General features: G+C 39.2%; 1 protein-coding gene across 1 annotated transcript; it reads left to right on the plus strand.

Moving 5' to 3' along the window:
* Nucleotides 1–30091: 30091 nt before the first annotated feature.
* Nucleotides 30092–57182, plus strand: si:dkey-178k16.1 (band 4.1-like protein 1). Its single transcript, XM_053317941.1, has 22 exons — nucleotides 30092–30163; nucleotides 30495–30644; nucleotides 37880–37984; nucleotides 40726–40768; nucleotides 40897–40972; nucleotides 43391–43609; nucleotides 43728–43815; nucleotides 43911–44063; nucleotides 45159–45256; nucleotides 46168–46343; nucleotides 46556–46809; nucleotides 47436–47474; nucleotides 48582–48611; nucleotides 49357–49512; nucleotides 49801–50853; nucleotides 51963–52013; nucleotides 52288–52719; nucleotides 54898–55119; nucleotides 55476–55535; nucleotides 55779–55868; nucleotides 56005–56085; nucleotides 57048–57182. The coding sequence occupies exons 1-22, from the start codon at nucleotides 30092–30094 to the stop codon at nucleotides 57180–57182; spliced, it is 3783 nt and encodes a 1260-aa protein (XP_053173916.1).
* Nucleotides 57183–57409: the final 227 nt, after the last annotated feature.

Raw genomic sequence — 57409 nt, forward strand, 5'->3', positions numbered from 1 at the left:
TGATCTCGTTTAGATCTTGACATGGGATTTATTAATAATAAAAAATACTGAATAATGCCAGCCTTATCCTTTAAGTGAGTGCTTGTGTGCAAAGTACATACTGATCCTCAGTCAAGATGAAGTCTTTCATTCAGTCAATCTTTGTACTGAAGAAAAAAATGTAAAGCACTAAATTGCCCAAGGCCTTAACAAGCGTTGGTTCAAATGTGTCAAATTCCATGAAGCGTTGACACTAATAGACTTAGAAATGATAAAGTAACATGCAGTGATTCACCATATTAACCCTAACCCTAACCCTTTCTCATGTGCATTTGCTACTCTGTGTCCCTATCCAGCTTTTCAAATAGTTGCTTTGACTGATACTGGGCAAACAGTATTTACTTATGCTATTAAAAATATGAGTGCACCTTGTATCATTTTCCACTGATGACAGAAATTGTTCTCCTGTCACAAGAAATTTAGCGATAGCATGTATTACATGGCATGTATCCCTTTTTCTGTTGGTCTCACCTCACCAAATGATGTGGTCTACTCTAGAAAGTGAAACAGCACAGCTGTAACTGGTATTTGTTAGTGCTTGTTGCATTGTGGTTCATGTGATTTATCTACAGTGAAAGCATTTCCATGAAAAGGGAGTTTAATGTGAGGAGGCATTTCAAGACAACACACTCTAACTTTGGTACTAGGATTACATTTCTTTCTGTATTTATAAAAAAAATTGTAATTTTTTTTGCCAACAACACATTGAAACACATTCATTGTTGCTAAACAGTTTAATAAAAGTACCGCAAAGAGAATTATAGCTGGTTATTGTCGCCTTTTTGTGCTTGGACCACAAAGTGGATACAAAAAATGTACTTCCTTTCTGTCAAATGCCATTATGTGCCTTCATACTAATGTGACTCAGTCATTCTGGTCCAAGCAAATCTAAACTTATCCCTGATAGGTTCCTATGCTGCTCAGTAGCTTTAACATTAAAATAAATCCTGTATATAAAGGCTATTTTTTATATAAGTGAGAAACATTAGAGAACATATGGTGTGTTCATAGTTTTGTTAAAGCATCCAGTGATAAAGCTTTTCAAGAACTCAAATATGGCAATGATGATCATGATCATGATCTGACACATGGAAAACATGAAAAAAACATAGTAACATATTACTTTTCAGCATTGGTTGCCTCCTCACTTTGTATGTTTGTGTGTATAATATGGGTCTGGGTGTGTATGAATTAATGTACATTAAAAAGATAATGCTATCTTAACTTTGCAGGTTCTGTGACGAGAGCCAAATGAATACATTAACAAAAATAACAAAGGGAAAAGACATATAGGGCACAATTCTAAAAGTGTATGCTTTGTTAGAGGTAAAACTCTTCTCAAAATTAGCCATATTGTGTTAACAGTCACTTTCCTGCCAGTTACCAGCTAATAATGATGAATTTTCACAGTTGCTATGCACTATGATATTCTATTTTGAAGAGAAATTATTTTTCTCCTTTTAACTTGCAATTTAATGTGTTTTGTTAGAGCCTTTTTTTGTTACCACTGACTATTTTTTATTTTATGTCATGTACTCATCACTAAGAAGGTTGTGACTTAATTTACCTATTGTGGCACATCAATCACTCATGTGTTTTAATTTTCTTTTTTTCACCACCAACTATAAAGTAAATCCTACTTTTTAATGTTATTTGTCACTCTCTGTATTTATACTATGTTCTTTACATAGATAGCATGAGCATATTTATTCTTTCATGTTGTTTAGATTATATTGGACTGCAATTTACAGCCCTCTGGTGTAAAGTAATTTCAGCCAGAATAAATACAGTGAAAATAAGTACCCAGACCGAGTGAAGAAAAAAGTCTTTGATGGGACTATTTCAGCTTCTCTCTAGTGTGTGTGTGTGTGTGTGTGTTGGGGGGGGGGGGGGGGGGGGGTGGGTCTGCAGTTTTATTGTCTGTCAGGTGTGTACAGGTCAGCTGCAGTGCTTCAACCCTAGTTTTCCCTGCATTGCTTACTCAATGCCATATGATTCTCACAGCTACCTACACCTAGATCATATTTTATAAGTGGGCCAGTCCATTGTATGATATCTAATAAAACTCAAATGTCATCTGGCAAATTGATTGACACAATAAAGCACCTGCATATTCAACTGTAAATAAATAATAATCATTTCCACCTTGTTACAGATGAGGAATTCACACAGCATTTGTCAGACTGATGTATGACATTAGATATCTGACAACAGCCATTCACAGTAACCAAGAACAGCTGTGGTTATGATGATTTTCCAGTTATCACAAGATCACAAGTTAATTATGGTGTAATAATGAGATAACAATTGTTGTTTTTTCCATGATAACAAAATCATTTTCTTGTTATCTGGAGAAAACAAAATATAATCTTTAGTGATAATGGGTTAATTTACTCATTAATTGGAGAAAAGACATTTTGTTTTCCCGAGAGAAGGAGGAAATTATCCTGTTATTACAGGAAAATGACTTTCCTGAGATGTAGAGATTTAAAAAAAAAAAAAAAAAAAAAAAGATTTGCAACCATGGCCAGTTCTGTAACTTTTTTTTATTATTATTTGATTGTTTGTTGTTCTCCATAAATTATACATGAGTTATTTTGTTGTAAATCTGAGAATATATTTCATGTCACTGAGCTACATATACTGCCTTACAGACACCTTTTCTTTCATGAGACAAAACATGAGACCAACTGGACCCTTTGAAACCCTAATACCACCTATCATCCTGGAATGTTGCGCTAAGTCTACCCTAAATAAGCCTACCCTGGAGCCTCAGTATAAACCTTCTGCAGTGAGCACCAATAATATCGTTCAGTGAGTAAGGCCTTATTCCCACAGTAAACCCTGGGAAATATTTCTCTGCAGACACCCTGACCATGCGACGGCAGGTTCAGGGCGCCTACCATGTCTTACAGTTTGTTGTTTGTATTCTGGTTCATCAAATGAATAGATGAACTTTTCACAATTGAATGATAATGACAGCTTCTGCCACACATTTCCAGCATATCACGTTGATATTTTGCATATTGTGTCTTCTGTTTTTGATTTGGAGCATAAAGCATAAAGCATTTACAGTAAAGCAGCCTAAAGGCATTTTATTATGCTTGGCTTTAAGTGCATTACATTCTGGATTTGGTGTATGGTTGTGTGTAATATGAAAATGCATAAAACTCTAGTTGGTTTGTTCTTTACAGTTTTTAGGTTATTGGTTGGTTCAGCTTCCATAATGTAGACAATTTGTAGTAGGGCTGTGACTAATGACTTTTTTGATAGTCGACTAGTCATTTTATCAAAGCTAATAATCGACTAATCTGATAATGAATCACACAATTACTACAGCACTAGCACTACTACAGTGTTATATCAGGGTCTTCCCTGAATATTTTTTGAGACAATGGTGGCAAAGGCTGTACAATGTGCAGCGTACAGTTTGTGTGCACAGTCATGCTCCTTTAGAGTGTCATGTGCTTAAGTTAAAAAAAAAATCATGATGTGACAGATAAAAGTGTCCATAGGGATTTAATTTCTGTACCAAAATGCAACAAAAACATCATAAATAAAGGTTGTGACAAATGACTGTTTGTTTTATAGGCCTGGTACAATATATACGTATCGCCACATTCACTACAATCACGATGTGAGAATGACAAACTGAGGGGGAGGCAGAACACTCTGAAAACCTGTTATTTAATTTGTTACTGCAAAAAAAACATGTCTCTTTGTAATGTGTTATTCCCAACACTGGTTATTGTCTCCAGGAGGCTGAGCAGGTACACTTCAGAGTTGGTTTAAATTGTTTGATGTTGCAGTGTGTGTTTTATGTTGTCTCGTTTATTGCTGCTGGAGTTAACTGCGCCGCTAACATTAGTGTCTGAGCGACGGCGTGGAAGTTTAGAATGTTCATCTCGCAAAGGTGATTATTCATTAATAACTATTCATCAATAATTAAGTCATTAGATTAAAAACTGCTTGACACTGCTACCATTCTTGAAGACGAACTACATTTTATCTAGCATGTGTGCACCTGTAGACTGTCTGAGTGCTGCCTTTTTGTTCTGTCAGCATCACCTGTCGGAATGTTCAACAAAGGCAGCCAACCTTTGAGTTAGATGGCCAGGTTAAACACTGTATATTAGTGTTAAAAGCCAAGACAACTCTGTCTCTGCATAGACCTAGCTAACTATCTTACTGAGCTGAGGTTTACTGGTGGCTTCCTGGTTGCTATTGTGCATGTACTCTCTCAGCTTAGATACTCAGTTCAGAAAAAGAATGTTTGTTCAACTGCACAGCTACAACTAATTCTGTGATCAATTTTGTCAACCATGTTGAGTAATCGTTTCACCCTTATTTTGCAGTAGTGTTTTTGTTAGCAGAGATACATGGATGTGAAGATTGTTGAAGATAGCCCCTTTACAGTGTGACATACAGGCAAGATCAAGGGTCATTCTCAGGTGGTCAGTTGATGACGTTAACTGCAAGGGGCCAAACAGGAGGAGGTATAGAAAAATATAAAGTAATCAGTGGGCATGAATGATCAAATGACGGTTCTCAGATGTCACTTGATTAAAGGTGAGATTATCAGGGGCAAGAGTGATCAAGGTTCTACCTAAATGTGTATTTTCTTCTTCAAGATGCATTACAGTCTTTTATCTTTTAGTTACAACATTACCACAATCTGAGTAGTTTAATGTTTTTTATTGGACTTCTGTGTCTTTGCTTTTCCAGAAATAGCATAGAACTGCATCATGTACTGTAATACAAGTTCACATTGATGTGGTGATCATATTTATTTTAAATATTATACATATTTTCCTTTTTCTGGTTTTATGATAAATTATCAGTTGTCCACTTGAACCTCTGGCCTGATGTTAGTAAACAGTAAAAGTCTGGACCACAAGCTAACCTCAAGTCTGCACGTCTGCAGCAAAACTGAAGCCCTACAGCAATGAAGCCTGTCAACCCTGTGATTTATGACAAATCCTTCTACTGAAACGTGGATGATATAGATGATTAAAAAGGCCTGCCGGGATGTTTTTGAGTCAGACATTTTAGAATGTGTTTTGAATTATGCACATTTGTCTACAGGGAGTAGACCAAATAACTGAGTTAAGTTCATAAATCATTATTGACAACTATGTCAAAGTTGAAGTCTATTGCATTGAACACCATCTAGCAGCACTTTGCTACAAAAAGGGTCTGGAAATTAGTACTTTGATATGTGAGGTCCAAATAAGACAAATGAGCAAATCATCTACTTGTATAACACAGGTGGGTTAAATGAAAAAGGTTGAAATCAGAGGTGATTTATGAACTTCAGAGTTTAGATTCTTCTTGATCAGTGTCAACATTATTTTGTCTAGTTTCTATCTATATGGTCAAAATGTGTCTCTAGTTCTTCTCAACCCCAATCTTTCAATTCAGAGAAGATCAAAAGTGATATATGATCTCTATGTCCTGATGCCAGTGAATGTGATTTTATCTTTTAAGGAATTACTCTTCCACGTGTCCAACCTTTTTGATAACATGTGCAGGGAAGAACAAACACAGATGGGGCTTTTCATTACCATTTGTCAGTAAGCTTTCATCTTTTCACTCTATGCTGTTGGAAAGAATCATGTTGATTTAAACAGTTTCGTAAATACATTAGGATGCATATAATGACACAAATAACTGTCATTCAGAGATGCTTTCAACATAGTATAAAATACATATAAAACAATAAAATTAAAATCAAAACAATGTAGAATGAGGTTATATATAATTAAAGAGTGAAATAATTGCAGAGAAATCCCCAAATACTACTTTAAAGGTGTAGTAAACGATAATAATCCAATACATACAGTGAGAAACGTCTGGTACAAACCATAGACTGTAAACATAGTGGAGACGGAGAGGCGACCAAGAAACATCCAGAGGACAAAGTTAGAAGAACATTTAATATAAAAGTAGGACTTGACCAGACAAGGACTCGCGGACACATCGGTGTGGTTTTATCCCGGCGGAGGAGTGGAGAGTAAAGGCGGACGCTGATCTGACGGACAGGTGAGTAACATCAGCGCTGCGTCACATAAACTGTTACGTTACCTGCTGACATTCAGTTCACTGTCTAGTTAGTCAGGATGTTGTTGTTTTGATGTTAGCTGTAAAGTAGCAGAGTTGTTACTACAGCTGTTTTGACGCTCTGCACGTTAGCTGATTAACAGCGTGCTAACGTAACCTACAACGTAGCAGCTGTGTAGTTGCTCGTTGTGTTTCTGGTGTTTGTTCACTGCTTTCAGTGTGTTTACAGTCATGAAGACATATAAACACAGGTTTGCTATAACAGTAATCTCACATGAGATTGGTGGTGTTAGCCAGGCTAGCCACCTGTGCTATCAGAGAAATAAATGCTGCTATCAAACTAAAGGTAATTTACCGTCCCCCAGCAGATGCTTCAGACTCCACCATGTTAGTCAGCTTGTGCAGTGGTTACGTCCATTACCATGACCATGCATCCATGAACTTCGGGGGTGGAGCCCCACAAGGAGCACAAAGGGAGGGGGGGGTTGGTTTTCACTCAGATATCAACAACTTTTCTCCTCGTTTTCCCCCACATCACTTACTATACCTTTAAGTCTTGTGTGTGAAGAAATGTTATGTGAACTATAGACAATTGGAGTCTTTTGTTTCTCTGTCCGTGTGTTTTCTGCATTCATACATTTAAGAGTAGATTAAACTACTTGCAAATGAAAAATACACCTTCTGTATCATGCTGTCTGTGACTGAACAAGCACCATGTTGTGTACTCCCCACTCAACTAATGGTGACCACTGAACAAAAAAAAGGTTCTTCATCTTTGCTCTAAAAAGGCTGAAAAGGTAGCATTGAAAGATCATGACGTCATAATTTAGATAGGTTAGAGGTGTGACGAGGACCTCTATAAACGGTAGGTGAAAATAGATGACATACTGCACTGGGAATTTGCAATACAGTATCTACTTATATAAAACCTATTGTACCCACAGGGTACATGCTCATGCATAAACAACTTCCTAGAAGGAAGATTGTTTCAGAAAGTTTGTTCCTCTGAGGCATGGATCGGTAGAATTCTTCACCACAAAGGTAAATCATACAGTGAAAAGTCTTTGATATTCATTAGACTTCTTAAGCAGCCGAAAGTTGAATCTTACCTCAAGGAACAGCGCAACATGCAAACACTGGTTTATTCAAGTGTGGAATGTGAGGAGTGTTCCCACTTGATCTGTTTTTCACACTTAGTGGAGGGGTGGTGGCTCAGTGGTTAGCAATGTTGCACAGTAAGGAAGTCCTGGTCTCGAACCACATCCCAGATCCCTTCTGTATGGAGCTTACATGTTCTACCGTGTTTGTGTGGCTTTCCTCCAGTTGCTCTGGTTGCCTAACAGCATCAAAGACATGCATGATGTGTGCTAGGGTAAATACTTGTGTCAATTTCCCTAACCACCTGCAAAAAGAGCTGGAGCTGGTCCCCCAGGTGCTGCACCGCCACTCACCACTCTCCATGCATAAGTTAAAATACTCTATGAGCTAATCACAAACTTTGTGATTGCCAACTGGAGCGCCACCTGCTAAAATGCTAAATAAGCTCTAGTAGCAACTAAATGTTTTCTGATTTTCTGGATAGCAAACAGCTTTTGGATTAATGCTGTTTTCATGTATTATGTTAATAAGAGTATGTGAGAAAAATAGAAACACCTGTCATTTGGGGGACTGTTTATGTAAATAGCAACTGTACTTTGAGATAGAGAAAAAACTGTAAAAGAAACATGAGTCCAAACAGCAGCAGCATCAGTTGTGATCAATCTCTTTCCAGGTTGTTTGTTTAACCCTATCCATCAAAGCAAATACTTCATTTCCAAAGTGACACAGAGTGATAAAACATTTATTTTACACAGGGCTTTGGACAAACTGTGCAAATCTATAAAACATGTTTTGCATGAAGTCTAAATACAGTAGCTCAACAGTAGCAGATAGTTGCACAAGAGAGAAACACTCTTCAGGAGTCAACAGTAATGACTTCTCACTAACTTCTGTCTACTGTATGTTTCCTTACTTATTAATGATGCAAGTTTAGTTTAGTTTACTTTAGTTTGATTTATTAGGATCCCCATTAGCCATTGCACAGGGCAGCAGCTACTCTTCCTAGGGGGTTCACAATTAACACAGAAGGGAAAAAAAACAATATACTTATATAAACCCACAATATTATACAAAAATACAATACAACAAAAAACACACTACAAAGAGGAAAAATAAATACCACACAAATTTAGAAAAGAAAAGTGAAGAAAAGAATGTCATCTCCCCATTAGTTCAGTGGACATACATGATAAAGCACTAAATAAGAGCTCAAAACACAGCCTTGTGTCAAGAACAAAGTTTATTAGCTGCAGTATAAAGGTTTAATGTTTGTACTTGTATAAATCAGGCTGGTTTGGATGATGATTACATTCTCATTTATCTGAATTGGCTTGTCTGTCAGAGACCAGTTCTGTAACATACCCAGAGGGAACTAAGGAGTGTGGTGTATCTCTGCATGTTGTAGCATCACACCTGCTGCAGGTACGTGTAATTATCTGTGAGGATTCCAAAAAGAATTTAATAGAATGAATTAACAACTTCTTGGCTCGTGGTCTTGATTAATGGTTGCCTCCAACAGCTCTATTTCAGCAACACAATATTTCATGCTGTAGGCTTAACACCTATGCAAAAGATTCATTCAAAGAAAAAAAAGTGTCTTAAATTCCATTTTACTTCAGTGGGGCCAATTACAAACATACATGTTCCCCATTTTCATTCCACTGTGGTCAAGTTTTTTTTGTGGAAGGATGTTGACAGTTATTATGGGCGAGAAAAACTTTTTTTTTGTTTTTTCCGGGAATAGAAGCCAAAAGTGGTGAGAAAGTTGCAGGCCAGGGTTTTTTAAATGAGTGACAGTGATGGGACACAACTCATTATGTGGTTATATGCAATACCTTTGGAACAGTATAGACTACAGAATTTGGATTTTTCTTATACCTACTGCTGTTATTTCTACTTTCAGCACGTTTGGGGTTTTAGAATGTGTTTCTTCCATCTATGTGTGTCTATCTATTTATCTCAGTGCTGGAGCCTGAGTCTTACATGAATTCAGGAGTCGTTTCTACGAAACACAGAAAAACAATGGAGGTGAAAACAGATCAATCTATTTATTGGTGTGGAGAAGTATTCAAGGATGATGATGACGTTGCATTCTATGTCAGAATTTATATTGGCACCTCTGGATGAGCCTCAAAGACATATTTGATTGATGAAGTGATTAGCTATAATAGCACATTGCATAGTAAATCAATTCACAGTTCTTGACGTCGGGTTTATTGACAGATTGGAACATGTATCTTCCGAACTAGTTGTCTAAAGTATAAAACTATAAATCACTTCAGCTTTCACACTCTTAACACAACAGGTTTCTGTAACTGAAAAACAGAAAAAAGCTTGTTGGTGTTCTTTGTTTTCAAAGGTCTTTTTGGTCACTGTATTTGTCTTGAATTTTGCATTAAGATTATAGCCTTACGTGGGTGGAATTTTTTTTTCCTGTCTGTGCTCTGCAGTGTTGACATTAGCAACAAGACTTCAGGTTCACAGGGAACAGAAAGAGATGGAAAAAATAGCAAAAGAAGAAGACACTCAAGAAATGTCTGGAAACCTGTTTGGAGAACAAACATGTTACCAAGCATATTTGTTTTTATTCAACCTGCTACCTGGAGAGTTGTCTGGCTTGACATCAATCAAGAAACACATCTGGAGGCCAAGCTGGTGTGCGAGGATGTGCCTCTCAGAGAACGGTTAAAGGTGCAGTGACTCAGATGCTCACAGAACAGCAGATGATTAAATCCAGTCAAGAAGCTGGACTGTTTGTCTTATATTTTTTGGACCCATTTTCCCATTAGTTTGTGTCTAAGTGACTAATGGGGCCTGCAGTTTATTAGGCATAATGAAAACTTACCATTACTAATTCATTATTCACTTCTTTTGTTTTTTTAGCTTGGTAGTTAGCTTGGTGTCACTTACGCATCATTTTTGGTTATGATGTTAATTAATACCCCAAACAATATCCAATCTGCATGCATGTGAATGAATAATAGTATGTGGGTTACCAGGTTCCAAAGTAAAGCAAAGCTCTTTGGAAAGTATCTATTGGAAAGACTATAATAATAACAATACTAATAATGATAATAATAATATCTCATTGGCTTCTTCTGTGCTATTTTTGAATTTAAAATCTGGAAGATCCCTCCTTACTTTCATTTTGATGACATGGTCTCATCTTGATGTTGTTTATATTTTCTCTGGAAGGCTCCTCACCCTTTATTCCATGTCTCTTCGTAGGAGCAAATGAAGAAGGCCCCTCAGTTTCTGGGTCACAGACAGAAGGAAAAAGTACATAAACTTGAGCAGAACCCTTGTTTGGAGGAGCAGTTGAAACAGGGGTGGCCAGGAGATCAATTGCAGTAGGAGAAGAAGCTGTGAAACTTTATGCTAAGCTCAGCACTGCTGGTTCAACCATATGCTCTGACTCACCGACCAACTCAGAGATCACAAGTAATTCATATTTCATTGTTTTCAACAAATGCCAAGACTGTACCTCTATTACACACTCTCTTTTAGTGCTTCAGTGAACACTGCCAAAATATGTTAATCCCAATCATTGCTTCTGAGTTTGAGGACTACCCCAGGATTACATGAAGCAGTTGGAATTCATTGTTTTCCATTTTTCTGTATAGTTATTTATCAAACTCTCATATGGGTTAGACGTGAAGTGACAGTGCAGCTCTCTCTATGTCAAGGTTGTATTCAGTAAAATAATGGAGGACCAGCAGGTGTTGTTAGCACTGTTTGATCACACTGAGGCGAAACTCATACTCTATTACCAGATTCTTATGATTCAAGTTTCTTCACTGAGTCATGGAGAAAAGAAAATCCTTCATGTCTGGCATATGCCCTTAGAAGATCTTTATTAACTAAAGCCACCAGACTTACATAAAATGAAAATGAGGCATTCTGGAACAGTATAAAAATGTTTCCTGTTTTCTTCCTTTAAGCTTTGTTTATGGTGAAATGTCAGAAATTTTGGAGAACTGAGATCTTTCAGATTTACATGCCAATTTCATGCACAGTAAAAAGTGATTTCTAGAAGCACTTTAGTGCTCACATTTCTATAAGGAGCTCACTGTATTACTGAGATCCAGGTGTTAAATGCATTCTAACATATGGCCATTTAAAGTAGCTGTGATGCTTGAACTAAATTGAGCAAGGCTTCAGTGGGGAGGGAATGGCAGCAAGCAGCATGTCCGAAAGGGGGAAAACAAGTATACATTGTGTCTGCATGATTATTTACGCAGATGTAAGGTCAGGACAAATGGGTCTTAACACACTCAGTGAACATAGGGTACCACACACACACACACACACACACACACACACACACACACACACACACACACAAAACCTTTCACTCATGACATCCCATTATTATTCTCGACACCATTATAAATGAGGACGCCTCCTCAATGGTCTTTCCAGGTAAAGTAAAGGTTAATAAATTACAACCTCAAAGTTAATAACAATGCACTGATGCGTCTGTTTAACCGGTCAGCCCACACTACTTTATCAGTAACTGTCACATTTGTACAGGATCTCTTACCCTTCCGGTAATAAGTCTGGTTGAGTTTCTGAGCACTCACATATGGACACGTGTGGTTGAGATCCTGTGTACAGTAGCCTAGTTTGTTATTCAGAAAACACTGATAAGTTGAAGGGTTAAATAATTTTCTTTGGACTTGTGATATGTGCATGTTCTTGTGATGGATGAGGTGAGAGACACTTCAAACATAGACAGGAATACACATGACCTTTTGCACCATTAAACCATTAAACCCTCCATTTGCACTGTTCTGAGGCACAGAGTGATGCTCTAATACATTACTTGCAATGGATTTATTAAAAAGTAAACCATTGTAATTGGCATGTTTAACACTGATAGATAAAGAGGCTTTTTGACAAAGTTGACCCTCGACATGGACTTACCAGTTTCTAAAGCCTTGACACTTGACTTGATCCAAAACAACTGTGCCAAAAACAGGTACAAACTGTCAGTTCTGTCAGCGAAGAAAAAAGCTCAGTCAAAACCACTACAAAAATGTTATGATTTTTCTGCACCTAGGATTGGTGTCCTCCTCATGTCTTAAGAGGAAAACATAATAATACTAATCTATAACTGTATACACATAAAAAAGAAATAACTCTTTGCCTGTTGGCAAAAAGCAGAGATGTCGAAATCTAAACATAAATCATGTAACAGGACAATTCCTCAGAGAAATATTTAATTTTCTGTGTCTGGAAATATGAGCATATGACAATGTGAATAATGTAAAGTAAGCCATCTCAGTACTTAGGAGATTTATGGTGCAGCTCAGCAGAGGTAATAACAGCAAAAAATTATAATGCTTTTTTATGTGAGACAGTGCTTGGAGCAACATTATTCATGTATGGAAGCCTGGTGATGGATTCTTGTTATGCAGTAAAACTACTACTAGATATGCGTGTAATTACATATTGATGTGACTGTGCAAAGCAAATTAGATGCTTTCAGGGGCCTGACTGAAAACTGATATGTTCTTAATCAAGGGTGAAGTATGTATAGGCCATACACTACTTTGTTCACTGGCCTGCTGAAGAGTGTAATGATGGTATGTGACCGCCACCATGTGGAGGAATTGTTTCATAACTCTTTAAGGTGACTTCAGCTTTGGCTTTATTTGAGTAAAAAATTAATATCATATATATGTCATATATACATGATTCTTCTTCAGTCAACACAGGAATCATGAATTAAAACATGTTCTATAGCATCAGTTTATTCTCCAGAAATCCTTCCCATATGGCAATGAAGTCATTCCACAGCTCATTTTTGCATTTTTTGTAAGCAACTGAAGGAAACCCACTGAAGCATGACTGGAATTGATTTTTCTGTATGCATATTTGCATTTGAACAGAACACTTGTGCATGAAAGCCAAAGAGGGCGTTCAGCACACAGGGTTCCTATGAGTCATCAATGCATACATCACCCACTTTGCCCTCATCCATTCAACACACTGATTGCTATGCACAGAACAGTATGACTTTTCCCCCTAAATGACGGTTAATCTTAGTTAAAGATGATTCTTCATGGGGTTGAAAAGTATGCCAAGAGTAGATTGTTGGATGTGTGATTAAATGTAAGTCGGCTCTTAATCACATAAATGAACAAATAACATGAGTGACTTCATCAAGTGTGCATCACTTATGCAGCTGCTCACAACTATGATCAAAGAATGGAAAACAATAACTTGTCAAGCTCCCTGCATTTGCCTTTTAGACCAAAATCTATTCATATGTCAACAACTGTCAATAACAGTTAACATTAGTCTTGAAACCAAGAGCATTGATTTGCAATTAATGATGCACAATGCACATCATAGCCTATTTGAATATGCTTAAGTGACATTTGAGGGCGCTCTGACACAGACTGGCTGCAGTATTGTTCTGAAGCAGCAGCTTAGCAGGTGTTCTCTCTTCTTTGTAAGGAGGTGTGGTAGCCTATTTGAATTTGGTATGATGAGACAATTAAAAACATGTTGTATGTAGGCCTACTTTATTATTGTATCTTTGATGTAGGCTACCACTGTACTGTTCCATATTGTGTCTAGGTTGAATGCAGCTGTGTGCACTATTTCCCACATAAATGTCCCCTCAGGAACACTATATAATAGGGTATTCAAATTGTAATAGGAGTAATTACAAGTGGGTTTAAGTTTATGTCTGACATTGAAATTCATCTCTGGGCAACTGAGCATCTTTTTTCATTCTTCATGTCAGAATCATGCAGCTTTACGGCGGGAAAAGATGACCTGAAATCAGTTGAGCAAGTGGTAAGAGACGCTGCGTGTCACAAGCGGAGCGCTCCTGTCCTCACATATCACGCACGACGTTTGGAGTTCCCTTGCACACACCGTGAAAACGCCCCTCCACTCTCCTCCTTGCCTTTTCCGACCGTAAAAACCATCCCTGCCGGCTTGTGCCTGCCTGCTGTCCCAGCCTGCAGGGCTTTATCTCCAGTGACAGAGGAAAGGCGCTCCGGGGCGGTGGCGGCGTCCTTCTTCCAGTTTCCTGCAATCTCAATGATCGGAATCTGGACTGAAGCTTGACACCCGGACCTGACAGGACAGGTACAGTTTGAGCATTTATTCGTTTGTGTGATAGCACGCTGATGACAGCGGAACAGGTGCATGCTGCGTGTGCCGGTTGTTATGAAATGACATTGTAGGCATTAAGCGTCTTCATACCGGTGACAAGCTTTGCACAAAACCGTGCTCCGCATGCTCTGCTAAGACAGCGCTTTGTGCCTCAAGTGTTAATGGACGGATGGAGAGGGTGTTGCCACATTGCTTTAATCGGACCAATATGGTCGGCAGGCTGGTTTAATAAGCTGCATAGAATCAGGGCATCCTTTATTTCATGCATATCAAGGCCCAGTAGGCAGAGGCAGTCAGCAGGTGCACCTTTCTTATCGCCTCCTGAATCACATAGTGCCTGACCAGCACCGACACTACACGTCCAACCCTCTGCAATTGTTCAGATCTATTCTTAGCCATGCCAGTTTGTGTAAGGATTGTGATTTCTCTGTTTGGAGCTATAGGCTAACAGCTGATGCTCAAGATATGAGCTAATTGAACACGGTGTGTATTGTCGCGGGTGTGGCAGATGGGGGCAGGCATGAAGGTCTCCTAAATGTGTGAACTGCACAGTGTGAAAGTGGACTATTAAACAGGGGAAATAACTTGAAAGTAAAGTAAACCGTTAATTCTAAAGAAAAATCCCAACACATGTAGGAGATAAAATAAATAAAAGGGGCAAAAAAAATAAATAAATCCAACCAGACAGGTTGGTTTCATGAGGATACAATTCCTAATGTTTGAAGAAAAGAGATGGGGAACGTTATTTTGGTCATATCTGGAATCAGATTAAAATATCTTTAATATTGAGTGCTATAAATCAAAACTGTTGTCCAACTCCTAAAATATAAGACAATTTGCAATCAGTTGTTTGTATAAACTGTAAACTAAAATCATATCCATGTTAGTTTTTATATTTTAAAACAGCCACAGCAATCTGTAAGAAATGTAAAAGTATAGGGTGCACTATAAAGCAGTAGAGGACACAGAGAGTTTGACTTACTTTAGTTTGCAGTAGACTTTTTCATACATACACTTTTACTGTGGGTAACAGTAAAAGTTTGGCAGAAAATGAGGCGAAGAAGAGAGGGTTTTACAAGAGAGTGTCCCAGTTTAACTTAATCATTTAACTATCTTAATCCTACTGACTGGGGTACCCGCAGACCCCATGAGGTATTTTATCATAACTCACAGGTGTTTTATTTAGTCATCCCAGTTTTTCATGACTTTGTCAATCAATTTATTCCTAATGACCTAATGAAGTGTTTTCTTCTTTGTTTTTGTTTTTTGTTGTTAATGCCAATGTATTGGGGTCCCAGAGGACCCCAATCAAAAGCACCCAATTCCCCCTATGCAGCTTTAATAAATGGAACTATTCATGGAGATCATGTTCACCATGGGTCTTAAATTAGAGTATCATACACAATCAGGTGGGGTAGGGGCACTTTTTCTGTCATTTTGAAGGCTTTGTAGAAAGATGGTACTTTCGTTTTACACAATATGCAAATTAACTGTACATTTCCTAAAATGATAATAATCTGTGTTTTTTTCAGATGAGATTAATTATATGATTAATAATGTTTTGGGAAGAAAAAAAATTAGCAATTTGCTATGATGGTTGTTTCTTACAGTAGTTTATTCTTGGGGTCACTAGAGATCTAGTCGGTAGTCCTTGTATGTCAAATGCATTGGTAGGATGAGATTAAACAGCCTGTTTATTTATGACTTGGGAAATTTACCTAATGGTAAATTCAGCAAGGTTCATATAGACACCTCCAGACAAGTCAGACTCTAAATGTTACCATTGTCAGTAATGCATCCTTCTGCTCATCCTCTGCCTACTCACACAGACTGTCGTGGGCTGTAGCCACGCCACAGGCTACAGTAACTCCCAGACCTGGAATTGGTGGAGGCAGAGTCAGGGAGGGGGAAAATTAGATCTGAAATCCATCCATCTGTCCATCTATGTCCCTGTTCCTTGCATCCTTTGGTCTAATTTTCCTTTCTTTCACCTGTCCCACTTGCAGCCTACCTAGTGTGCATTGCAATTGTACAACTATGAGCAGTGTGATGCTCCTCTGTTACACCCATTTGCTTGTTAACATTAAAGGGCAAATCCTTTTTCTGTGGATGTATGTTGTGTTTAAAACCTTACAGGAAAAATTATGAAATACCTATTTTCTAGGGTGTTGGCAAGGTGAGTCAAGGAGTCTCACTGCAGGTATTACAGTAATGGGATTACATACTACATTTCCCTCAGAGCAATTTCCTCTTATCTATGACAGGTAACATGTAACAGACATTCAAGTAAATTCCTCAGTTTAAATAGGGAGGGACTAGCAAGGTTATATGGCGGATGTACACATGGTGTTCACAGGCGCTGACTCCATTACCTTCCGGTCAATGCGTAACCTCTGTGCAATCTGTCACCAATACACACGTGATGAGGGTAAAGGTTAGGTCAAATGTTGTACAGGATGCACTTCTGTGTGTGTGTTTCTGTGCACGTAAATTCAGCATGAATGCTTGTTTAAGGTAGCGCACTTCGATACACTTCTCCCTTGAGTCCTATTTCAAGTCGTCCTATGATCGATTTGTAATAGCTCATTGAACCAGGGCCAGTGGTCTGTTCACAGCCAAATTGGAATTCTCCACAAGATAAACCCACGTCGCTTAGAAGAGAGAGGAGCTTTCAAAGGCATATTGAAGATAACAATATGTAATAAACTGTCACTTTTTGTATTATCATCACAAATGATGTGTTGCAGGATACAATGGAAAGCTCAACAAGAAATGTAATTTTCTGGCAGTCCCTCCTCTAACACCACATTAAAGTTATGAGTGGTAACACAGTTTGACACATGTTTATTCCACTGGTGTCATTAATAACTAATCTTAGGAAGACGTAGTGTATCCATTGTGATTCAGTAACACCTGAAGTAGTGTATATTCTGAGGAAACTGAGTGTGATATCTAAAAGATGTTGCTCAAAAGTTTTCATGAGATGAAAAGAAAACTGAATCCAGTTTGAAATGTAGTTTTAAAATGTGAAAATGTGGTGACCTGCATTGTTTGAATGTAATCTACTTGAAAAGTTTTGAACTCAGTTTGGACGGAACACATTTTCAGTCCCTTTGAGCAAAGCCCTTAACCCAGTCAAGCTGCTCAGTGGCCGGCAGATCAAACTGTGGTCTGTGTGTACTGGGCAGTTCCCAAGTGTGAATATCTAACCGTGTCAATGTGATCAGGGCAGGCCTTTAAAAAAAGAGGGTATTTATCTCAGTGAAATTCCCCAGGTTGAAAGGTTGAAAAAAACCCTCCTCCCATTAGACTCCCATTGTAAAACATAGTGAAAAAAATCTGAATATTTCAATATGTATAAAGATGTTAAAAAGTTGATTGACAATACCATTTTACTTATAAGCATATGAGAAAATTGTGACTTCAACAGGCTCTACATTTGAAGACTTTTGACATGATTTCCCTGTACATATTCTGAATAGTTCTATTTGTATGTATAATGTGCTAAACATAATGTGCTGATTGTCCTTTATGAATAATCCCATAAAAGACAATCAACTACACCACTATTTTCACTTTGACAACTATATTTTACATCCTTTTTGCAAATTGACCCTTCTAGTCTGACCAGAGTTGTGAACTACATATCATCTTTCCTAAAGTGTACACAACTAAAATGATTAAAAGGTAATCTTAATACGCATGACGCTTTCTTGTTAGTGTAAATCTTACATAATCTTGTCGCTGCTCAGTGACACACATATCGCTTCACTGACCTTTTGTGCTTATAACAAACCATTTTGATGCATAGTAGAAGCTGACGTCACTCTTCAAACTGTTGGTCTTCGTCGTCCACCCACCACCACTGTCTCCACCATAGTGTGCCCACCTTTACATGAGCTGTCACATTCTTCAGCACAATGCCATATGAAGATTCACCTCTTCTTGCATCTCACCAGTGTGTTTGCCAACTAGCAAAAAGATGCCTACAGGCTGTTCTCTGTCTTTTTTTCTTTTCTTTTTCTTTATCTTCTTTGATATGCTTGACAGATGATGCTAGGCTAGGGTTTCCATGGTAACTGCATTTTTAAAAAGGCACGCCTGATGTCTCTGTGTTAACTCTCGTTAGTGGTGATGGTCTCATCTTTGGTCAAATAGAAAACAATTGAACAGTGCTTCAGACACAGCAAGGTACCTGCCATTCTCCTGTCACTGTGGTGAAGATTGAAGCTATATATATATATATATATATATATATATGCAAAGGGCCACCACCATCATGCAGACAGAAAATACAGGAACTACTGTATGTATACAACATTTAACATTAATTATAAAATATTATTATTAATTAAGGTTCCTTTCCATTTAGGTTGAAGAGAGCAAGGTTCCTGCTATTGCTTAAGTGTAAGGGGAGGTCACACTAAATACTTGCCACTTTAGCCAATACAAGCTGTTTTCTTTTCTGTTTTATTTCTATTTCTGTTTTTTAATACTGCATACACATTTCCTTTATTATATTAAAGAATCTGGAAAATAATGATATATGGTCATTATAGCATTGCTAAAACAACAAGTCTAATGGTGGCCTGAGACTTTTGCACAGTAGTACTGTATATCTAGGGACTATGAGCAAAGTGATGAGGAACTGTCAGATTTTTAACAGAATTTGACAGATTTTCCTGCTATTTACAGATAATGGGGGCCAAAGACACACAGTCCTCTCTGACAAGTCTTAGGCCACCATTAGATTTGTTGTTTTAGCAATGCTATAATGATCATATATAGTATTTCTCAGTCTCTTAATTAGGATACATCCAAACAATACAGGAAATACACATACAGTATTAAAAAGCAGAAAATAATCTTCTATATGCTAAAGTGTGTAAGTATTCAGACCTCCCCTTACACTTGAGCAATAGCAGGAACCTGGCTCTCTTAAACCTAAATGGAATGGAGCCTCAATTAATATTAATATATAATGATTAATGTTACATTTTGTGTACATATTTTCTGTAGCACTATTGTGATATAGTTGAATTGATTATATGTTCATGGATAAATTATGCTCAATATATTTATTTTTCTAGGTAATTCATTATTTCAAAAACCAATACCAAAATGCTGAACAAGGTACATCTACTGGAAGTAGATCACTCTGTCCAGCTGCAGTCATGATGGTCACTGAGCTGCTTAAATACACAGGAGGTGGACACTATAACAACAACATCTATATACATTCACCATTTCACAAAGGTTATCATTTTGAAATATCAGATTTAAATGTGTTGGATTGCACCAGTAAATGCTGTTCACACATTATGATTGCTGTATTAAAAAAATGGTATATACAGACTACACTCTGCCTCAGTAATGGTTCCTAAAATAGTGATGTTTTTTGATAGAAACATCCAAATAGATCAGGAGTCTTTAGTATTGCAATCATGTCCATGGAATTTAAATTGCTTTCGATCTTTAATGTAATATTCCTGTTACATATCCTGCCATGACCTCCCTCGCTAAATGGATGTAATATTACTTTGCGGTGTGGAATGGAATAGGTTTGCTCTTCCATTCACGTAAACTGATTAATATGTAAGATATTCATCTCATAAATCAAACAATGCATTATGACAGCTCATTTTGAGAGATTTGTTTTAATCAGTTAGGATTAACTTTACAATGAACCCCCTCTGCTCTAATAATTCTGCTATGCACATTTGGCACCTTCTTTTACTCAAAGTGATAATGAAGCAGACACAGATAAGTTTGCAATCACATTATCTGTCTTTTCATATCAGCTCAAAAAAGGGGAACTTCCCCTTAGCATAGGCCCTTCCCACAAAAGAGTGCTTATAGTATTTGATCCAGGTAGCTCGACTCCCTGTGGGCTCGCTTTCTCATACAGAGGATGAACTTGCAGCATCATTGCTTCGGGAGTCGTATCATTTATCTCTGTTGTAGTGTGACATGATTTGCAGTAGACTTAACAGTCGTGCTACGCAATCTGCTTCCAAGACTGCTGAGTGCCAAAGGTTTAGAGTATGTGTGTATGTGGTTTCCCCTGAACAAGGACATCTTGCCACTCCCTTTTCCCCAACCCCCACCATCTGAACCTGGTTTCCCAGAGCTAGCCTCTGCCCAGCAAGGATTGATGGACCGACTGTTTGTGCTATTAGAAGCAAAGCACTGATTGTGAAGCTGAGATGTGGATGGAACTGCATGATAAAGTGGCAAGGCTCACTGAGGACTGTTCAGTGGTTGGCTAATACAGTGGGTGGTGTCTGTGGATGTCAGTGTAGATACAGTCATTTAGCATATGGCATTAAACAGTGCATGTTTTTATATGACCGTAGGGTATATTCTGCCTTTTGGCAACTATCTCCATTGGACACATCTGGATACACATCGGTTACATTGACATTCCTGCTTGTAGAAGTGCTAGCTGGGGCTGCAACTAACGATTATTTTCATTATTGATTACTAGAAGCAAAAAATGTACTCTCAATTGGTTATGTCTGAAAAGGTTTGAAAATAGTGAATAAAGCCTGTTATAATTTTCAGTCAAAGATGAATTTTTTGTCCAACCACTTATAGTCCCAAACATTTTTTATATATTTTTATTTTTTTATACATTATTATTATATTAATTATATTATTTTATCTGTCAATCGATTAATTGGGTAATTGCTGCAGCTCAAATGGAAATCATGATACATGTGTTCATTGTATTATTGCACATGTGGAATGTATAATATAATAGGTAATATTTGTAACAGTAAGAACTGGACTGCAAAAAGTGAGTAAGGGTCTGTAGTTTCTTCCATTAAAGGTATTAACCATTAAAATACAACTTTTGGTGGAGTTCATTTGCATCTGAAATGATGCAACAACTAACTGTTCTTCAGTTCCAATGACAACAGTGATGCAGTGGTGAAATTGGCATTTGGCTTTTCTAAGGAGTCATGAAATATTTTGACCTATTTTCAGGGCTGTAGTTAGATAACTCAGTTGCTTTGTTCCTAGCAAGAGCACGCGATCATATCATCTTACTGTAAATGTAATTTCAAACTTCTATTCTACTGAAAGGTCAAATCAGACCGCCTGACACACTAGGTAGATGAACATGAAATAAGGGTATTCACATACAGTACATTTTGGACAACCATGTGTGAGTTTTCAAATATACATGAAAAACTTTCTGATGTCTGGACTTCTGTTTTCTCATGGCTCTCTCTCTAACAGGGCATCATTTAAATAAGAAGTCCTAAAAACATACAGTATAACATAATACCATCTCCACACAGATATTAAGATTTTTTTTTCCAATACTTGAAATAGTATATATACAATAGTATTATAATTTTCCATGAATCTTTGTGTTATCAGATACTGGCTTGTAGCCACAATAGATCATCAGTCTCTCTGCACTGATGACATTTGACGATAAGCACAGATTGTTGTTCATGGCTGTCAAAGGCACCATAGAGTAGAATAAACCTCCAAAAATCCATTATGGCTGTCCAATTCACTGACTGGAAAATAACAAGTATACTTTTACACTTGGCACAATAATAAGACACCTCAATTTTGTTTTCAGTTTTGCGTGGTGTCCTTATGTATAAGCGTGCAATATTTTTCTCTCAGAAGGGTTGTCTTTGTTTCTGAGTAAAAGTGATATCTCTAATAAACTACAAATTAATGAAGAGCCCAATTAGCATGAGCGCAGTTTGAAGCATGCTGTGTTTATTTTTGTAATTGTCACAAAAGACTTTCTGGCAAAGGAAGAAAACTGCCTGGAGATCACAGTAAGCACATAATCTGTTCTCTGCAGCATAATGACCACTGGTTGATCTTCTGCCACTACCACCACTACCATTCTGTAACAATGAGCATTACAACTATTCTTATTATGCCTAAACCCTGTCCCTGTAAGTGAAGCTATTGTTTAGCTTATGTAACATTATGTCAAAAGTGCCAATAGTCACATTCTTTAGTAAGAACGTAATGATGGTCAAATTGGTGGATGATGATAACTTAGACATAATATCTTTATTAAAAGGTCACTTAACCCAAATTTAAAAAACCAAACCAGCCGATTCAAAAAACTGTTTTCCATTTTCTATCATCACCCCTTTTGGTATCTAGCCATCCAGATGGTTTGAGTTTTATTCTGCCACTGTTTCCAGTGTGGTCTGTACATGATCCTGAGTACACTGTTTCTGGAAAGACACATGGCTGTTGAGGTTTTCTTTTTTTCTTTTTCTTTTTTTTTTGTTGGGGTGGTGCCAGAAATCTAAAATCTGTGCAGCCATACATACTCTACGACTAGCCTCTGAGTGTACTTTTGTAATTAAGCTAATAATCCTTTAAGCATGTTTGGTTAAAGTTTTTGATTCTTCTATTAAAGCACTTTTAACAATGGAGTAAGCTGCTGGAATCACTGGTTTGTATGGAAATATATTGCAGTTGCAATTGGAAACCATAATAAAAGTCAACATGGGGGCTAAAACCCTTGATGTAAGAAATGCTTGTGAGGATTATTCTTTTCTTACAACAGCAGCACAGGATCTGTCGAAAAAGGAAACAGCACAAATATACCTCTTTACTTGCTCAAGCAGACAGGTCTGATCCACAGAGTTAAATGCTGCACTTGCTCTAAAAGTAGTAAAATACAGCAATCAGCGACATAGCGAGGGGGAAATAGCTCTGTTGAGCTGATAAAAGCTCTAAAACCTGAAACAAAATGCTGAGAGTTGTTTTTAAAATCTCACTGTTTTTGGTTTTTTTTAAAGACATAAAGTAGGTGTAGGGAGCAGCTCGAACACATCCTTTTTATGAAGGGAAAATCATGTAGCGCAAGTTTTTGTTCTATTTTCAAAGTGAACTTGCCTTCCAATTTATTAAGCACACAATCTACTGCTGCTTCAAACAGTTGCTGCACCTCTGTGGCCGCCATGCTGGATGTAAGCAGAGTCACTCTACGGTCGTCATCGCCTTGAGCCCGCCTCCCTGTTCTGTGATTGGTTACCTATCGCAGGTGAAAATGTTGTCTTGGTGGCCATGCTAACTTTCTGAGTGAAGCAGAATCTCGCTGGAATGAGAGCATGGGTATAGCCAGGCTAGGTGCACAGAGGAGGGAAAGAAAGTTTAAAGAGGTTAAAACAAGGATTCCCTACAGTATGCTACATTGTTATGTTTACAACCACAGAACAGCTCAGCACATCATTTCCTCAGATGGCAGAATGGTGGATTGATTATTATTAGCAATCAAAAGCTTGTTTTATACCATCTCATTGTGAGATAATTCCAAAGCACGTCTCTTACAAAGCTTTGATACTATTTTCCACTTCAGTGAATGTGTTCTCAAAGTCTTGCAGGTGAAGTGGTGATGACATTGCTTTCATCAACGCTGTGCTCTCATATTGTTAACTAGACTTTTTTTTTTTTTTTTAAACATTCTCCAAAACACTTCACACTGTTAGCCCATGCATAAATTGCTGACAGCATACTGTGTCTGAGGAGGGAGAGGAATCCAAGCTGCCTTCCCTGTGCTTCCCTTGCACCACAGTGACATATTTTTGAGATGCTATTTTTGATAGATTTCTCTGCCCACCTCTCGATGAAGGATGGGGCCTGTAGGCAACTGATGTCTGTCTAAAGACGCATCAATTCCTCTAAATTGACAGACTCTTTGTTTGAAACACGCCATGAAGACAAATGGGCACAGGCAGGCCGTGGTGAGCACTCCATCATGGGCATCATTCTGCCCTAGATGATCAGCCATCATGTCCGTTACTATCTGGCAATTTATCTGAGCCGCACTGCTGCAGATTGTTTGGGGGTGTCATATTGTCTGTGTTTTTCTTCCTTTGTTGGAGAGGAATTGACGTCCTGCAGTTTGAGACTTCTTTCCACTTCACTGATTGTGTTCTCAAAGTCTTGCAGTTGATTCAAGCTTACATGAGGACAGCCGTATATACTGAGCCTGTGATGCTCAATAATGATCACTATGTATCTGGACTGACTCTGAAGTGGATCTGAGAGGAGGTCAACCCCAGAGATAAACTGACATGGCTAGGCTGATATAGTCCTAAATGAGAGGAGCGAAAGGGAAGTCTGTGTGTATGTGAATGTATGTGTACTACTCCAGAGTGTGTGAGATACGATAAGCAACTAGACTGAACTTTGCTTATCTGTCTTGTCTTAAAAGATTTTCAATAACTGTGACTGATCAACTGAACACAGCTTATCATACTGATGCCTGCAGTGTTTTGTCACATGGGCAATAGGCAACACTTCTTGTGAAAACAAAGCATTTAATTTGAAGACAGTTGGAGATAGCGTACATAATAGACCTTAGACTTAAATTTTCACTCGAAAATACAGCAAACAAACTGCAGTGTGATAAAATTGTTTGAAAATGTGGAAGAAAAATATTTGATTGCTGAAAAATACAAGTTTACAGATGTCTCATATCTTAACGCAGTGTTGGACCATCTCCATGTTTTGACAGTCGGCCAAGGAGGTGTAAATGAATCATGGCTTCCTCTCTGAATGAATTGCAGGATTTGCACTGGTACATTTGCTTACTGTTGATTCATGTTGAATACCACAAGCAGCTAAGAGAGATGATTATGTTTATTTTGAGCATTATTTGCCACATACAGCAACTACAGCTGCACCTACAGCTGAGGTCATGTTGTATGTATTCAGACAGTATTCATAGCACGGTTGTTACATTTGACTGCATTATATTTTGCACATGCCCATGTTGTTGTGTCCACACCTCATACAATTTTCCTCATGCAGTTTTTGCTCAGGTCAAGGTGCTCATCAATGCACATGAGGGTCTTAACCCTTTATAGGACACTCATTGAAAGGAAGGAAGGATGGAAGGAAGGAAGGAAGGAAGGAAGGAAGGGAAGGAAGGAGGGAGGAAGGAAGGAAGGAAGGAAGGTAGGGGGGAGGAAAGAAAGAGAGAAGGAGGGAGGGAGGAAGGGAAGAAAGAAGGAAGGAAGGAAGAAGAAAGGGGGATGGAGGAAGGAAAGAAGGAGAGAAGGAGGGAGGGAGGAAGGACAGATGGAAGGAAGGAAAGGAAGGAAGGACGGAGGAAATAAGGAATGAGCGAGAGAGAAAGGAAAAGAGGAAGGGAAGAAAGAAGGCAGGGAGGAAGGAAAGGAAGGAAGGAAGGAAGGAAAGAATGAAGGAAGGAAGGAAGGAAGGATATTTTGGGATATTTACAGAAGTTACGAAATATAATTATTTGCCCAATAAAGGGTTAAAGGATACGTTCCAATTGTTTTTCTGAAACAACTGGCAGTCTTCAGCAGTCCCAGTTAATCAAATAGATGTTTTCCAAAGTTACAGTCTTTTTGTTGCTATCCATACTTTGGATTTCAAGAGGGACACTGTCCATAGAAACACTGAGACACTTTTACTAAAAAAGACTATTATTTTGGAAGCTATCTGCATGATTTGACTAACTCAGACTGCTGAAGCCTCACATTAGCCTGAGAGGCAACCAAAGCAAAAAAACCCACAACTGTCATATATATACATACACACTCTTCATTCCCTCACCTCTTTTCAACAGCACATCACCCACTTCAAACTAGAGAGAAAAGCTCAGATGAAAACACAGAAACATTTCATGTGGAATAACAAAGATTGTCTTAACTCTCTTTGTTTTCAGGGGCTTTAACACAAATTGTTCTTCTTCAGTGAACACTGTTGATTTAACAAAGTGGATACGCACTGAAAATAGACTGAAAAGGTTCCAACGTTTTTTCATTATTATCACATCGACTTCTATCTCTTGATGTAGTTTGGGCTAATTGACCTTCAGTTAGTTGTGGATGTTACTGGTTTTCATCAGGCCAGTCAGGCTGGTCAAAAACACATTGCAGGATCAAACGTCTGACTACAACAGTGACTTTCCTACTTACAGTACCTAAGCTCCAGATACTAGCGCAGAGACACCCGATGTACACACAGTATATTACAATTCAATTTAGGTTATTATAACAACATATTTGGCTCCTATGACTAGACTACAGCCTCACATTAGTGTCTCTGCATAATAATATGCATTAGATAGAATTCAAGCACTTTTCTAAATCTAGTCAGACAGTGATTTGGTCAATAAATCAATAAACATTCTGAAGTGTAAATCAAAAAAAGTTTTTCTGTCTTATTTAGGAATGAAAAGAAAACTTACTTAATACAGATATTTTTGGACCTTCAATCCCACACATTATTTTCAGAGCTTCATCTACACTGATGTTGTCATCCTTCACTTTCCCTGACTCTCATTCTTTGAAGTTCATGAACCAAAGGGCCCCTGATGATTTTGAAAAGAAAGACAGGTAATGGGAATGTGTTTGAAGACAATGACTGTTCTAGGAATTATGAGAAACCGCAGCTCCTCACACATCTTTGTCTCCATCATCTCCTTCACACAGATGATTAGGTGTGCGGAGACCAGAACTGATGCAGAGCCAGAGTGATAGAATCACAAAGTGACCCAAATGAAAGAATTGATTGGCCTCGCAATCATGATGTGTGTGAAATGACTGCCCTGAATCTTTGACACTGATCTATTAGGATTCTCCTCAAGTTTACGTGTGATTCACTGACACGTTGTTCTGACAAAGCTGCTTCATGAGGTTGACATGAGTGGGGGTATTACAATTGACAGATCACATGAGAGAGAGTTCAGAAAAAAATTATATTTACTAGCAGAATGAGATCAGATTTGAGATGTCAAGAATTTACTTGGAATTTAAAACATGTGCCCCTCAAGATAAAACAGTTACTATATGAAATGTGCTTTTATATGAAGTGTATAGGGCTAGAAGGGGTTATGGTGGCATAGGGAACTAAAACTTCAACCATACAACAATGACTTCCCTTTGATCTAAATGCAAACATCATTACACTAACATCCTCACAAAGCCAAATTATATGTGTTGCTGTTTAGCAGCTTTAATATTTACCATGTTCACCATCTTAGTTTAGCATGATAGCATGCTAACTTATGCTGATCAGCAAACACCAAGTGCATTTGTGGCTGATGGAAGTATCATACATTATTTGTATCAGACAAATTCATTTTGACCTCATAATGGTGCAGTTGTTAAAACATTGTATTCAAAATCAGAAACAGCTTTTCTGTGCTGCAATTTCTTGTTGCTTATCGGCTAATTGGCTAATAAATGGCTATTATGTCCCGTTTTATCAGTCAGGCTCTACAGTTGAGTAAAATCTATGGTGTTTCAGTGGTATGCTTTATATCAGACAAGAATCTTCAGAGATGTAAAACCATAATAACGAATTTTGTTAATTTGGCATGGGATAATTCATTTGGACAACAGAATGGCATATTAACCATCATATATATCTCAACCGCAATAAAATGTGCCATATAAATGAAGTTTTATAATCATTAGTATTGAAGTTGTGAATCTGCACTGTGTCTTTGAGATGATCTTGGACTACCGAGTGCATTATTGATGAGATACATGTATTGATATAACAGGTACACTCATCGGTAAACTTCATGCAGTGTTGAGTTTTAGTTTGACAGCAATGCTGCTTCCTCATAAAGCGTATATATGTATATGCATTCATGTAAATTGGCTGCTTCTCTTGTTTGAATTTGACATTGACTCATTGCATAAACATGACTCATATCAGGCAAATTTACACATAGAAATCCATCTCAGTTTCTTCTTACCACAGCATGAAAAACTGATATATGTTCTCAGTGCATGTAACATACAGTCATAGTAAGAATATATTTTTTAAATTCAAATTATTATAATGATCCATTCATTTGACTAATTAAGCAACCTGCAGGGCCTTCATAGTTGTGTAGAAACATTGCACAGTGTGAGTGTGACATCTGTAGCCTTCCCAGAGAAAGTCTGCACCCCTCTTTGATCTGGCTTCAGAGGGAGGTCGACCTATCATAAAATCTGAGACGAGCGGTGTTCCAGCCTCCCAAATTGTAAACACAGAGATGTCCTCACACAGCTGGTTGAGGAAAGAAATGGTTAATTAGGGCCTCTTCTTTGCTGGGAAATATTACCATATTTTACTTACTGGTTTACAAACACTTCATTGGCTCTTATTACACTAAATTAAGCTTGTGTTTTGCTCCTCCTTAATAACGACTTTCCCCGGAAGCTTTGTGTTTTTTATCAGAGCTTCCCATGTCCCCTCCTTGCTAATCCCTTCCTCTCATTAACCTCATACCTTATTTTTTTTTCATAGTCAAGATTCAAGGTTTATTTTACAAATGTTATCACCAACATGTTGTGAGAGGAGGTTATATTCAAATGTTCAAGGTTATATTCATGTTATAAATTGTAATGTACTATTTGATGGCTGTGGCTTTGAAGTGAAAAGCACATTCTATTTTTGGCTTTATGGCCATTCAACACTTCATAGGGAGTCATTAATGAAGTAGTGGGTGCTCTCCAGTTCTTAAACTATACAACACATGCCTTGGGCCGACACATTTCCTTCAGTTTTTTTAGGAAAAAAATGTTCAATTATCCTAGAATATGCATTTCTTGCTCACAACCTTTCTCTTGAGACTGAAACCTGGGGATATTCCAAGAAAAACAATACACTTCAGGAAAGGAAGAACCTAAGAGATTGGCAATTATTACCCTATATTTCTATCAAACCAACAAAAGGATGAACCTACATAACAATCTGCACTATCACAAACCAGTCTTTCTCAAAAATGGCTTAAATTTGAGAAATTATGCACCCTGTAATTTGATGAAAATATCTTGTGTTATCTAGGAAAATTTCAGCTGACATAGAGGGAATGTTAAACTCGTGACCCTGTGCTCACTCTCATAATAAAGCTATAGATTGACTCAAGGCTTTATCTCGGATCATTTGTTTCTCTTTGCCGTACCACCTAATCTGAATATCAGCTATTTTACTGCATGCCGCCCAGAGAGAAAGAGCAATGTGTAAGAGTCCAGATCGAGCATAGTACTGGTCACCTTCAAATGAGAAGCCTCATCTGTCTCACGCCAATATTGTCTCAGCATTGTTGCACTGTATGTCTCACTCTCTAGTCGCTCTCGCTTCCTCTTCCCAGGTGTCTCTCTCCTCATAACCTCTGCCTTTTATTTGGTACTATTCTTTCCTTCCTCCTGTCTCATCCTCAGATTGTCGTCACGTTCCCAGTGCCCTCTCCCTCCTTGTTGTCTCCACCTCTCTCTCTCTCTTTTTCTCTCACCCTCTATCTCGGTGCGTCTGCTGTCTTGTGTGGTGCCGCAGGGCTCTCTGGCTGATGTAATTTATGCTATCTCCTTTGCTAGTGTGAGAGGAGGGCGTCCTGAAGCCAGCACTCCTCATGCAGAGTGCTCCTGTGGGATGCTGTGAGCCAGCGCTAGCTGAGCTACCCTTTCTCTTGTTCACCGTCCAGACACTCAATCTGCATGACCATACAGGCTAATTAAAACACTGCATACTGTAGTAGCTGTCAGCCGCAAAAGAAATCGGATGTGATGTCATCACAAGTTTCTGTTCATTACACAGAAATGTCATCCCGAGTCAGTCTAAATGTATGTTTTGTACAGGTGGGGATCTCATGAGTCAAATCCTTCAGGGGTCCATAGACAGTTTAGACTTTCAGCACCAGTAAATATTCCACACTAGTTTTAAGAACAGGAAAAGATTTGATATTGACTGAATATGTTTATGTGTGGTTGCAGGACTGCAATCCATTTCTATGACAACAGAGAAGGCTTTGGCTGGGGAGATGAAGAGCGCAATGGAGGGTGACGCCAGGAGAACCAATCAGGTGGGATTGCTGTGGAGCTCACAGCAGCTGTAGATCATTTTACTCAGGCTTCTCAATCACTCAGGGGCCTTCCAGCATCCTGTTTGATATGCAAGGCAGCTAGCCCCCCTCTGCCTGTGCCAGCAACTTAACATCTCAACATCTTAGAGTAGCAGCTCACACATTACATCATGCATTTGATGACTGCCTCACATGATCAAAGATTATGGATTAAAATCAGTTAGCAAGTACACAATGCCTCTTGAGACTCAGAATTCAGATGTTTAAACAGAGACAAAGGACAGTGATTTCATGCTCACTTGCTAAGAGGGAAGGATTTTCTCTCTACCAGGTTCCAGAAGATCATGGGGATATGGATGATAGCTCCGAGAAGACCCCTAGCAAGGCCTCCAAATCCCCCCAGAAGACCACCAAACGGCCCAAGACTGTCCCTGTCAAAGTGAATTTACTTGACGGCTCAGACTATGACACATCAGTTGAGGTATGCTATTTACTTTTGATCATCAAGGAAGAAGAATATAACTGTCCAGTCCATATGAAAAAGAGTACTACAAAAGCAACAAACAAATCACAACTTATTTTATATCAGTAATAATAACATTTGACTTACTTTAAGTTATTTGCGGCGATGTGGAACATCACTAGAAGAGTCAGACAATGAAAGACATGAGCAGTAAGATGATCAGAGAGGTTTGAAAATCAAAGGCAAGCAATAGGATCATTATTCAAACAGTCCATTTTAAACATCCATCAAAGTTTATTTAAAGTTTTGGACTTTTTGGTCCAACTTTGACTCACAGTACTTGCCATAGACGCACACAGATTTCCTGAGCGATGCTACATCCATCGACCAATGAGTATTAACAACATTCATGTGGGCCCAATTTCAGTTCCGCATGACTATCCTCTACGTCCAACTTTGTCAAAATAAATCATGTTTATGTTATTTAACAGTTGCTTTTTTTCTCAGTTATAGATTTGCTAAAAAGATTTCCTATGATCTGTGAGTGGGTCCTCCTGGATCAGGACTAGTTCAGGACCTATGTAATCATCTGACTCCTTCAGACTTTGTTTTGGATCATGGTCCCGGACCTCAGTTATTACTTTAGTGGATACATAGTTATTATAACCTATAGCCAAAGCGACAAAAAAACTCAAGTTGTCATAAAATGCAATTATATTTTAAAGCTGCTTTCATCTTCACTACTACAGAGCTACCTTTCCAAAGAGCTTTGGTAATTGTTTTAGCAGAGAGAGCAATTCTGAAAACATGCAGAAACATAATTAGAAAAAAATACATTTCAAAAGGTTGTTTTGCTCCTCTAGTTAAACTCAGATTGGCTGTTTATTCATGCCACAAATCCACATGTGCTTTAAATTCATATCTTGCTGTGCACGGTGATAAGAAATTGTGTTTTTAGAAACTGGTGTACATCTCCCCCATTTGAACAGAGCCCTTGACTCAGCAACCACACCACAGTACCCCTCAGTGGGATTAAGCTTCCCTTGGTAGTACATGCTACTGAGTCAGGAAATACAGTTCTGTTGCTATTCTCACTGCAGGGGGAGTGATGGGTGGAGGGAGGTGAGACAAGCTCTGCATTGTGGGGGATGGAAGACTCAGATGAGCAATCCCAAGCATCTGTGAATCGTGACTCTGTATCCCTTTGTGTTTGGGTGCAGGGTTGTGAGTTCCCACCATTGTCAGTTTATTTGAATTTCACAGTAGCCCCCACGCTCATCATGATTTGAGTACTGCAGAAAATGAATCAGCTCCTGAACTGAACTGAAATGACTTCCGAGGGTGGCTCCACACCAGAGGGAGATCCCGGACAGGACTTAGAGAGCCGCCACGGATCACATTAAAGCCATGCTTAGGATCCTATTGGCTGCTGCTGATGATGGAGAGTGATGTGTGACGGGAATGATCTTGTTGACGACCTGACCTCATTCTTGTCAACTATATTCCTTTTATGGCTTACTGCCTGTCGCGTGACCTCACATATTTTACTTACATGAGCTTGCACGCAGAGAAATTTGTCTGGGGTCCTGACTGAGGTATCACACACACACACACACATTCTCCTTCAACACAATCCCCCTTTTTCCCCTTCTTGTGTCTCGTGAAAGCAGATATGCACGCACACACACACACACACACACACACACACACACACACACACACACACACACACACACACACACACACACATTCATTCATGTCACCTGGGCAGTGACACCAGAGGTATTGGACTTTGACAGGAAATCCATATAGCTGACAGATGAGTGCTCTTATGTTTGACCGGGGAGAAAATAGAATGGGAGAAGGAAAGAGGAGGAGGAAAAAATGAAGAGAGTGGGGGAGGAGGAGTAGAGAAAGATGAAGAAGAGGTTGATATCAGGACTGCTTGTTTGTGTACTGTAGTATGTATGAGATGAGTGTGTGTGGATCAGTGAGTCTGCTATGGAAAAAAAAGACATGCAGGGGCACAGTGATGAATGCAGTAAAATCATTACTATAATTATAGTCATGATGTCGACCGAGAAAGCGGGGCCCCCCGATCATAAAAACACAGAGAAGCAGCCTGAGTCTCCTATTGATGTTTGGCTCACGACATTATGGATATTGATTAAGCACAGTGCATTTACATTGCTCAGTCCTTAACCTGAAGCCACACTATCAAAGCAAGACCCCCACCACCTGCCTATTTAAGTGCCTACAAGCTGGGAACACTATTGCTTTTTTTAAACCCTTCTTGAATGAAACATCTGGCCTTTTAAATAATATCCTGAGGAGACCATTGTAACTGCATTTAAACGACTTAAACTTTGGCTGAACGGAATTTTCTCTGTAGGTCCAACCCGAGAAATGTTAATGTTCATTTTCATGGTTCATTTCATTTTTGCTGGTTAACCACACAACCATGTGAGCTTTTTACTTTATTGCAGAGGCAGGGCTGTTTTGGATCTGCTTTCCTGAATTCTGCGGCACCGATATTTCAGTCCTGCACTGAAACAGTTTAAATGTGGTTCTTTTTCACATGAGTTGTGGAGAGTATTAATGCACAACTTTATTATCTCCCAAACCAAATCATCTCTATAACTTTTTTTCTTCCCTGTTTCATAGACAGATGCAGCAGTAGCAATCAAGCATGCAGTAAAACAAAGTGACAACAGATACATTTCTACAACTACACACATACTGAAAGCCTCCAATGTTCTTACATTTGAAGTTTCTCCTCAGAGAAAAACACCAGCTCCATAAATGTGAAGTTATGCAGTTAACAAGTTTAAAAACAAATGAAAGATTCATGATACTGGGGCAAAGCTCAGCCTCATTTGAAAAAAAGCTGAAAGGGTGATGAAATAAATCTACAGTATATCCTGCATCATTGCTTCACAATTTAACAGCATCAATCTAATACATTTCTACGGTGGCCGAGACCCGCCATAGCTGCAAATAAAAGTAACGCTGCAAACAAAAACAAACGCTGCTGCAAATAAAAACAAAGGCCGCTGCAAATAAAAGAAACACCGCAGCATATAATAAAAAAAACGATGCAAATAAAAAGACACAACGGAGGTGGATTACCGGGGACTGTTTTTGCCGAAACACCGGAAGAAGAAACAACAACAACAGGACTACGAATTGGAAAACGAACTAGAAAGTAAGTGAAAATGGTAGTGTTTGAGGGTGACTTGTCTGTTTCAGCCAACATGGGGATGAGGATCGGAACTGCAGACACTTAAAACACGCTGTTCCGCCTACGGGACGGGTCGTAGGTTGGGAGGTAGCCACAAGTCCTTCTGAATGTTTTAAACACCAACCCTTAAACATATTTATTCATGCCGTACATTGTTAGAAAGCATAGGTTGCCCTGATTCATTCAAGACCACTCACGAATTATATTGGTTGCTCACAGCCGTAATAGTATTCAGCCACTCAGCTAAATTAAAAACAGCTATAATGCCTACATACCTTCAAAGTCTTCCCTTTATCCACAACGATCATCTTATGACTCAGGACTTTCTGTACAGCTCGCCAAGTATCCATTCTTGTGAAATATGAAATCCGTTTCCATAACATCGAAATACTTTCCTCAATATGTCCATGTATTTAGTCCAACACGTAACGTAATAACACAAATAACAAACCATATACGGTCCCTTTTACGTCTTTTCCTGACCTACACGTACAAGCAACAACAACGACAGTAATAAGCTGCCGGAACTGTGTAGCCGTCAGTTGTTTCCACTCTCGTTAGTGGTCTCCCCGTGTTAGCCGAAGCTAACAATACACCGGCATTCTCCAGTTCAACTTCAAACCTGGGGCTACATCGCCTGACCAAATAACACATTAAAAAGTACATGTAGCGACATTAAACACTACTATTTTCACTTACTTTCTAGTTCGTTTTCCAATTCGTAGTCCTGTTGTTGTTATTTCTTCTTCCGGTGTTTCGGCAAAAACAGTCCCCGGTAATCCACTTCCGTTTTTGTTTGCTGCGGTGTGTCTTTTTATTTGCAGCGTTTCTTTTATATGCAGCAGCGTTTCTTTTTATTTGCAGCAGCGTTCGTTTTTGTTTGCAGCATTACTTTTATTTGCAGCTATGGCGGGTCTCGGCCACCGTACTACTCCCTGCAGCCTTGCTCTTCGCTTCCTTCCCTCATGGGAGGTCAGAGTGCAGAGGTGCAGAGTCAGCTTCTGCCCTGAAGGTTCAACTGAGTTCACAAAATTGCTGGAGGGAACTTCAGAGTGTATGCTTGCCAGCACTGGAGCCAGTGATGAGTAGTCGCCCCCTCTCATGCCCCAATTGTTGAAAAATATGTGCTAAAGTGCCCTCTTGGGAGCCAAAACACGTGCTAAAGTGCCCTCTTGGGAGCCAAAATGCATGCTAAGGTGCCCTCCTGGTTGGCAAAACACACTAAACTGTCCTCTTGGGTGGCAAAAACTTCCGCTAAAATGTCCTCTTCAGTGGCGAGAACGCACTGTATTTGCCCTTTTTTTTCTTTTCACCCCTGCCCTTCAAAAAGTCTGTGCATGCCACTGACGGGAGCTCAACCTGTTTGGTTGGAGGGCAGTCTCTGTAACTTCTAAACTGACTTACATCTCTACAGCTTGTCTGTGGTATGCTTTGAGCAACAATTGGCTCTTAAACATTTGATTAAATTTGGAGTTGTACAATGCACCATTGTTTAGAAACTTGAACATATCAAATATGTTTTTGAAGCTTTTTTCCAACTTGTCATGCTCAAACTTGGTTAAACAACCACTACCTGATTACCTCAGTTGTATGAATGTGCAATACATATTTTAATCAACATAAATTATATTACCATAATAACATAGATTAACATAATAACATAAATTATGTTAATAATCTTTCATTTATTATGTTTTATTATTTTTACTTATTTTCTAGTGTTCTTAGTGCTGCTGGTTTCTGAGGGTCGCCACAAAATTATTATATTGCATACAATGACATTCAAGTGTCTCATGCCTTATAACCAGCTTTGAAGCTATTAATTAAATTACTCTGTAAGCAGAAAGGATATTCTGTCCATCCACCCTCAAGTGTTACAATTTAAATGTTAATTGAATTCACATCTACTTCCTCCATATGGTAGCCTCAAATATGATGTTGCTTAATGAATCCAGTGTGAAGTACAAGACTGTAATGTTTGTTTACTTTAAATGAACTGTGTATAAAAAGTGATAGGACTGTTAAATCAGGGTCCAGTGTCAACTTGGTTACAAGTTTTATTAAAGGGACATTGTACTTGGACTATTTTATACATGAAGTTCATTTTCCTCCTCCTCAAGAGTTCTACTCAGTCTGTGAAAGCAGTTGTAAAAGTCATCTGTGGCTCTGGGGGCAGCTTTATAAAATCTGAAAAAATAACCTGGATGATTTTATGGGCATTTATCAGACATAGTGGGTTTAATCAAAGATGCTTCAGGCATCTTAGGATATGCAAGTTCCAGTTTTTAACTAGAAATCAGAATGGACTCTGCTTCAATTTCCACCATTCTTTTAACACAGTACTAAATCACTGGACTATCCCTTTTAGTCATCGTGGTAATACTATACACCAATCTGAACTGGCAAGTAATTCATGCCTTTATCTCTTGCATGTTCCCCAACTTTGTGGAAGTGCAATAATTGATTTATACTTTTGAATAGTTCACAATTTGGACATTCATTTGTGCAGGCAACTGCAATTGTACCATGTACCTTTAATTTGAGTAGGCTATTACATAGTTTGTAGTCCAGGTTAGTATTAACTGTAAAGTTTAAGCACTGTAACAATTACATTGCATAACAGAAATGACTATGTCTCTAGCTAACTTTAACAAATCCCTAGCTATTTGATTACACAGTGTGATCCGTCTACTTTCATTAGTCAAAGTGACAAAGTTCAATAGATTTACTTTCTTCACGGCCAGCCATTAACTCATTCACACATTGTCTGTCTCTCCTCATCTTGTTTGCATGGATGAGGCGATCAGCAAAATGGATTTCTAGGATTACACCAAATGGCTGCTAACACAATCAGCCCACAGAACTAGTTACAGAAATGTGATTGGAGCCAATTGGAGCGACAACGAAATCTCATCAACAGCTCCTGAATTGGTTGCTATGCTTGGGGGACCACCTGAGATGTGTGTTGCAATTTCATTTTGTTTGCAAAATCGAATAAATGTGCCACTCCCCAAAAAATCTCTTGACTGCAGCCTCTGCTTGTTAATCAGCATTGTTCTCTCTACTCTTCCCACGGCAGCCTCAGTGCAGCAAGATGTGGATTATTATTCATTTGATTGAGAGACATTTTACTAAAATGGTTAATGAATTTGTTTTTCTTCATTTTTTAAAAAGGTTAACTGAATGTTTACTAGAGGAGCGGAACAAAGCTGTGTGGCGGCCTTGTAGTAACCAGAGATAGAGAAAGTGAGAGGACACACACGTGCACTCACAGAAGGGACCTATTACTTCTGTTTCCATGGTAACAGCTGCTTGGTTGCCTTGTCGCCATAGGAGCCAGGTTTCCCTTGGAGATGAATATGGCGTGTGTGTTTATCTTCGTGTGTGTTTGTGTCTGCATGTGTGTGTGGAAATAGCATTTGCCAAGGCCGCCTGTGCAACCCACAGAGGCCTTGTTTTCAGCCCCGAAGGGCTGGATAGAAAATAGGTGTGGTCTGTTGAAACACTACTGATGCGAAATGCAATTCCTCCCCTTATATAGACATATAGAGGGATGCTCCTCCTACTCAACACTCAACAGGGGAGAGGACAGATTGAGAGCTGGAAGCATCTCACAGACCGCCATTGGGGTGCATTTTTAGGTTACAGATATTTTTGACTACTTTGTCTTGTTAAATGTTAAATATAAAATATAAAATACAAAACTGAGAAAATAAGAATAATGTATTATTTTACTAGACCAACCAACCACTGAATACAATGCATCCCATTCCACACAGTCTTACAAATAATTTATCTTACACTGGATGCCAGACAAGACAATCTTACACAATTAGAGATTATATTATATTATAACACTCTCTCCTCTTGTTTTTGTCTTTTAGAGTATGAGATATAAGTGCAACTGCAACATGTTACCTGCCCACCTTCTGTGTGTTCTTATAAGTGTGTGTGTGTGTGTGTGTGTGTGTGTGTGTGTGTGTGTGTGTGTGTGTGTGTGTGTGTGTGACAGAAATTTGCCAAGGGACAGACCCTGCTGGACATGGTGTGTGGCCATCTGAACCTGCTGGAGAGGGACTACTTTGGCCTGACTTTCTACGACACGGACAATACCAAGGTCAGACGCACACAAACACATACACACACACAAGGAAAGACACAAGGAAAGATTGTTGGGGATGTCACAGTGACTCACAGCCATTTACTGCAGCTATGGACCTCTAAGATCTGTACCTGCATGGCTGTAGCTTGAATGCAACAACATTCAAACTAAATTGAGAACACTAATTTTGTATCAAAGTAAAAACTCTCCTCTATCAATTTGTGTTTATTTCCTGTAAATTATATTTGAGGAACATTCACCATTAGTTCTTCTTCCCCATAAAATAAGCTTAATTATGTCAATTGGCAACATTTCTGAAAAATCTACACTTGAAAGCTGTATTTAGTTGCTTTTTCATGGTCCCTGTCTCCTCAAAAATATGTGTTTTTCATCTTCTTACTTCACTTGAATGTTTGAGCTTCACTGTTCATAATGATGCAAGAAGAAGTCTGGTTCTGCATTCATCTGCTGAGGGGGCAAAGTTTCTCTGGGTACATCTCAAGACTCTTATTTGATCTTTTCTCACTCCTCAAACCTCACTTGAACCGGAAATTGTTCTGGTCCACTATTTTGAAGCAAGGATCAAGGAGCAAGGAGGAATCTCTGAGGAGGAAGGATGTATCAGAGCAGCCTTCACAGAAGTCTTTCATTGTCCGATATGCCCCCTTGTTGGAAAGCAGTTATTGATTAGACACTGCAGCTAATCAGACTGAACTGATACATGGCAACATCACTGCAGTCGATACTGGAGCGGAGACGGCTCACAGTTTTGTATTTTATTTGTTTTCTGATTCAACATCCAGTTAAACATCTGTTCATCGTCAGTCCAATCAATCAAAGAACCATAAACAACTTTCTTAATTTATTAGAATAATTAGTCTTTTTATGAACTGTGATTTCTCCCATTAATTTTTATTATGGATAAAATTCAGGGAGAGTCTGTCTGTCAGCAAGAATTTTAAACACATTCATATTTTACATAATTTATCGTAATTTACATTCATATGAGACTGAAAATTCCCGAGCGTGTGGACTGATAAGTTACATAATTTTAACTTTCCCTGAAACATTTAGCTTAATATATTTTTAGTGTTCAGAAGACACCCAAAGCATATTCTGGGTTATTAAATAATTCATTCACAATCACAATATCAATATATATAGACACAAATAATTAATAAATAAATAAACAAAGGCATTCTGTTAATAGAAATGATTCCTGTGCCACTGAGCAGCACACAGTACACAGTATGAATACAGAGTGCAGGTTCTGATTAATGTGCAGGTGTTTGTCTAACAGGCAACATGCTGCTGAGAAGGCAGTGATACATGTTAGTATCTGTAGTGTAGTAGTGTTCTGTTAGTATTAGCAAAGTCCATTAAAAGTTGTTCCAGTTTTTAAAGTGGACTGACAGTTGATCCAGCTGTGATCGGCTTCTTCATGTGACACTTCAGAAGAAAGGACGTCTTGTTTCTCTAAAATAATTTCCTCATTTCCCTCACCTCACGTCTTCCTTACGTTTCTCCATGCATCCTCGCTGGGAGGGATTAAGATGCAAGGAAAACAGTTAAGGAAACACAATTAAGAGGCTTGAGATGTACTCTCGGTGTTCCCCTTAAATCTGTGTTCAAGGCCTGTACCTACAAACATGATTTGTGATCACAACTAGTTTTGAGTCAAGGGAGAAAGGTATGATGTCTGTGTAATTGAATTGTTCTTCTGAAGAAAACAAATATCAGGCACAAATGATCATTCAAAGCAGGGTATTATTATTGATCTTAAAACCTGTCTGGAGGGGTGTAACTGTAACATTTTTACCAGTGTTGTAGTTGAGTCATGTTGTAAAGAGGCATTTAATTGTCTGTGGTTCACTAATACTACTCTGGCATGTAGTTATAGTGTGTACAGTTGCAGTGCATCATCACCTCCACTAAAACTGCAGTTGTACAGCGGTTGTGGAAGTGATATTTTTTATTTTTACAGTAAAAAACAAAAATGATAAGACTAACATTGGTATTGTTCCACGTGCTTCTCTGAAACATCAAGCAGCACAAGTGTGTTTATTGTGTAATATCATCAGATGTGCAACTGTACTGATGTCTCTCTGGTTTAATCCCCAATTAATATACACACAGAAGTACATTAGTATTTAATTTAGCTTTGATTGCCACAGTGACCACTATTCATAACATGTGGGGGAAATTACAGCATATGTAGAGTCCAAATCCAAACATACATGTTGATATGTGTGAGAGAGAGGAAGAACTGCCTGTAATAGTGTATTTCCTGCTTTGATTCAATTATAACACAGATTTCAGAACGATAGATTAAACCAGTTTGTCATTTCCAGTTGTTTTAAAGCAGTGAGTCCTCAGTTGCCCTTTCAATCATGATTAACCACTTACAGCCTAAGAGTGGCATACATGGCCTTTAACCTTTTAAAATGTGATTAAACAGAATGGCCTTTTAAAAATGGTGCACGTGGTCTACAGAGCACAATGAAAGCTCTAGTGACATTAAGCAGAGGGAGCTAGATTCAACTGGCATTTATGGCCCCAATATCGATGTTTTCAGTGTTTATAGAAGCCTTTATCCATTTTCTTGTAGTGTGAATATATTTGGCTTTTAACGAGGGAATTGATTTAAAAAGGGAAGAGTGAGGTGCAGTACTTAAAAGGGCTCTCAAAAATGTGAGAATGCATGATTATGTAGAGGTTGAAATTTCTCAAAAGGGATTGTCTCCTTTCTTTATCAGAATTGGTTGGATCCCTCCAAAGAGATTAAGAAGCAAATTCGGAGTAAGTACAGCAGACACACACATACACAGTCTCACGCCAGCAGTTCAATTGATCCCAACACACACATGCAGTATTTTAATGAGCAGGCAGTCTATAACAAAACAATCTTGCTGGTGGTTTGTCCACAGTTGGCTCCTGGAATTTGGGATTTTCTGTTAAGTTCTACCCCCCGGACCCATCTGTGCTCATTGAAGACATCACCAGGTAGGTCAGAATACAACAACAAGAGCTTTAAAGTCAGAGGGTGAAGCAAACTAATACATGGATGCTGTAAAAAAAAGTGTGTGCAAACCTGGTCAAGAACTACAAGGAACGTCTGATCTCTGTAATTGCAAACAAAAGTTTCTGCGCCAAATATTAAGGTCTGTTTTTCTGATGTATAAAATACTTATGTCATGCAATAAAATGCAAATTAATTACTTCAAAATCATACAATGTGATTTTCTGGATTTTTGTTTTAGATTCCGTCACTCAAGGTACCTATGATAAAAATTACAGACTTCTACATGCTTTGTAAGTGGGAAAACCTGCAAAATCTGCAGTGTATCAAATACTTGTTCTCCCCACTATATATACACGAGTCGACCTGTCAGGCTGTGAGTGTTTTTCCATTATACAGCACTGCAAAGAAAAATAAATGGTTTACATGTTGGAGGTGTGCTGGTTGTCCTCATCAAACATCATTGCTGTGGCTGTTTCTGCTTGTATTCCCCCCTGCATTATTTCTAACTGATCTGTTCAACAAAGAGCTCCAAATATCTCCAGATCTAATTTGGTGAAGAATACATTTCATTAATTTAAAAGCTTTATATGAAGCAGGGAAGCAGAAAATGTTGGGTTTTCATCAGGTGTAACTAAACATGACGCTGATACGGCTGCAACTCAGCAGGCTCCTGGAAAGCTGGCCAATCAGATCAGAGTGCGCTCATTAGGATGGGGCCTTAAAGGCTACATTCACACTGCAGGCTTTAATGCTCAATTCCAATTTATTGATCAAATCCGTTTTTTTTGTTTGGCTGTTCATATTCCACTTTTAAATGTGGCCTGTCTGCGGACTGCGATGTGAACAGCTAACGCTCCTGAAGTGACCCGCACGCTCAGTTGACCATTAATGACGTCACGCACAGAACAGTGTTTACGGAAGCAAACATGGCAACAGCAACAGCTGGTGAAGTTACTGGTATTCTCATTTATGGTCTAATGTGAAAAACAGTGTGTGGCGGCAGCTGGCAAATTTGTGAGCGGGTGATGTTAAAAAGGAGGAAGAGGAGAAAGAGAATTAATACTTTAATGATGTCTTTATGCGGAGCATTAGCTGTGTGTTGCTCCAGAATAATGTCAAAGTCGCATTAAAGTCGACCTGACTGTTCAGATTGCGGTTGCATTCAAACAAATCCGATATGTATCTGATTCAGTAGCACATTTGAAAGTGGCCTGAATCGGATTTGGAAATGTCAGATTCAATGTGACTTGTGCTGTTCACATTGTCAGAAACAAATCAGATATGGGTCACATTTGAGCGAACAATCGGGATTCAGGTCACGTATGAACGTAGCCAAAGAGACTGAACTAAGGGGCTGCATGAAGGTCAAGTATAAGATAAATAAGTAGTTTTTTGAACTTTGAATTATGCAAAGCTACTCTAGTGCAGTCCCTGAATTAAAATTGAGAGATGGAAATGAGCATAATAAGTCCCCTTTAAACCTGCAGATCAGAACTTTTACATATAAATGAACGTCTGGTGCATGGCCTTTGCCAAACGAGTTCACACATGTTAATTAAGCATATCAGCACTGGATAAATCTCTCTGTATTTCAGAAAGAATAAATGTTAGAAACCATAATGAATAATGAACTGCTGCTTAAAAGGTCTGCTCACCAAAATTACGCAAAAAAACAAATTATGCAAGATATTTCTGAAACCAGTCCAAAACATTGTAGTTTGTGGTGTTCAAAGTATTTACATAAAATCGTTTACTGTGTCAGTCTTGATAATCCACAAACCTCTGGTAAGAGCTGTTCTCACTGAAGCGATACTCCGCCAAAAAGCCTTGTTATGTAGTTTTCACCAGGATCTATTTTCTGCTGTACATTGAGGGCTGTGGACTATCGTAAAAACTGGGAAATTGGTTCTGGAAAGAAATGTTGCTATTTTGCAGCTCTCTGGGCACCACAAAGAAAATTCCTCCACAGCTCTGGTGGGATGGTGAAGAGAGATCTAAAAACCTCAACAAGTTGCAATGGCGATTAAGTACAAAAACACTTTTTTGGTAATTTGAATGGACAAAACCTGTATCTATATGATAAAAACAATATATAGTTTGGCAGGGGTTATGTCCTACAGCTGTCATCATTTAACAAAATGATGCATAGTGTACTGGCTCAGTGAGTGAAGAACTTTGTAGTTCTATCCTCAGTTGTCCTTGAGAGAAACAGATGAGGGGCACATGTAAAAACATTAAAAATATCACATTGAACGCTAACAGCTCTGTGTTTAGGCACATAGGTGTGCTTCTGATTCAATTTCAAATTAGAACTGAGATGGACATGTCCAACAGTGGGTCTGTCAGAAGTTCTCTGATGAAGAGAAACAGCACCTCTGTATTTTGCTGTATTTCTTTAGATACTACCTGTGCCTGCAGTTGAGGGACGACATCCTGTCCGGCCGTCTGCCATGCTCATTTGTCACCCATGCCCTTTTGGGCTCCTACACTGTCCAGGCTGAATTGGGAGACTATGAGCCTGAGGAACATGGTCCTGACTATGTCAACGACTTCCGCTTTGCCCCTAACCAGACACGTGAGCTGGAGGAGAGGGTGATGGAGCTGCACCGTAACTACAGGTCAGAGAACATATGACTTCATTTATGAAATTGAATGCCATGGTGATAATGGCAAATACTTGATTTGTGGGATCAATATCAAAGATGTGATGAATCATGTATGGCATTTGTATTGTAGGGGAATGAGTCCAGCAGACGCAGAGGTGAACTTTCTAGAAAATGCTAAGAAGCTCTCGATGTATGGAGTGGACCTGCATCATGCTAAGGTACAGAGATAAGACATAGGCACTCCCAAACTTGGACAGTATATCCTTACACTTGTGTTCAAGCTTTTCTGATGATCTATGCCTACATCTGTCAGGATTCAGAGGGAATTGACATAATGCTTGGTGTGAGCGCCAACGGTCTGCTCATCTACCGAGACCGTCTAAGGATCAATCGGTTCGCCTGGCCAAAGATCCTCAAGATCTCCTATAAAAGAAGCAATTTCTACATCAAGATTCGCCCTGGAGAGGTAAATAAAAAACTATTATTATCTTGTCTTTTGCATCTTGCTTGACTTAGTAGGAATTCACTGTACAATGACTGCATGCATAGTCCCACTAGAACAGCTTGTGACAGTCATTTTGGCAAAGCCGAGGCAAGTGGAATGAATGATCATTTGGTAAAGAGCCAACTCCACATTTCTATTTCATGGTTTCACAGTTGTTAAAATTACATCATTGTCTCTCTTGACTCGTTGCAAGCAGCATAAATAGTCATTTCATGGTTTGATAAAAGTGTTACTTCAGAGTTTTATCTGCAGAAAACCATGTGACAACTGACGAGGAGTGTTTTTTCACACATTATTTATAGCACCCAGATACCGTTCTTAAACAGGAGGCTAAAAGGTCATGTTTTCACTATTTTCCTCCTTCTCTGTTCCTCTACAGTGACTTTAAATGTGATTAGCCAGTCATGAAGGATTTTACTTGGGACCGTTACAGCCACATTATACTCGCTCTGGTTTTCAACCCCCTAAAATTATTAAAATTCTCATATATTTTTCCCCCTCCAATCTGTGGCCTACAGGGTATCTGCAGTGTGTTTTATATCCACTGTTAAGCTGACATTGACATCTTCATACTGAGTATCAAGGCATGTACTTTGTTCTTTAGATCCATCCTTTTAAGTCAGCTGTCACTTCAAATTTACCTGGAGGCTAAACCTTCCCCACAGAATTTTTTTGGTGGAAAAAAGTCAGCTTCCTCATGTTAATGGACTCCTTCTAATGTTTTAAGACCTGTTATATTGCTAATAACGTATTGATTAGAACCCTGCTTCTTCTGTTCACACCACTGAACATCTGATGGAGCAAGTGCACAAACGGCTAATTTGTAGGTTGATTAGAGATGGAAAATCTACCTGACACAGCACTGGGGAGACTCCAGAAAATATTTCTGCAACTAAACAGAAAAAACGACATTGATTTTTCCATTGATGTGGAGTAAACACAATTCACCCTTGCCACCATCACTCCATCTTTCCCCGGCACCCGCTCCCTCACTCCTCTTTTCTTGTTCACCTCCACTCCTCCTCCACCACCCCACTCCTTCCCCTCACCGCTCAGTATGAACAGTTTGAGAGCACCATAGGCTTCAAGCTGCCCAACCATCGGGCCTCGAAGCGATTGTGGAAGGTCTGCATTGAGCACCACACCTTCTTCAGGTAGGACTTCTCACTTACGGATAAACAGACAGACAGACTTTTTCTGTACTGTAGTTGTTGCACCGTGCATGCACTGTAGTGGATATATCCTTTAAGTAACAATCATCCCACAAATGCATTAATAAGTTTCTATGGTATACATTTTTACAGGTCCCATAGTTCTCTATAACTTACTGAAAGTACTTGAACAGAACTAATATGTAATTGTAAATTAATAGGAAGGTTCCTGAAGAGGACGATGTCATTTGCTGCTAATTATAGGCAAAATGCAGTAGTACACGTCTAATTAATTAATTCCAATTAATTTCTATTGTAATCAAGAGGTTTAGTTCACAGCAGGTCAGTTGAACATGCAGACATGTCTAATTCATCCACAGACAAAGACAACTGATTGTCTATAGTATGGAGAATAAAAGTTCTAATAAAAAAAGGGAATATTTCCTTAGGTTTAAATGGTTTTCCAGTCATCAAAATTTTAATTTCTGACACTAATGATAACACTGGATTTTATGGGTCCCTTAGTTTCCCTACTAATTAACTACTACGAAATAACTGCTCATTCTTAGTCTTTCTTTTAAAGGGATATGTAATTTGTTAGTATATGGCAAATGGAGTCATTATACAGTTTTTATAGTAAGAATCTAATATCTACACACTATAACTACACACTGAAAAATACATTGTTTTTTTCAGTCAGAAAAGAATCTTAAGTTGTAAAGATGTTGTAATGAGAGGGTAAAACCTAACACTTTTTTCCCATTTGTATTCATTAATTGCATCACTTCCCTTTCTGGAAATTGTCCTAAAAACTACTAATACTTAACTTTCTTGTGTAATAAAATGAAATATGTAAACTAGGTGCAGAATCTGGGTATTTTTTGCAGATTTACATAAACTGAACCCCCCTGCAGGTTGGTTTCCCCAGAGCCGCCTCCCAAGGGTTTCCTGGTGATTGGCTCCAAGTTCCGCTATAGTGGGCGGACCCAAGCCCAGACCAGACAGGCGAGTGCTCTGATTGACAGGCCTGCTCCACAGTTTGACCGCTCTGTTAGCAAGAGGTACTTGCTGCCCCGAAGTATTGATGGAGGTAAGAAACTCAGTTATTCCAGTCTCCTTTCAGGGTTGACTCATGACACATCCTTCGTAAGACTCAGTAGCCCTGTGTTATCTGAGCGTGAAATCTCTCACAGAAAAAAGAAATGAAGGCAGTCATTTTATGCTTATGCACACCGTGTCCTTTAAAAACTTAAACACAGTAGTCTCGGTGGTTGACATCTCCCTCTCCTTGTCTTAAACCAGCTTCAGCTCTAGGCGACAGTATGGATCAGCTGTCGCAGCGAAGCTCCAGTGAACACACACAGTTCATGTCCAGAGAAGACCTGGACCAAGAAGGCAGCCTAGATCTGGAGCACGATCACTACCACTATCAGGACCATGACCAAGACCAGGACCATTACACAGACCAGGAGCTGGAGATGCATGAGCGAGGTCATGATCAAAGGCATACTCGGGGTGCCAACATCTCAACGCCTACCAAGATGCTGGAGCTCAAGGTACAAAATGAGAGAATACAAAACTGCACAAATACACACCACCCTGACTTCATTCCAACTCTTATTGTCTTGACTTACAGCTGTTAAAAATGCCCAAAACTTGTACATTCTAGTTCACACAGCATGAATCAACTAAGTAACTAAACTAAACACTGACATTGTTAATGAGATATTGCCTTTCCTGTGTATATCACACTTTCACACTTTGAGTACAGTACAGTACAGTACCTTTGGCTCAGTTTAAATAGTACAAGTACACAGCTTTGCCCCAAGTTGGAAAAATCTCTCATGAACATTTGGCTAACACTCCTCATCCATCTCTCTTACATTCCTTTTCATTTGAGACTATAATCACTGTATTTTTTCTCCCCATGGCCTAATTTTCTCACACTTTCTGCTCCCCTCCAGAATGCTCAATATGATTTAGCTCTACTCACTTTTCCTCCAATCTCCTCCCCAACATCTAATTTAACCTCTTTGCTCCGGATGTTTGTTTTTTTAACTCACACCCTGCCTCAAAGAGTTTTTCTCTTTTCCCTGCTGTAATGTTAACACACCTTGCTCACCTTGCTAACTTGGTCTCTTCTCTCTGACCTTTCTGTCCGTCGCCTCGTCCTCTCCTGCAGGGTGAGGAGGCAGGCTCGCCTGTAGACTCTAAACCGGAGGTATTTTGGCCGTGGGCACTTTTGTCTGTCTGTGTGGTTTTGGTTGTTGTAGGTCATGCTCCGTACTCTGTGTTTGTTAAGCACGAATGTTATTTCTTTTCATGTCATGATTTCCAGGATTCCAGCTGACTGTAATCCATAGAAACCGCATGAATCGATCTTCAGATGAAAAGACACAAAATGTTTAATACACATTTATTCAGGCTGGTCTTTCTTTTTTTTGTCTGCCCACTGGGAAGTAGTTTCTGTGGGAGTTCATATTTGATATACTTCTCAGGCATTTACTGTGGCTGATGCTCTTATCCAGAGTGACTGAAACATTAAAACACTCTTGTTGAAATAGCTTAACACATGTTCTAGAGCATGAATCGTTAACCGTATCCCTGTGTGAAATTAAGGGGATTGATTGTTATTAGCAGGATAAACAGATGGCCCTTAAGCGCTGTTGATGATTCAGTGAATCGGTGGTTCCCTAGTTAACAAATCTCCTGGTGAAACAGCTGAGATGTGTAAGAATCTAATTATTTTTGTTTAATTGATGTTTATTTTTAATTTAATTTAACAGCATTCAAGATGAACTGTGTGTCTGTTTATCCCAAATTTATTTTTTATTTGGATGGTAAAGATTATTCCTGTTAATTTAGTCTAACACTGGTAATTTGGTAGTGTTACAGGGTGCTGTAGGAAATATTGGCATTGCATTAGTTATTCAGGAGTCTATTCATTGTTCACTGTTCATGTGTTTTTGTAATGCCTTCTCACCAGATCTTTGAATGAAGAAGTATGGGAATAATCCTCCTATTTATGTTAAGTCTATAAATGAATAATCAATTGGCTGACATTGAAATGGATTGTCCCTGTCTTCTTGGCAGAACATTAAATGGCTTAACTGTCTTAGTCCAAAGCCCCGACAGTCAACTGTTTCTGTTTGTCTGTCTGTCTGGCCGCCTGCCTTTTTGACTCACCTGCAGCATTTTGCCTCTCTGTCTCTGCACGCATCTGTTCTCCAAACAACCCCACCCCCCAACCCTCAACCTCCTGCTATGCTCAAAACCCTTCACTTCATCTCACTTGCCCCACCTTGGGCTCCCTCATCTGTTGGACAAGGATCTGGCCACCCCTCGGCCCAAACAGGAGGTACTGCTCGTCTTCTCTATTTCGGCATGTGCCGTGTGTGACCCAGGAGTTCTGTGCTTATCATTGTGTCTTGTCACTTACTGTTAGAACGCAGTCAACAGCAACAGCAATGGAGGTTATGTTCAAATGTTCAGGCTAATTTTTCTTCAGCACACTCGACAGATTGGTGTGCCACTTTTTAACATATAATAATACCATTGTTGTGAATGTCAGTTTCCTAGTTTGTGAACGCTATTATCAGTGAAGATCTTTTGTTATCTGTCTATCCTTTGATCCATGAATAAATACAAAGGCAAATGACAAATGCCCAAATTGGTATTGTGCTCCATCTTCCAAAGACTGCAGAGTAGAAGTGGGTGTTTGAAGGAAAATATAATGTTATATAATTATGTGATTAAAAGATTTTCAAACCTCCAGATTTACCTGAATCTGTGGATGAGGCCTATATCTGCATCTGGTCATCCTTAAGACCTCTGTTGTCTAACCATTTTGTGCAGCGTTTAATCCCACAGCAATTCTACAGCACAATTAAATAAACAGAAAACAGAAAATCTTTCACTATAATCTCATCAGAAGTGACATAGAGAGGGTTTTATTTAAAAGAAAAACACTTCACCTTCATTTTCAACTTGAATCCATATCTAGTTCAACAGTGGAAACAATTGTAACCAGAATCTAATAGATTTAGAGCTCAGATTTTAATGTAATGTGTGCCCCTGATGTGTGCCCTTCACTGTGTAAGCAGCAGTTCTTGGATAAGCCAGAGGATGTTCTACAGAAGCACCAGGCCAGCATCAACGAGCTGAAGAGGGCTTTGAGACAGCCTAATAGCAAGATGGCCCAGAGGGAGAAACGCCTTTCTTCAGCTACTCCTCCTGGAGGAACGCCCGAGCGAAAATCAGTAAGAATGAGATTCTATTCCCGACTTTTTATACTTAGAATACTATCATTAGTTTTCTATATGTTGTCATTGTCTAAAATATTGCATTGGACATCCCTTTCCTATCTGCTCCTTCTATTCTCTGTCAAAATACTGATTGTACTGAGCAAAAACACAGAAAATCATGATCTTAGGTCCACCACTCATCGCTCTTTTACATGAATGATCATTTACAGTATTGATGTGGGGTAACAATAATATCAGAGTTGGAGCTAGGCTAATGCAACTGTTTACTCTATGTCAACATAGGCGACCGGTGATGCCAAATTGATTGACAAGCAGGATGCTTATGAAGGAGTGCTGGAGAGTAAGACCTCTCCTATGGGTAGAGACACATTCACAGTAACATCTGGGAGTGGAGCAAGTATGAACAGTTGTCAAACATCGTGGGATTCATTGAGAACTCAAACTGCAACATCTCCAAAACAGGAAACAGACTTCCTGACAGATATGGACAATACAATGGCGCTTAACGGCCACCATGATTCTGTATCAGCAAGCTATTCTATTCAAGAAAATGGATACGGCTCTCCACATGATAAACAGAGGAGTGTAATGAACAACAGAGATGTGAGGCATAGTCAGTATGAGCACAATATTCATCAGGAGAGACTGAAAAACTTTGAAACTCCTGTATCTGCGGATTCTCTCCCAAAGGGCAACAGGGGCAGAATTGAAAGTGACGTGAAGCATCGCGAGACGTGGAAAATAAAAGACTCAAGCCCCAAGGGAGACAAAGATTGCAACAAAACTGGGAGCTCACACTCGGAAGTCACCAGAATAGTTCCTCTCAAGCCTCAGAGATCAAAGAAATCTTTGAGTAAAGAGAACAAAGGTGTTGTAAACCCTCAAACTCAAAGCCAGTCCGATAGAGGTGTCTTCAGTGCGACTGGGGATGTGCAGATGACAAAATCAAAAGATGGATCCTGTGAGACAGGAAGGAGAGTGGATGGTAATGCTGTGCTGAAATCTTCCACAGATGTTGTCAAAGAAAACGCATCGGCCTCCAAATACCGCAGTGATGCTGCGATGTCATATCAGCAGATTAAGAGCGAGATTTTTGGACAACAAGAGCTCACAGACTTCAGGGATACAACAGGGCAAAGTCAGTGGACAAGAGGAGACATGCGACATGAAGATAATTTTCATGAGAGTCTCTACTCTAGCTCCAAACTCCCCACAGCTCCCCCTCGGACTCTTCCTTTGAAAACACAGTGGTCCCGAGACAGACAGAGCAACATGGACAGCAGCCACATCCACCACAGGACGTCCAGCCAAGAAACGACCAAGAGGAAGCAAGCGGTAAAACCATCTGACCCCCTAACCTGTTTGTCAATCATCGGAAAGTAAAACATTGCATGAGCTTCAGGCGGTGTCGTGCAAATCTTGTTTTTATCATCTAAAAACAAAACCAAAAAAATCACACACACACACACATTCTTCAGAACTCATGTGGCTGTGTATGAGAAGGCAAAAGTTCACGTTCCTCTGCATCGCATCATTGACCGACTCAATTCACGTCCATGGCCCAGGGAGCTTTTTGCTTTCCCTTCTTCCCCTCCGCAAAGCTTGACATCTGCTTGGCCATTTCAGAACCCTGCGGGCCTTTAAGCAAAGTTCACATTGCTTAAGCTTCAGGCGTCCTTCCTTATACCACCTTAACTTAACTTGTCACTTTAACACCCGGTCTCTCCTTCCAACATCCTCACATGATAAAGGTGGCTGCTGTTGCAAGGAGCGCAAGACCTTTCCACCATTTTTCTTTGAAACCTCTTTTTGACATAATTTCAAATCTTTTTGGTGAATGGCTGAGAAGGGCATTTGAACCAAATGTTCTGTCTTGGCATCTCTGTAGCAGTAGTCAAAAATGACAAAGGTGATTAGATGTAATCACAGGCTGCAGAGCTGCCAAACCTCTTCAGGGCTTAGGCATTCATATGTTGCATTTACAAATATGAATACCTCTTCCCTGAAATGGACTTTTAGAAATCAAACCTTTCAGTGCATGGCATTCCCATTGCACTTGTGGTCATTCCTAAGGACGTCAATCTATGAAATGTACCATATGTGCATGCCTCTGACAGTAGCCTTTAGCTTTAGAGTCTCTGGGAATTCTCATATACATGTTCATGGTGTATGTTTAGCAGGTTGATGGATGAATTAGGTGTTTGGTTTCTCTAAATGTGAAAATCAATGCTCTTATCACTGTGTTGCACTGTAAACAGAACGACATGTTAACACAATGACAAGAAAACCCTCTAACTCTGTTTCTGCACTTTACTTTTCTGATGCAATTACACATATATTAGCTATAGATAGGTATTATGATTGCCATTTGATTGAATTCTATGAATCAACACTTTATTCTGTGTTATATTAACGTTTGTTCGTTGTTTGTTTTTCTTCTATAGGAGACACCTCCCACTCCTTCTATTCATGAGGAGCCTTTCAACGAAGCATCAGTGAGTCATCTCTCAGCTCCACCAGACTGTTTTTTTTGTCATTTAAGCCACTCCTTTTTAAATGAGTGAACAAACTACACTTAACTATGAAACACATTTTCAAGTTTACATTTAATTAAAAAAGTTAAACCTCTCCAACAAAACTCAAAACAAGGATTTAAATCTGTGAACACTGACAACTAAATCTAATTTATAATATTTTCTCATGCTAGTATTGTGGGCTTTGGTTTTATTTTACATGGTCATGTTAAGTGTTCTGCACTGTTTCCTGTAGAGGGAACCATGGGAGAGACGTCTGGGCTCTGTCTCTGAGGATGACCAGGACCATGATATCCCATACCTGAAGGAGACCCACCTGGGCATCGAACGCAAATGTTCCAGCATCACAGTCAGTTCTACATCCAGTCTGGAGGCAGAAGTAGATTTTACCGTCCTCACGGACCTGCAAACGGGCATGGAGGAGTTCTCCAGGGGCATGACAGAGCTAGGAGAGCGGGACCTATCACCTGATGGGGGTCTGTGCTTTGGAATTGATTTTCTCCCGCAACAGGGCCCCCCTGAACCTCCACCTCCACTAGTGTCAGCTCCCCTGTCCAGAGGGGCCACTAGCAGCCCCCCGGCTAAACAAATCCAGGCTGAAGACGTCCGACCAGAGGTCAAGCGGCCTGATGTGCAGGTAGAGACAAAGTTCTGTGTTATATCAAGTGTATTTGTAGCACTTATTGTAGGAGTGTCTCTTCCCTTTATTTGATTAGTTGTGGCAGCTGAGAACTGTGCTATTTTAAAGCACAACAACTGGCTAAAAATATGCATCTTCCTCCTGTTTCAATCAAATTGCAGTGCAGGTGATTTTGGGTGTGAACATAATCGCAATGTAACACAAACAATCTTTAAATCTGAAAATTGTTTTATGTTTCAGGAATATCATACACACGTTTTTAACTGGAAATGTACAGTGCAGACATATTTTGCCAAGACTACTGAAGAAGGACTGCATTTACATTCTCCCCCACCCCATATCACTCTCTTAGTGCAATCCAAGTCTGCAACAAAGTGTGATTACAGGCTACCTGCAGCAACCTGTTCATGCAAGTGTTGTTAACAAGCTCTAGTTTGCCTATGCAGTAGTAGTCTGTGTGCATTAAATGTACTGAAAGACATTTTGCACTATTTAAATATGCATCTTGATCCTCTACAGTTTGCTTATAAGCCTCATAGAGGAACTGAGGATACCACTCTCAACATGGTTAACATAGTCTCCAAACATTTGCAAAACACCAATACTTATGTTCGGATTGTAGTTGTTGATTTTACTGCAGCCTTTAACACAATGCAAGTCTTTATGGATGTGGTCTTTCCCCTGTCTTGTTAATCAATACAGGTAAAACAAAGGAGCTAATTCTAAATCAAACAGGTTCCCCAACCAAACCACTGATACTAAGCAATCAAACTGTGGAGATTGTTAACTATTTTAAGTATGTGGGTACACTCATTGTTCATAAGCTGAACTTCACTGAAAATATTGATGCTATATTTAGAAAGGCCAACCAAAGATTGTTTTTAATTAGGAAACTAAAGGGCTTTGGAGTCAGCTGTAATATTCTTGAAAGGACATATGTCATCCTGATAGAGAGCATCCTTAGTTACAACATCTCTGTCTGGTATGGTCACCTGACTTTATTTAACAAGAACAAGCTGTCCAGAATTGTCAAAATGGCAGGCAAAATTATAGGAAGACTTGAAAAAACCCTTACAGCACTGCAATACACAGAAAAACTATGAAAATATTAGATGATGACACCCACCCCCTCCGTTCTGAGTTCAAGCTGCTTCCCCTAGGGCGGCGCTATAAATGGCAAGGTAAAAAATCTACAAAGACTCTTTTATTCCAAATGCAATTTCCATGGTCAACAAACTAAAAGCTAGATGAAAGGGAGGTGTAGCTAAGAGCACTATAAATGAGCTGGAATTGATGCTTTCTGCCTTATACCTGATGTGTATGCATATGTGTGGGGGCTGGAAGGGACATGTGATGTGCTGTGTCCATCTCGCAGACATATGTCTATGTATAATGGAATGAATGTGTTTATTTTATGTACTCTATGTGTTTTTATATGCTATTCTTACCAGTGAGACCAAAGACAATTTTCATGCAGGACATGACAATAAAGTGTTTTCTATTGTATTCTATTTAATTTAATTTCTAATATAAAAGATCAGATAATATAACAAGCCTCTGAAAATATAGCATATTATTAAAGATGTTAAAATGGTTTTTAACCTCTTTTTAACCTGACTTAATAGCTCCACCAAATAGTGATTTTTCCCGTTGAACTTGTCACATAGTTTAATTTCAATAAATGTTCAAATGATCCACTATTTCACAAATCATCTGAAGACCCACAAATGTATCTGATGACCCTTTTGGGGCCCCAGACCCCTAACTTGTGAACCACTGGACTAAACTAGCTAACTGTATATAAAGCAGCTCAAACTAGCTCCACCTCCAGCAGCTACAGCAGTAACATGCTGCTCTAACACTGATGCTTCAGTATTAATAATCTGATGATGTCATGTATACTAATATATCAGTCAGAGGGACCAAAACCACTTCTTTTACAGCAAAACCTTCACTGCTTTTGTACTCTAGTAGAATTTTTCATGTAGGACTTCTACTTTTAACAGCGTATTTTTCAAATTGGTGCTTTTACTGAAGTAAAGGATCTGACTACCTTTTCCACCACTGCATTTTACTTTATGTATTATTTTGTTCATACTTATGCAACAGAAGCTTCAATAAATATTAAATATATTTTTGAACAGAAAGCAACAGTTATCTGTCTTACCTGAAAATACTAAAATGTGTCATTTTTCTTCTCTCAAGCCTGTTGTACCCAAAAAACCAAAGAGGTCAGTGCCAGTGTCATCGTCTGTGGACAGAGAGCAGTCGTACAGGGAACACAGTCATGTCGCTACCATCCCACCTCTGAGCAGGGAGGCCAGTGATGTCATTATCACGCCAACAGTGAGGAAGACGGATGTCAGGACGGAGACCCAGCCCAATGGGTCAGAGGTCACCACAACCATTGTGGAATTCACGGATCAGGTTAAATTACTAATTTTTTTTTTTTTTTTTAAGTATATTTTTTCGGGCTTTTTTGCCTTTAATGTACAGGACAGTGGAGAGAGACAGGAAACAGGCAGAGAGAGGGGGAATGACACGCAGGATAAGACCGCTCGGCTCGGGATTCGAACCGGGGTCGCCTGCAACGAGGACTGTAGCCTCAAGACATGGGGCGGGTGCGCTACCCGCTGAGCTATGCTCAACCCTAAATTACTAATTTTATTGAAACACTTTATAGATAAGAAGGAATATTTGATGAGATTAGAACAAAAAACTGTCAGATTATTGTTGTCACTTCTGAATAAAAACAAGTCACATAACAAAATGTTTTGTTTCAGGATCACGGCATTGCTGGCCTTAGTGAGGTTTCTTACTCTACGAGGCAGAGTGTATCCCCTGTGAGTACAAACAAGAAGACCTCACCAATTTTAACTCCACCTGCAGCATGCTCATTCCTGCTCTCCAGGGTTTAAACCTACTTACAAAGACCAGCGGCATGAATTCCTGAAAATGTGCCTGAATGGATGTCCTCAAATATCAAAGAAGAATTATGCTGGTTTCATAAGCTGTACTGATTTGTGCATATGTATGTCATTGTTAATAGTATTTGCTCAATGCAGCCAGCTGTTATGCTTTCTCAGGTGCATATGGGCAGTCTTGGAAGAGAGGCATCAGGGTCACCCATTCTTGTCACTGAAAACGTTACCTCAGCAACCACACACGTCACCAAGGTAGAGACACTTAAGTAAAGCCATATTTAAAAAATTTAAAGATGAGGAGGTGCCGCTCATCTTTTATGACAGAGTACAGTGAAATGTGAGCTCTAATTCTGATGGCTATTTAAAGAGAAGCTGTTGTGTGTTGCAGACGGTGAAAGGAGGATATTCAGAGACCAGGATCGAGAAGAGGATCATAATCACAGGAGATGATGATGTAGACCAGGAACAGGTGAGCTGCACTGAACAAGTGAATTGTGGAGGAAACAGTGACATGAGAATATATGTATGCACTGTATTTACTGGTTGTTGATTTTGGATGCTGTAGTTTTTGATCTATTGTCATCATGTATTATATTGGTGTTGGAACTACTTTTAAGCCCTCATACAGTGTTGCAGGGATATATTTTTGTTAACATATCAGATCAGTTGAGTCATTTCAGAAAACATCTGTTTTTAGGAATAAAAAGTCAACTGTTCTTTGCCTGCATTAAACTCAAATTGTCTTACTGTTTAACCTGTCTGTTTTGACTGTTCCTTCTTTCCTTCCTTCCTTCCTTCCTTCCTTCCTTCCTTCCTTCCTTCCTTCCATCTGTCCTTCCTCTCTCTTTCTCTCTTTCTTTCCTTCTTCTCTCTTTCCTCCCTTCCTTCTTTCCTTCCTCCATTCCCCTTTCTTCCTTCCTTCTGTCCTTCCTCCCCCTACCTTCCTCTCTTTGTTCTTCTCTCTTTCTTCCCTTCCTTCTTTCCTTCCTCCATCCCCCTTTCTTCTTTCCTCCCTTCCTCCTACCTTCCTTCCTTCCTTACTTCTTTCCTCCGTCCTTCCTTCCTCTCGTCCTTATTTCCTTTCCTCCCTTCCTTCCTTCCTTCCTTCCTCCATCCCCCTTTCTTCCTTCTGTCGTTCCTTCCTCTCTCTCTCTCCTTCCTTCCTTCCTCCCTGCCTTCTTTCCTTTACTCCCTTCCTTCCTTCTTTCCTTTACTCCCTTCCTTCCCTCCTTTCCTTCCTTCTTCCTCCCTTCCTTCCTTGACTCGACCACAACAGGAGGGTTAAAAAAATGTTGGATTTGTATACAGGATTTTGAATGAACTCAGCCAATCAACAGAAATCCTCATAAAAGTTGTATTAAGTACTTTAAATATTTTCTCCTAGTATTCATTTTTATACATAGTAAACATACTTCACATTTTGCTTTGCAGGCTCTGGCTATTGCAATACAGGAAGCCAAGCAGCAGCATCCAGACATGCAGGTGACCAAGGCAGTTGTTGTCAGGGAAACAGAATCATCCACTGAGGATCGACACGCCACATCAGAGGTACAGGTGCCATCTTGACTCCAAAAGGATAATAGCTGGCCAAGATTTAGCCTCACAGCCTGCTCTGAGGTTGAAGGATTTAAAGGTTGACTATCTTTTCTTTTTATCTGCAGTCTTGATTTCCCAAGACGAGAGTGCCCCCCTTTGGACCAGATGTGAAATTGCCATCACCCCTACTGATAGACTACTGCCAGTGACGCCCTAATGGAGCCTCTTGTACACACACACACACATCCACACACACA

The sequence above is a fragment of the Scomber japonicus genome, chromosome 4, assembly GCF_027409825.1.
Source record: "Scomber japonicus isolate fScoJap1 chromosome 4, fScoJap1.pri, whole genome shotgun sequence".
NCBI lineage: Eukaryota > Metazoa > Chordata > Actinopteri > Scombriformes > Scombridae > Scomber > Scomber japonicus.

Coding starts and splice junctions, on each gene's coding strand:
- si:dkey-178k16.1 (XM_053317941.1), top strand. CDS start 30,092: ATGACAACAGAGAAGGCTTTGGCTGGGGAGATGAAGAGCGCAATGGAG. Junction 43,816..43,910: donor TGGACCTGCATCATGCTAAG/GTACAGAGATAA, acceptor TACATCTGTCAG/GATTCAGAGGGAATTGACAT. Junction 44,064..45,158: donor TCAAGATTCGCCCTGGAGAG/GTAAATAAAAAA, acceptor CTCACCGCTCAG/TATGAACAGTTTGAGAGCAC.